General features: G+C 43.3%; 1 protein-coding gene across 1 annotated transcript; it reads left to right on the top strand.

The window, feature by feature from the left end:
- The first annotated feature begins 12,795 nt into the window (after positions 1-12,795).
- On the top strand, positions 12,796-65,326 carry Ipo8 (importin 8). Its single transcript, XM_048366926.1, has 25 exons — positions 12,796-13,017; positions 17,952-18,033; positions 21,971-22,127; positions 22,957-23,115; positions 24,106-24,262; positions 25,299-25,388; positions 28,385-28,479; positions 30,353-30,437; positions 32,942-33,076; positions 37,454-37,553; positions 41,463-41,539; positions 41,854-41,970; positions 43,322-43,411; positions 43,553-43,718; positions 44,778-44,938; positions 46,617-46,742; positions 50,330-50,396; positions 51,368-51,493; positions 52,935-53,032; positions 53,859-53,954; positions 57,020-57,240; positions 58,452-58,657; positions 60,423-60,626; positions 63,200-63,316; positions 64,621-65,326. The coding sequence occupies exons 1-25, from the start codon at positions 12,934-12,936 to the stop codon at positions 64,716-64,718; spliced, it is 3,114 nt and encodes a 1,037-aa protein (XP_048222883.1). The 5' UTR covers positions 12,796-12,933; the 3' UTR covers positions 64,719-65,326.
- Positions 65,327-71,252: the final 5,926 nt, after the last annotated feature.

Genomic DNA, 71,252 nt, shown 5'->3' with positions numbered 1-71,252 from the left:
CTTTTTTTTGCTCAAGGCTAGCGCTCTACCTCTTGAGCCACAGTGCCACTTCTGGCCTTTTCTACATATGTCATGCTGAGGGATGGAACCACAGGGTTTCGTGCATGCCAGACAAGCGCCTTACCACTAGGCCAACCTTCCCACCCCTAGTTCACTTTCATCATTGTCCATTGCAACTGTTGGGCCCCCCTCTACTGTAATTTTTTTTTACCCACTTTCCACTCATTCTCTGCCCTCTTACCATCTTCCCTCAGATGTGCACATGTATATACCATATGTGAGGTAAAGAATATAGGGTCCTCTAAATGCTATTAAGATTAATTAAGAAGTTGCTTGTTTCCTTATCTTCAGAGTTCTTTTCAAGTTCTTTTCATTTTGGGTACATATGAAGTAGTGCTTGTGTCTTACTTTTTGGTGCATTTCTCCCCAAAACTGTCCTTTTTTTTTTTTTTTTTTTTTTGGCCAGTCCTGGGGCTTGGACTCAGGGCCTGAGCACTGTCCCTGGCTTCTTGCTCAAGGCTAGCACTCTGCCACTTGAGCCACAGCACCACTTCTGGCCATTTTCTGTATATGTGGTGCTGGGGAATCGAACCCAGGGCCTCATGTATACGAGGCAAGCACTCTTGCCACTAGGCCATATCCCCAGCCCCAAACTGTCCTTTTTTTGGGTCTCATTGTATATTGGTATATTGGGTCCTGTTTTCTTTGTCAGGTCTCTGCAATTTGATTCTAACACCTGCATATCAGGGAGACCATGCACCATTTGTCTCTGTTCTTGGCTTGTCTCACTTAACATGATTTGTTCTGGTCCTGTCCATTTTCCTGTGAATGCCATTATTTTATCATTTCCAATGGTTGTGTAGAATTCCATAGTATACAGGTGCCACATTTGGGGGATCCATTCATCTGTAGTGGGGCATCTGGGTTGTTTCGATATCTTGGCTGTTGTTAGCAGTGCACTTGCATTGTTTTTTTTTTAATTAGATTTTATTGACAAGGTGATGTTCAGAGGGGGTACATACAGTTACATAATAAGGTAGTGAGTACATTTCCTGTCTTATTTGTTACACCCTCATTTTTCTTTCCCTTCCCTAGTTCAGATAAGCATTGATATACAATATCCAGTGTACCAAAATCATGTGCAGTGACCATAGGGGGTACGCTTAGGAAATTCACCTAGTACGTTACACGTAAGGACAACAATAAAATCCTCCTGTTTCCATCTCTTGGAGTTCATTTTGCTTAGCCTCATCTTATGTAATCATATGTACATAGCTGTTGAGCTATTGTGATCCTCTGATAGGTCTATCCTAGTCTTTTTTGGTTTTTTTTGTTGTTTTTTTTTTGCCAGTCTTGGGGCTTGGACTCAGGGCCTGAGCACTGTCCCTGGCTTCTTTTTGCTCAAGGCTAGCACTCTGCCACTTGAGCCACAGCGCCACTTCTGGCCATTTTCTGTATATGTGGTGCTGGGGTATCGAACCCAGGGCCTCATGTATGTGAGGCAGGCACTCTTGCCACTAGGCCATATCCCCAGGCCTATCCTAGTCTTTTTTATGTTTATTTAGTAATTGTTTGGTTTTAGAGACATACTGTAAAGTCACTGACCAAAATATGTGGAAATAACTATTTGAAAAGAAGTTTGCCATTTTACAGACATGATCTCTACTGTTCTCCACTCCTCCCCCTAACAATCACATATCAGGTAGACTATGTACTTTTGTTCACAGTGTTGTAGGCTTGTCTCACTCAACATTATTTGTTCAAGCTCTGACCATTTCTCTGCGAATGCCATTATTTTATCATTTCTAATCGTTGTGTAGTACTCCAGGAACCACACTTTTTAGATCCATTCATCTGTAGTGGGGCATCTGTGTTGTTTCCATATTTTAGCTATTGTGAATTGTGCAGTGATAAACATGGATGTGCAGGTGTCTTTGTGGTATCCTGGATCCTGTTGTTCAGGATAGATGCCTAGGAGTGGTATGGCTGGGTCATAGGGTATGTCTATACTGAACTTTTTGAGGAACCTCCATACTGTTCTCCAGAGTGGTTGTACTAGTTTACACTCAACAGTGGAGAAAGGTTCCTCTTTCTCCGCATCCCCTCCAGCATTTGTTGTTGCCTGAGTTCAGAGTATAGGCCATTCTAACTGGAGTGAGGTAGTATCTCAGGGTTGTTTTTATTTGCATTTCCTTTACTGCCAGGGATGTTGAACATTTCCTCATATGTTTCTTTGCCATTTTTATCTCTTCTCTTGTGAAGTCTCTCTTTAGCTCCTTTGCCCATTTCCTAATTGGTTTACTGGGCTTGGAGGGGCTTAGTTTTTTGAGTTCTCTGTAGATGACAGATATCAGGCCTTTGTCTGTTGCTGTGCTGGCAAAGATCCTTTCCCATATGGTTGGCTGTCTTTCTAGTTTCGTGGCTATGTCCTTAGATGTGCAGAAACTTTTTAATTTGTAGTAGTCCCATTTGTCGAGTCTTTCCCCTATTTGTTGTGCCCCTGGGACTCTATTCAGGAAGTTCCTTCCTGTGCCTATAAGTTCTAGTGTCTTTCCTACTCTGTCCTTCAGTAGTTTCAAGGATTCAGGTCTGATGTTGAGGTCCTTGATCCATTTTGAGTTGATCTTGATGCATGGTGATTGGCTTGGATCTACTTTGAGTTTTCTGCATATGGCTCCCCAGTTCTCCCAGCACCAGTAGTTGAAGAGGCTATGTTTATTCCATTGTATGTCTTTAGCTCCTTTGTCGAATATCAGTTGACTGTAGAGTGTGGTTTTATTTCTGGGTCTTCAATTCTATTCCATTGGTTTTCAGGTCTGTTTTTATACCAATACCAGGCTGTTTTTGCTACGATGACTCTATATTAGAGGTTGAAGTCTGGTATTGTGATACCTCCTGCGCTGCTTTTTTTTTTTTTTTTTGCCTAGAATTGCTTTGGCTATTCTAGGTCTTTTGCTGTTCCATATGATTTATGGGTTGCTTTCTGTATTTCGGTGAAGAATGTGGCTGGGATTTTGATGGGGATTGCATTGAATTTGTTTAACAATTTGGGCAATATGGCCATTTTCACTATATTGATTCTGCCATGAACATGGGAGGTCTTTCCATCTCCTTGTGTCTTCTTTGATTTCCTTTATTAGATTTTTATAGTTCTCATTAAATAAGTCCGTCATGTCTTTGGTTAGGTTGATCCCTAGGTACTTTATTCTTTTTTTGGCTACTGTAAAAGGAATTATTTCCATAATTTCCTTTTCTGCTTATACATTGCTGGTGTACAGAAAACCTGCTGACTTTTGTGGATTGATTTTGTAACCTGCTATTTGCCAAAATGGTTTATTAGGTGTAGGAGTTTGGGGACTGAGTTTTTTGGGTCCTTCAGATATAAGATCATGTCATCTGTGAATAGGGATAGCTTGATTTCTTCCTTGCCAATGTGGATCCCTTTGATGTCCTCCTCCTGTCTTATTGCTATGGCTAGGTATTCCAGCACTATATTGAAAAGAAGTGGGTAGAGTGGGCATCCTTGTCTTGTTCCTGAGTTTAGGGGAAATGATTTTAGTTTCTCCCCATTTAATACAATGTTAGCAGTTGGTCTGTTTTATATGGCTTTTATTGTTTTGAGGAATGTTCCATCTATTCCTGTGCTCTCCAGAGCTTTTAATAAGTATGGATGTTGTATTTTGTCAAAGGCTTTTTGGGCATCGACTGAGATAACAATGTGATTCTTGATTTTAGTTCTGTTGATGTGGTGAATTACATTGATTGATTTAGGATGTTGAACCATCCTTGTGACTGTGGGATGAAGCCTACTTGGTCATGATGTATAATTTTCTTGATCAGTTTTGGATCCTGTTAGCTAATATTTTATTGAGGAGCTTTGCGTCTGTGTTCATTAGTGATATTGGTCTGTAGTTCTCTTTTTTTGTTGGGTCTTTGCCTGGTTTGGGGATGAGTATAATATTAGCTTCATAGAATGAGTTTGGGATTTCTCCCTCTGTTTCTATTTCGCCGAAGGGTTTGAGGAGTATTGGTTTTAGCGCCTCACTAGAGGTTTTATAGAATTCGTTGGTGAATCCATCTGGGCTTTTCTTTGTTGGGAGGCTCTTGATTACCCCCTGTATTTCCCTGTAAGTTATTGGTTTATTTAGTTGATTTATTTCTTCTTGGTTCAGTTTGGGGAGTTTATACTTCTCTAAGAATTGATCCATTTCTGTAAAATTACTGTTTTTTAGTGAGTCGAGGTTCTGGAAATAGTTCCTTATGATTGTTTGAATAGCGTGTGTACTTGTTGTAATTTTTCTGGTGGAGTCCCTGATTTTACTTTTTTGTTTTTTTGTTTTTTTTGGCCAGTCCTGGTCCTTGGACTCAGGGCCTGAGCACTGTCCCAGGCTTCTTTTTGCTCAAGGCTAGCACTCTGCCATTTGAGCCACAGTGCCACTTCTGGCCATTTTCTGTACATGTGGTGCTGGGGAATCGAACCCAGGGCCTCATGTATACATGGCAAGCTCTCTTGCCACTAGGCCATATCCCCAGCCCCATCCCTGATTTTACGTATATGAGTCTCTTCTTTTTTTTCTAAGTCTTGTGAGGGGTCTGTCGATTTTATTTATTTTCTCAAATAACTAGCTTTTAGTCTTATTTATTTGTTGAATGGTCTTTCTATTTTCAATCAGATTTATCTCTTCTTTAATCTTTGTGATCTCTCTCCTTCTAGTCATTTTGGATTCGATCATTTCTTGTTTCTCCAGTTTTTTTAGTTTCATCGTGAGGTTATTTACCTGGTCTGCTTCCATTCTTTTAATGTGAGTGCTGGGGGCAATGATCTTCCCCCTCAGTACTGCTTTAGCTGTATCCCATAGGTTCCTTTGTGATGTATTTTCATTGTCATTGTGGCTTATGAATTCGTTAATTTCTTCTTTAATTTGGTTAGTGGGCCAAGTGTTAGATAACAGTGAGGGGTTTAGCCTCCAAGAATGTGTATAGCCTCTGCGGTAACCGTTGTTATTGAGGGTTACCTTTATTCCACTGTGGTCAAATAGAATACATGGGATGACGTCAATACTTTTGTATTTGCTGAGGTTCTTTGTGTGGGCTATGACATGGTCTACTTTGGAGTATGATCCATGGGCTGCTGAGAAGAAGGTGTATTGGGTCTCTGTAGGGTGGAAGATTTTGTAAGATCTGTCTGATCCATTTGGGATATGGTGTTACTTAGGTCTTCAGCTCCCTTGCTAATCCTCTGGGTGTTGGATCTATCTCTTGGAGAGAGTGGGGTATTAAAGTCACCCACTATGATTGTGTCTGTGTCTATCTTGTTCTGTAGTTCTGTGAGAATTTGCTTGACATATGTAGGGCCTCTTTTGTTCAGTGAATATACATTCATCACTGTGATGTCTTGGTTCTGGATTTCTCCTTGTATTAAAATGTAGTGTCCTTCTTTGTCTTTTTGAGTTGATTTTAATAAGAAGTCCAGCTTGTCTGAGATCAGGATGGCTACTCCTGCCGTTTTGGTAGGTGCGTTTGCTTGGAAGATCTTGCTCCATCCTTTCATTCGGAGCCTGTTTTTATCCCTTGCTGTAAGATGGGTCTCTTGTAGACAACAGATGGCAACTTTTTGTTTGCGGATCCACTCTGCCAATCTGCTCCTCTTTATCGGAGAGTTTATACCATTTATATTCACAGAGATCAAGGATAAGACTGTTTTTTTTCCCCTTCCATTTTCCTGTTAGGCTGTTTTTCCTGTCTTTTTTTCTTGTCTTTAGTGAGCTGCTCTTTCTGTTGGGCTCTGGCTATTGTAGTTTCTTTCTGTTTCTGTCTGTGTGTCCTGTACGATTTCTTTTGAGTGGGGTTTCCCTCTTAGAATTCGCTGTAGGTCTGGTTTTTTATTCACATACTCCTTTAGATCCTCTCTGCTATGGAAAGATCTGGTTTTTCCCTCAAATATGAACTCTAGCTTCGCTGGATATTTTATTCTGGGTTGGCAATTGTTGGCCTGTAGGACTTGGATGGTGTTCTTCCATTCTCTTCGCCCATGTTAGGTTTGGTTGGAGAGGTCTGCTGTTATTCGGATCCTTTTCCCATTGTAGTAAATTTCTTTCCTCACTTTGGTTGCATTCAAAATTTGCTCTTATTCTTGAGATCCGTAGTCTTGATTATTATGTGCCTGGGCGAGGATTTTCTTGGGTCTGGTCTGCCAGGCATCCTACAAGCTTGGGTTACCTGGGTGAGGTCCCTTGTGAGAATGGGGAAGTTTTCTGCAATCACTTTATTGAAAATATGTTGAAGCCCTCTGCTCTGGTATTTGGCTCCTTCTTCTATTCCAATTATGCACAGATTATATCTCTTGTCTTTGTCCACTAGCTCCTGGATTAGTCTGCCCTGGAGCTTTACCGTTTCTTGGATTGTGGTAATTTTCTGGTCTTTGTCGGCTGCATCATCATCCAAGAGAGAGATTCTGGCTTCAATATGGTCAATTCTTTGTGGATTCAAGTGTGGAGTTTATGGATGTCAGGGAGCTATGATCGTGGAAATTTCTTCCTTTAAAGAGTTGTATTTTAAATCTATTTTTTTGTGCATTTCGCTTCTCAAGGTGTTAAGGTCTTCTTTAACGGAGGTTTGCACTGTATCCATTTTTGCTTTCATTTCTTTCTTGGCTTCCTGGATGTCCTTTGAGACTTCCACTCTAAACTCCTGGAATTGTTTTCTGATTTCGTTCCTGAGGCTTTCCATCATTCCTGCTATCATAGCCTCAGTTGCTTTTTTTATTCTCCATCTCCTCTTCGGTCGTACTGCTTTTTGGAGCTGGTGAGTTGGCTTGCCCTTTCATGTAATTTGTAATATTTCTTTGTGATTTGCGCATCTGGAGATCTGTAGGTGGTTTTCTTGGGTTGGCTTTGTGCTGGTTCAAGCTGGTCCGTCAGTGGGAGACTTGTTTGTGTCCTGGCTCTGGGTTTGAGTTTGTTGTTGAACCTTACTGCCCAGTGGGTGAGCGTAACTGTCTTGGTTGTTGCTGGGGTGGTCACCCTCACTGCACTTGGGGGTGGATAGGTTCTGTATCTTTCTCTGCAGGATAGTGTCCTGACGCTGAGTTGTGCTGACCCTAGCGTGCCCCTGGTGGGGGTTTGTGGGTCTCTGATTCAGCGTGGCATGGAGGCTTTTCTCTTCTTTGGTTCTTTTTTCCACTGTGTACCTTGGTCAGAGGAACTTACCTCTCAGATTGACATTTGCCACTGAGAGGCGGCTCTCCCACCTGTGTGGATTGCTCTGGGGCCGGTGTTGTTGTTGAGGGGTGGCCCACCCACCTGTGTGAAATGGGCCTATCAGAGCGGGCGCTGCCGAAGGGGGGCCCTGCCCACCTGTGCGGAGTGCGCCTACCAGAGCGGGTGCTGCTGCTGGGGGCCCTGCCTACCTGTCGGAAGTGTGCCTATCAGAGCGGGTGCTGCTGCTCTGGGCCCTGTCCACTTGTGCGGAGTGCACCTACCAGAGCAGGCACTGCCGCTGGGGGTCCCTGCCCACCTGTGCGAAGTGTGCCTATCAGAGCAGGTGTTGCAGCTTGCCTGCTTGTGTGCTCCCACAGAGGGTTGGGCAGGAGGTCCTCCTGCTGGAGGGTTAGCACGGTGGCCCACGCTGCCCCTGGGTGTGTGTGTGTGTGTGTGTGTGCGCGCGTGTGCACTGTAGTGCTTCCTCTGGGGACATGCTGCCCCGAGATGTTGGAGGGTGCTTTGCCCTCTCACAAGTTTGCTGTGGGGAGCGGTATGCATGAGCCCCAGCAGGGCCAAGTGTCCGGGCGCAGGTTGGTGCCCACAGACTGCGCCTCAGCTATTGGGGGGGGGGGCGTGTGTTCAGGCCCAGGTGTCCCTGTTGGGCTGGTATTGCCCACCAGCGAGCCTGTGACTGTTGTTCAAAAAGTCCTCGAGGACCAGGCACCTCAGGTGGGGCTTCCAATGCCCACTGGTCCCCGGGCCCCTGTTGGGGAGGGGGCGGGGCCGGTGCAGCCCGGCTCAGGCTCCTCTGCTGCCTTGGCGCTGCTCCGCCCCTGCTAGCTCCTGTGTCCTCCCAGAGTCTGTAGGGACCTTTTGCCACCCAATTTGGCTCCCTTGTTCCCTCGGGGTAGGGAGGGAGCTCTAGCTTCTTTGTAGTTTTTGGGTCTCTGCTATAGCTGATCTCCCATGGTGGGGGTAATGGGGAACTTACTGGTCCTGGATTGTGTGAGCGTCCCGCGCCGCCGTGGGCTTTTCGGAGCTGTGGTGCTGGGGTGCGGCGATCAGTTGTTTGGTGGTGGTGGCCCTGGCTCTCCCCTTCTGCACTGCCTGGTTCCCCTGCTGCTTAAGTCTGATCCCGGCCGTTCAGTCCCGCAGCTCCGGTCCCTCGCTGCCACTGTCTGTCTTGGTCGGTCTGCACTCAGTCTGGGGGTCCGTGGAGTCCTGCTGTCTGGACTCTGTGCTCCTGGCGTGGCTTTTTGGCAGTTGGTTTGCTGGCACTGGGTCCCCTTTCCCAGCCTGGCCCTCTTTGGGCCAGGGTGGGCGGGTGTGGGGGGGTTACCCCGGAGATTTTCCAGATCCGTGCAGGTTATAGGCTCTTCTTTTTTTGTTCTTTTTCATTTCCTGAGTTTCTCTGTTGCTTCTGGTTGTTGGGTTTGCTGGATTCTTGATGGGGTGTTGGGTGCTGGAGTTCCCAGCTCGCTATTCAGTTGGAGTGAGTTGGGGGGCCTCCCTACTGTGACGGCACTATCTTCCCTCTGTCTTACATTGGTTTTTTAACTTCCATTTTCTCTCTACCAAACTAGATTCAAACACAGATCCACAAATGAGCTTGTCAACAGATGCAAGGATGGCTATGTGTTACTCCATTTAGATGACTGAAATGTTGAATCTCTGAAAGTCACAGTAGCAGTGCTTGGAGTACAATTACTTTCTGTAATTTGAACTGTAATCACTTTGGTTATATGCTGTGCTATATTCTAGAATAATGGCATCATGTCTGGTGTTGACTTCCCTATAAACACAGGTGACTCACGGGTCTTCCTCTGCTTGCTTTCATTCTTTCCTTTTGTCCCTTTCTTTCATAGTATCCTTCCTTTTCACTCACATATATTTGAATTTTTCACTGGAAATAGTTTATCTAAACTATTAATACTCCTAGTTCAGGCAGGCCTCCGTGGCTCATATCTGTCATCCTAGCTAAGTAGGAGGCTGACAGTTCAAATTCAGCATGGGCAGGGAAGTCTGTGAGGTTTAGCTCCATTCTACTATCAAAAAGCTGGAAGTGTTTTAATTTTATATATTTATAATATATATTATATATAAAATAATATACATGAAATGAATAACAAAAAAAGCTGGAAGTCGAGCTGATTTCAAGTGGTAGAGCATCAGCCTTCAGTGAAAAAGATAAAGGACAGCACACAGGTCCTGAGTTTAATCCCCAATATTGGCAACTACAACAACTAAACCACCTCAAAACTCCTAGTTCAGCATGCTCAAATGCAAACTTTCCTCCAAAATCTACATTTTCCCTAGTTAGTAGTGTTCATAAGATATTCAAGCTTAAAATTTGAGAATCGTTCTTGGACTTATTTACTTTGTAGATCTACATAAGTAGGCACCCTATTCACTTTACCTGTGATATATATATATATATACATATACATATATATATGTATATATATACACATATGCCATCTATATATAGTCTGTCTATATAAGTCATCCATCTGTCTATCTTACCTCCATTCCTACTGTGGATATTGTATTTCAGGCTCCTACCTCTACATTTATTTATTCAACCAGCACTTGCTGACTGCTCATTTTGTGCCAGGCATCCTGTGAAGCTATTTATTCTATGCGTCATTCAACAAATAAGGTGCCTCATCTTTCCTTTTAAATACTCTTTTAAGTGTCTGTGTGTGTATGTGCGCGCACATGCATGTGTGCACATGCACGTACTGTCCTGGGGCTTGAATTCTGGGCTTGGGCACTGTCTCTAAGCATTTTGCTCAAAGCCAGTGCTATACCACTTGAGCTACAGCACCACCTCTAGCTTTTTAGTAGTTAATTGGAAATTAAATTCTCATGGTCTTTGCTGCTCAGGCTTGCTTTGAACTTTGATCTTCAGATCTCAACCTCTTGAGTAACTAGGATTACATGCACGAGCCACTGGTGCCTGGGCAAATGTTTGCATTTCAAAGTTTTTTTAAAATTGTTTATTTTGACTACAGTTGTTCAAAACTGTGTAATAAAAAGCACACTTAAAGCCAAGTGTTTCCTAGCTCAGGAGGCTGAAATCTGAGGATCACAGGCTTTGTTTTTTTTTTTTGTGTGTGTGTGTGTTTTCTTTTTTGGTACTGGGCATCGAACCCAGGGTGTTGCATTTGATAGGCAAGCGCTTTGCCACTGAGCTACATCCCAGCCCTGAGGATCACAGTTCCAAGCCAGCATGGACAGGAAAGTCATGAGATTTAATCTACAATAACCACCAAATAGCTGTAAGTGGATCTGTCATTCAAGTGGTAGAACATTAGCCTTGAGGAAAACACACACATACGCACACACACAACTTAGGGAACAACACTCGGACCCTAAGTTCAAGCCCCAGGATTGACACACATAAAACATGAAATCAGATCAAGTTTGGTGAGCAGTATTAATGGGCACAACAGTAATCTTTTTTCATTTCTTTATTGTCAAAGTGATGTGCATAGGGGTTACAGTTTCATATCTAAAAGTGTGTATATTTCTTATCCAACTTGTTGCCTCCTTTCCCTTTCCATTATTATTTTTTTTGCCAGTCCTGGGGCTTGAACTCAGGGCCTGAGCACTGCCCCTAGCTTCTTTTTGCTCAAGGCAAACACTCTACCACTTGAGCCACAGCACCACTTCTGGCTTTTTCTGTTTATGTGATGCTGAGGAATTGAACCCAGGGCTTCATGCATGCAAGGCAAGTACTCTACTGCTAAGCCATATCCCCAGCCCAGTACTTTTTTTTAATGACAGTAATGTAGCCTACTTCTTGTAGTCAAGTTATAGATGCTTAGATGTAAGTAAGGGAGAGAAAACGCTAAGTGACTTTATAGAGTACTGAACTCTGTGCATGCTGTGCAGTCACCATTTACCCTCTGCTAGTCTCCTTGGAACCACATATGCATGGGTACCTAGGGTCTACTGTGCAGTCATCATTTGTTTATAATACACTTACTGAGCATGCTCTGTAGGTAGGATATAAATCATATATTACACTGGCTCTCAGAAGAGGACGAGGAAGCAGGTACCAAGAGATGCAGTATACAAACCATGATGATCAAGACAGTGTACTTGGCTCAAGTTCCACCTGAAACATGAGGATGGCAGTGCTGGTAGCTCATGCCTTTAATCAGGAGGCTGTGATCTGAGGACTGCAGTTTGAAGCCAGTCCAGGCAGGAAGTCTGTGAGACACATCTATTTAAACACCAAAAAGGGGACTGGGAAGGTGGCTTAGGGGCAGAGTGCTTGACTAGCATGCATGAAGCTCTGGGTTTGATTCCTCAGTACCACACAAACAGAAAAAGCCAGAAGTAGTATTGTGGCTCAAGAGGCAGTGCTATCCTTGAGCAGAGGAAGCTCAGGGACAGCGCCCAAGTGCTGAGTTCAATCCCTAGGATTGGCAAAACAACAATCTATGGCTCAAGTGGTAGAACACTAGCTTTGACACAAAAAGCTCAGGGACAAGGCCTAGGCTCCAAGTTTAAGGTCCAGGACTGGCACCAAATTAAAAAAAAATAGAAGTAGGAAAGAAAGAACTGAGGGTAGAGTGCTACATTTGAGTTTAGCCAAAGACCCAGAAGCAATTGATAGTAATACTTGTGTTTTAAGAAGTAGATGATTAAGCCAGATGTCGTGGTTCAAGACTCTTATCCTAGCAACCAAAGAGGCTAAGATCAGAAGGATCTTGGTTTGATGCCAAGCTGGTTGTGATGATGTCCTGGCATCCCAGCTCTGTGGGAAGTGTAAAGAGGAGGATGGTAGTCCAGGCTGCCCCAGGCATGAATGTGAGAGTATTAGATAGCTAAGGCATAAAGGGATGGAGATGTGGCTCAAATGGTAGAGGTCTGCTTAGGAAATGCAGACCTTGAGTTCAGATTCCAGTACTGACAAAAGAAAGGAGAGATTGATTAAACAAGAAACTAGCAATATGGTCCCTCCCTCCCTCCCTCCCTCCCTTCCTCCCTTCCCCCCTCCCTCCCCCCCTCCCTCCCTCCCTCCCTCAGGGTCTGGGTACTGTCAGTTGCTTTTTTGCTCAAGACTAATGCTCTACCACTTGAGCCACAGCTCCACTTCTGGTCTTTTTCTTGGTTAAGTGGAGATAAGAGTCTCAAAGACTTTGTTGCTCAGGCTGGCTTTGAACCTAGATTCTCAGATCTCAGCCTCCTGAGTGGTCTCCTAAACTTCATTTGTCCTTCAGAAGACTTAATTTGGAAGTAGCTCTAGCACTTTTCCCTGTAGGGAAGAAGCCGGAGGGTATTTTCCGTACAAGAACATGGCAGCTTCCTGTCGGACTTCGGCAGCACGGATCGCCTTTGGAAGGAGCTCGGATCATTTCCGTACAGCATCATGGCGGCCTCCTGCGGGAGCGGCTCACCGCCTGACGCCTGGGAGCGGGAGAGGGGAGGGTGCCAGAGACCGCCGTAAAGCAGGTGCGGCTTCCTCTTCTTCTCTCGCCTCCCTTTGGCTGTCGTAAAAGGGTGAATGGAGAGCGAATCTTGGGGGGGACAGCGGGAGGCCTGGCGGCGCGGAGCCGGAGTGGCGCAGCAAGTGGCTGCAGGTGGCGGCGGCGGAGGTGCGGGGTGAGGCGAGCCGGGGGTTACCGGGGAGGCGGCGGCGGCCGCGGGGTCCGGAGAAGAGCCACAACTGCTGTCCGGCCTAGTGTGCCCGCGGGCAGCGGAGCCCCTGGCCGGGGCCATGGACCTCAACCGGATCATCCAGGCGCTCAAGGGCACCATCGACCCGAAGCTTCGGATCGCGGCCGAGAACGAGCTCAACCAGGTGAGGGGGAGCCCGGCGGCGGGGCGGGCCGGCTCTCCCCCTCTGCCAGCCCTCCGGGCGGCCCGGGGCCTGAGCCTCCAGCCCGGGCCCGGCCCGGGGCGAGCAGCCGGCGGCACCTGTTGGCCCCAGCCTCCGCCTCTTCGCCTCCCTGCCTCCTCGGGCGGCCCTCGCCGCCTGCTCCCGCCGCCTGCAGACGCCGCTGCCTCCCGGCTGGCGTTTCGGAGGGTCAGGGAGGAGGTGGATTTCCTTCCCTTCCGAGCACCTCCGCTCGGGCCGCACCAGCTTCGGGGGGCATGCCGACCCGAGCTCGCTCCCCAGGCCCGGCCCTCTCTAGGTGCTGGCATGGCGAAGCCTGCCTTTGCCTGCCTGGCTTGGCAGGGACGCCTTTGGTACTGGGCACAGTTCTGCCAGAGCCGGGCAGCGCTGTGGGGAAACCGATCACGGAGGAGCAGGCAGTTTTCCTGTCCTACCAAAGATACATTAAGTCAGATGTGTTTGGTGGGATTTTTTTTTTTTTGTAATGCTGAAATGCAAAAGACTTTGTTTTGTCCTCCATCTTTTCGTTCAAACCAGTCTTGATTTGGTTCCAAGCATTATCCTCAGCATTAAAAACACATTTTTTTTTTTTCTTTGCGGGTACTAGGGTTTGAACTCAGGGCCTCCTGCTCTTACTTGTCTTTTTTGGTCAAGGCTAGCACTCTGCCACTTGAGCCCACAGCTCCACTCCAGGTTTTTGCTGGTTGCTTGGAGACTCAGCGTTTCCAGGATTTGGCTGCCCAGCTTGCTTGGGCAGCCTCAGCCTCTTGAGTAGCGAGGATGACAGAGGGGAAGCACTAGCACCTAGCAGGACTTTTCTGTTGAATTGTGAATCAACACAACATGTGAATCTGTGGAGCTCAAAGTCGATGTGAATCCAGGATTCCCAAGATATAAGATATATGTAGTTTGGCACCAGTGGTTCACACCTGTCACCCTAGCTATTCAGGAAGCTGAGATGTGAGGATTGTGGTTTGAAGCCAGTCTGGGCAGGAAAGTTTGTGAGATTTTGATCTCCAATTAACCACCAAAAACCTGGAAGTGGACTTGTGGCTCAGGTGGTAGTCTTGAGTGGGGAGCTCCTGGGTCCTTGAGTTCAAGCCCCAGTACAGGTACATTCAGGAAGGAAGGTGGGGGGAGGAAAGAGAAAGAAAGCTGAACTTGTGTTCTACCATTTGAGGAGGGAGTTGGCCTATTTATGATCCTCCTCTCCTTAGGCTGAGGCCGCTCATCAGTTTGGTCCTGTTCATAAGGAACCCATCTTTGATGTCATTACTTTCTGGCCTCTTTCTGCCAACCTTGCTTTGTATCTGATTCACCACAAGATGTAAAAGTAGGAGAGGTGGATGAGAAAGCCTGAAGAACTAGGGGATAGCATGGTATTTCAGTCCCATTTGTTCATGCTGTCTGCTTTATCACAGGCCATCTCCCCTGCAGCCTAGACACCTGGTCTGTCCATGCACAAAGTTCTGGTGTCATCCTCTCACCCTCAGGATGACACAGTCAGTCAGTCTATGTAACATTGCTATGCCACTCATTTATGTTATACAGAATGTTCATTGCATTGTACTGTGCATTCACTAAGTTTTTAGTAATTGTAAGCAGAAGACTAAAATGAAATGCCATTTAGCCTTCCACTCTAGACTATAAATATGATATTGGGGTTTTAATTCTGATTCGTTACTACCAAAGTAACTTCCTGCTTTTTTGAATAAATGAGCAGATACCTACTATAAGCAGTTATGGTCCAGCTGGCTACCAGTGACTCATACCTGTAATCCCAGCTACTCAGGAGGTTGGAATCTGATGATCGAGGTTCAAAGCCAGCTTGGGCAGAAAAAGCCCAAAAGACCCTTTCTTTCTTCTTCACCTGTTGTGGGGCTTGAGCTCTGGACCTGGGCATTGTCCCTGTGTTTCTTTTGTTCATAGCAGGCGATCTACCACTTGAGCCACAATGCCACTTCCAGCTTTTTCTGGGTAGTTAATTGGAGATAAGAGTTTCATGGAGTTTGCTGCCCAGGCTGGCTTTGAACTGGGATCCTCAGATCTCAGCATTCTGAGTAGCTAGGATTACAGGTGTGAGCCACCAGGACCCAGCTCTGAAAGACTCTTATCTCCAATTAACCAACAAAAAAAACTGGAAATAGAGGTTTGGGTCAAGTGGTAGGCTGCCAGTCTTGAGCAGAAAAAGGTAAGAGCATGAGCCTCTGCATTCAACTTCTACTTCTAGCATACACACCAAAAACAGTTATAGTTCAGTTCTTTTATATTTTATTTATTTATTTATTGCTTGCTTGCACAATGATGAAGAGCTGTCTTTTTTTTTTTTTTTTTTTTTTTGCCAGTCCTGGGGCTTGGACTCAGGGCCTGAGCACTGTCCCTGGCTTCTTTTTGCTCAAGGCTAGCACTCTGCCACTTGAGCCACAGTGCGACTTCTGTCCTTTTCTATATATGTGGTGGTTTCTATATATGAGGAATCAGACCCAGAGCTTCATGTATATGAGGCAAGCACTCTTGCCACTAGGCCATATTCCCAGCCCAGGAGCTGTCTTTTGTTTTATATTTATTTATTTTGCCAGTTCTGGTGCTTGGACTCAGGGCCTGAGCACTGTCCCTGGCTTCTTTTTGCTCAAGGCTAGCACTCTGCCACTTGAGTCACAATGCCACTTCTGGCAGTTTTCTGTATATGTGGTGCTGGGGAATTGAACCCAGGGCTTCATGTATAGGAGGCAAGCACTCTTGCCACTAGGCCATATTCCCAGAAAGCCAGGAGCTGTCTTTTAATAAGGTAGTCTCCACATTCTCCAGTAAGGAAGTTGAGGTGGTCGCCTTCATTCTCAAGCTTGGAATTTCCTACTTTTCAGTGCTGGGTGTTGAACCTAGTCATTCATGTGTGCTAAACAAGTGCTTTTAGTATGGGACAACTTCAGCTCTTAAAGACATTTTGTTTATAAGAATAATGAATCTACTTGCCAAGTTGTATTATAGACATAAGATTGTGTTCTCCAGCCAACAGCCTGTGGTTTGCGCCTGTAATCCTAGCTACTCAGGACGCTGAGATCTGAGGATTGAGGTTCAGAGCAAGCCTGGGTAGAGAAGTCCATGAAACACCTTATCTCCAATTAGCCAGGAAAAAGCCAGAAGTTGAACTGTGACTCAAGCAGTAGAGTGCTAATCTTGAAGGAAACAGCTAAGGGAGAACACCTAGACTCTGTGTTCAAGCTCCAGTAGTGGCAAGAAAAAACCAAACCAAAACAAAAAAAAACCCAACAGAAAACATGGAGCTTACATGTTAGTGGGGGATGTGGACAAGCAAGTGATATAACTTCAGGTCTGTATTGACTTCAGGACAGTACTGAGGAGGTGGCATGCCTTAGAAACAGGGCTGTCTTTCTCTCACCACAGACCCAGATGTTAGGTTTTTTGAATGGAGGAACTAGCAGGTTCTACAAAAGTCTTTACGTCCAGACCTGATGTAGTGGAGAATAGAAAGGTACATGGAGTTGGGCCACTGAGTCAGAGAATAGGGAAACAGCAAGTCTTTGTTGTGTGTGTGTGTGCATGCGTGTGCCAGTGCCACTGGTGCCCAGCTTAGTTGTTGCTTTATGTGAATTCTTAGAAAATGCTGGATTTAGCAAAGAAACCAAACTGTCTCTTCAGAAAACTTCACAGATACGAGTAAATATCTCCAAGCAACCATTGAGAAATGAACCGCTTTATTTTGTTAGAAACTTGAAGCCTAGAGAATAAGACATTGGATAGGCCAGGTGCCTGTGGCTCACACCTGTAATCCCAGCTACTCTAGAGGCTGAAATTGGAGGACCACTATTTGAAGCTAGCTGGGGAAGGAAAGACCAAGAGATGCTTATCTTCAATTAACCAACAAAATCTTCAGGTGGAGATGTGGCTCAGGTGATAGAGTGCCAGCCATGAGTGAAAAAGCTAAGGGAGACCATGTGGCCCTGAGTTCAAGCCCCAGAACCAGCATTTAAAAGAAAAAAAGAGTCAGTTTATATTTGTGAGGCTAGAATGTTTTGACATATCAGATATGTCAGAAGTAGCCCTGATTGTTTTAGCTGACCAAAATAGCCTCCCTTTAATTAAAGTTAAAAGGAGAACTTTCAGAAGTTCTTGAAAATGATAAACAGTTGCAAAAAGGAGTTCACAATGTGTCAAGTGGCATAAGTGCTGAAATTAAATAGATATTTTCAAGTAAGGAGCATTAATCCATGTGTAAAAGATATTTTGTATTTATATATGATAAGGCTTTAAAAATGTAACTTAGTTTTTATCATTAGTGTAAGATATATTGTGCTAGTAGTGGAGCTTGAACTCGGCTTAGATGCTGTCCTTGAGCTTTTTTTTTTTTTTTTTGCCAGTCCTGGGCTTTGAACTTGGGGCCTGAGCACTGTCCCTGGCTTCCTTTTTGCTTAAGGCTAGCACTCTGCCACTTGAGCCACAGCGCCACTTCTGGCTGTTTTCTATATATGTAGTGCTGGGAAATCGAACCTAGGGCTTCATGTATATGAGGCAAGCACTCTTGCCACTAGGCCATATTTCCAGCCCTGTCCTTGAGCTTTTTTGCTCACTTGAGCCACAGTTCTACTTCTGGCTTTCTAGTGGTTAATTGGAGATGAGAGTCTCATGGACTTTCCTACTCTAGCTGGCTGTGAATCACAGTCCTCAGATCTCAGCCTCTTGAGTAGCTAGGATTACAGGTGTCCAGTCTCCAGGTCATTTTAATACTATCTTGTATGTTCTGCTGTATCATAGCTTCTGTGATCTGTAGCTAAAGTTCTCTTGTTTATAATGCACAAGTAATGTAGCCAGTAGCAGGTGCTAATAGCTGCTCATTTATATTGCTTATTTCCTAAAACACTTTTTTTTTGTGATTTCAGTCCTACAAGATTATCAATTTTGCCCCCAGTTTACTTCGTATTATAGTCTCTGACAATGTGGAGTTCCCAGTACGCCAGGCAGGTGAGTTCTTTTTAATCCTTTTGTATATATACATATATATATAATATTTTACATTGTACCCTTTTATATATCCATTTATGTATTTGTTAATTATATATCTATTAATTATATATCCATTAATTATTTAATTATTTAATATTATGCCAGTAGTGGGGCTTGAACTCAGGGCTTCTCATTTTTGCTTGGCTTATTTGCTTTACCACTTGACCCACAACTTCACTTACAGCTTTTAAATCATGGTCCTCAGACTCAGCCTCCTGAGTAGCTAGAATTACAGGCATGAGTCACCAGCACCTGGCTGGATATGTGTGTGTGTGTGTTTGCGCACACGTGTGTGTGCATGCATGCATGTGTCCTGGGGCTTGAATTCAGCACTAATCCTGAGCTTCCTCCCCCCCCTCCCCAAGGCTAGCGTTCTACCACTTAAGCCACAGCTCCATTTCCTGCTTTTTGATGGGTAATAAGCACAGACTTTTCTGCCCAGGCTGGCTTTGAACCTTGATTTTCAGATCTCAGTTTCCTAAGTAGTTGTGATTACAGACATGAATCACCAGAGCAGGGCTGAATTTTTTTTTGTTTTAATGGAATAAATTTAATGGAATAAATTATTAGAAATGGAAATTAGGCCAGGCACCTGACGGCTTAATACACACACACACACACACACACACACACACACACACACACACACACAGAGAGAGAAAAGAAAAGAAAAGAAGAGCAGCAGAGGTAGGCTAATAGAAGTGGGCAGCATTGGCACAGTTTGGAAGTACGTGCCTGTAGCCCCCACCTTCTGGAAGCAGGAGGACTGCATTTGGAGGCCAGCATGGACAAAAGGTCAGCAAGACTGTATCTCAAAAGTCAAGTCAGGCATGGCAGTGCATGCTCCAGTCCTAGTTAAATGGGAGGCAGAAGTTAGGAGAATCAGTCCAATTAAAGTTGGCTTGAAACTCTTATCTGAAAAACAAACTAAGCAAAAAAAAAAAAAGGAATGGCTCCTGTGGTGGAGCACTTGTCCAGCAGGAGGCCCTGAGTTCAATCCCAGTATCACACAGAAACAATAAAAATAACAGGAAAATAATAACAAAAGCCATTTAGAATATTGAATCTTACAGCTCAGTGACTTGCTTACTGTGGATTAGTGTGTCCTCTTCTCCAGCTCTTTACCAGCTCTGTTCATTTGCTTTAGGGGGCCTCACATGTGCCAGGCTAGCATTCTGCCACTGTACCGCCTCCCTTATCTCACAACTCTGAATCTTAAATACTTAATGTCTTGAAGGTGTGACGTCAAGTATAAATAACATTTAAAGGCAGGGTTTTTTCACAGTCTTTGCAGATTTCAGATTTGTAAGCTACAAAGTACGATTCTGGGTGACTTATCGTGTCCCAACTTATTAGGACAATTTTCTATCCCAAGGCAGCTATTTATACCATATTTATATATTGTGTAAAATTCAAATAATCCCCAAGGGACCTTTGTAAGGTTTGTGCTCTAGTTAATGTACTATTAAAATAGAGGGAGGCTCTAAGAACTTTGTGATGATACCCAGAGAGATAATTTATCATCTTGGCATGACATAAAAAATAAAAAATCATGTCAGCTGGGCTCTCATGGCTCACTCCTGTAATCCTGGAATACTAGCTACTGAGGAGGCAGAGCTCTAAGGAGCACAGTTCAAGGCCAACTTGGGCAGGAAAGTACTTTCAACTCTTATCTCCAATTAACCACCAAAAAGTTAGAAGTGAAGATGTGGCTTTAGTGATCAGTGCCAACATTGAGCAGAAAAAGCTAAGGGACAGCACCCCTGCTTCAAGCCCTACTACTTGCACACATACAAAATGAATGACATGATCTTTGCCTTAAACAACAACAACAAACATTAAATGAAATTAATTAACATTAAATGAAAAGCTTTTATTGTGCTTTTAAATCTCTTCCTCCCCTTGGAATAGTGGGGTTTGAACTCAGGATTTTGCATTTGTTAAGCAAATATTCTATTACCTGAGCCACATCTCTAGCCCTTTTTGCTTTAGATTAGTTTTATTTCATTTACTTATATTTATTTTTTGCCGGGCCTGGGACTTGAACTCAATGCCTGGGTGCTGTCCCTGGGCTTCTTTGTGCTTAAGGCTAGCACTCTAGCACTTGAGCCACAGTGCCACTTCTGTCCTTTTCTGAGTAGTTGATTATAGATCAGAGTATACAGACTTTTTTGCCTGGTCAGGCTTTGAACTGTGATCCTCAGATCTAGGCTTCCTGTGTAGTTAGGATTACTAGGCATGACCCATTGGCACCTGGCTATTTTTGTATCTTTAATTTTGGTAGTACTGGAGTTTAAACTCAGGACTCTACACTTGTTGGGCAGACGATGTACTACTTGAGCTATACCACCAGCCTGGTAGCTATGTTTTATAGGAAAATAAGTTTGTTTCCCTGAGTTGGATGAAATGCTTTTAGTGTTTTATTTCTTACAGCTCTGGCAAGTAGTTGTCTTGACTTTTTTTTTTCTTGTTGGCGTTCTAAAATTTTCTTTCTGCTCTCAGGAAAGCTTGTTAGTAGTACATGTCTGATTTTTTTTTTTTTTCCTGTGAATTTTCAAGTACTGGGGCTTGAGCTTAGCCTTATGCTCTTGCTCTGCTTTTTTACTCATGACTGGTGCTCTACTACTTGAGCCGTGCCTCTAGTTAGGCTCTTTTACTGCTCAATTGGAGATAGAGTCTTGAAGACTTTGTTGAGTAGGCAGGCTTTTAGCTGAGATTCTCTGATCTCAGCCTCCTGGGTATCTAGGATTACAGGTATGAGCCACTAGCACTTGGTAAAAACAAATGTGTTTTTGTTTTTGTTTTTTGCCAGTCCTGGGGCTTGAGACTCAGGGCCTGAACACTGTCTCAGCTTCTTTTTGCTCAAGGCTAGCACTCTACCACTTGAGCCACACCACCACTTCTGGCTTTTTCTATATAGGTGGTGCTGAGGAATTGAACCCAGGGCTTCATGTATGCGAGGCAAGCACTCTACCACTAGGCCATATTCCCAGCCCCAAAGTAATGTTTTGATATTGCCAAACCAAACAAAACATAAGATTGATGTTTTTCTCTGTTGATTTCTTTTCAGGATATTGATAAGCATAATAATATTATTGACATTATCATGTAGTATGCAGAGAACAAAGCTCACTTTATTTTCTTCCAAATAGGGACTTACTATGTAGCCCAAGGCTGACCTTGAAGTCTTGATCCTCCTGCCTCTGCCTCCCAGGTAGAGTGCTGGGATTACAGGTGTATGCCACGACTTCTGGCTCAGAAGCCCTATTTCAATATAGGATGCAGTAGTTATAACAAGGAATCTCAGCCCTGCCCACCCTCACCTCACTTTTTTCTTTTAGATTTTTCAGGTACATACCAGTATACCTGGCTTATTAAGATGGGTCTCACTAGATTTTTTTCATGGGGCTTGCCTCAAATTGATCTTCTTTGTCTATACCTTCTGAGTATCAGGTATTACAAGTGTGAACTACCATGTTTGGTGCTCTTCTGGCTTTATTTTGATTTTATTAAAAAGTGTGTGTGTGTGTGTGTGTGTGTGTGTGTGTGTGTGTGTGTGTGTGTGTACTGGGGCTTGAATGCTGTTTCAGCTTTTTTTTTTGCCCAAAGCTGACACTCCACCACTTGGCTTTTTGTTAGTTAATTGGAGATGAGAGTCTCAAGGAGTTTCCTGTCCAGGCTGGTTTTGAACCATGATCCTCACATCTCAGCCTCCTGAGTAGTTAAGCTTACAGGCGTGAGCCACTAGCACCTAGCCAAAGGGAAGCCATTAGATTTTTACCCACTCCTCTTCTGTAAGATTTTCTGTATCTGCTAGATGGCATGTTCATTCACATGGAGGGCCTTAGCCTTTCCTCTGTCGAGCTGGACTAAAGGTACATTCCCTCTCATGTAGCTGCCATCTACCTGAAGAACATGGTGACACAGTATTGGCCAGACCGAGAGCCCCCACCGGGAGAAGTTGTGTTCCCATTCAACATCCATGAAAACGACCGGCAACAAATTCGAGATAACATCGTGGAAGGCATCATTCGCTCTCCAGATCTAGTGAGGTGTGACGACTGGTGGTTCATGGGAAGGGGAGGGACTAGGCTGGTGATGGGCCTGTGGGATTTACTCTTCAGTCTCAGGGGTTTTGCTTTTTGGTATTTATTTATTTATTTGGTGGCAATACTGGAGCTTGAGGTAAGGACCTCACATTCTCCCTTGATTTTTTTTTTTTTTTGCTTAAGGTTGGCACCCTGCCATTTGAGCAATACCTCTACTTTCAGCTTTTTGTTAGATAATTGGACATCTAACATTTCAGATGAAACTACTGTATTGCTGAGCATTAGTGCCCAGCACTAATGTGTGTGTGTGTGTGAGTATAAGTATTTGGGGCTTGAACTCAGGGCCTGAGCACTGTCCCTGAGCTTTTTTGCTCAAGACTTTGAGCTACAATTCCACTTTCAGTTTTTTGATGGTTAATTTGAGATAAGAGTCTCATGGAGGGGCTGGGGATATGGCCTAGTGGCAAGAGCACTTGCCTCATATACATGAGGCCCTCGGTTCGATTCCCCAGCACCACATATACAGAAAATGGCGAGAAGTGGCGCTGTGGCTCAAGTGGCAGAGTGCTAGCCTTGAGCAAAAAGAAGCCAGGGACAGTGCTCAGGCCCTGAGTCCAAGGCCCAGGACTGGCAAAAAAAAAAAAAGAGTCTCATGGACTTTCCTGCTCAGGCTGGCTTCAAATTGTGACCCTCAGATTGCAGCCTCTTGAGTAGCTAGGCTTACAGCGGTGAGCCACAGATTCTCAGCTGATAGAATACTTTCATGGGAAATGCTAGAGCTCTTTGATATATGATATTCATAACTACTGCTTTTTCCTTGCCCCCCTTCCAGAGTGCAGTTAACTATGTGTCTTCGCGTTATTATCAAGCACGATTTTCCTGGTTACTGGCCGGCCGTGGTGGACAAGATAGACTGCTACCTGCAGTCACAGAGCAGTGGGAGCTGGCTGGGCAGCTTGCTGTGTTTGTATCAGCTGGTAAAGACTTACGAGTAAGTTGGCTCCCACTGACTGAGAAGAACGGTCCTGAGGGGAGCTGGAAGGCAGCTCCAGGGGATCTGCTGGGCATACTCTGCAGGATCATGTGATTGAAAGCCGTCAGTGTATTCAAAGAAATGTCATTCTCCTGACCTACATTGCTATTGTGTGTACGTGTGTGCATGTGTGTACGTGTGCGTGCGCTGGGGCCATGCACTGTCTCTTAGTTTTTATTACTCAAGGCCAGCCCTCTGTCATTTGAGCCATACCTCCACTTCTGGCTTTTGCTTGTAATTTGGAGATGAGTCTCTAGAATTTCTTTACTCTGGCTGCCTTCAAGTTGTGATCCTCAGATCTCAGCTTCCTGAGAAGCCTGGATTACAGGCATGAGCCACTAGTGCCTAAGTTATTATTATTATTTGCCAGTCTTGGGGCCTGGCTTGGACCCAGGGCCTGAGCACTGTCCCTTGGCTTGTCACTTGTCACTTAGTTGAGTTACTTTAACTTTTTAGTTTAGGTACTGAGATTTGAACTGAGGGCCTGGGGTGGGGTGGGGGCCTGTTTGCTCACTGCTGATGCTCTACCCATTGAGCTACAGCTGGTTAATTGAAGATAAGAGTTTCTCAGGGCTGAGAATGTGGCTTAGTGGTAGAGTGCTTGCCTAGCATGCATGAAGCCCTGGGTTCGATTCCTCAGTACCACATAAACAGAAAAAGCTGGAAGTGGCACTGTGGTTCATATGGTAGAGTGCTATCCTCGAACAAAAGAAGCTCAGGGACAGTGCCCAGGTTCAAGCCAATCCCCCCACCCCCCACAAAAAAAAAGTCAGATTGTCTTCCCGGGCTGGCTTTGAACCTTGCTCCTTAGATCTTAGCCTCCTAAATAGCTCACAGTGGTGTGAGCCACTGGCACCTGGCGTAAAAAATATATATTTCATTAATTGTTTATAGCCTAGTGGGGGAAAAGGAGAAAAATTATTTAATCCTTTATTATTGCTCATGCAGATATAAGAAAGCAGAAGAAAGAGAACCACTCATAGCAGCAATGCAGATATTTCTGCCACGAATTCAGCAACAAATTATGCAGCTCCTTCCCGATCCCTCCCATTATTCTGTGTTACTACAGAAGCAGATTCTGAAAATCTTTTATGCACTGGTTCAGGTAGGTTTCCACTGTAGAAGACTAACATGCCAGAAGTGCCTAGTAAGTGAGTTATTGAAAATTGTGATATATTCTCACATGGATTTCTTTTAAAAATTCCTCAGGAGAAACAGGCTCATAGAATTCACCCAACCTCCCACAACCACCAGTGTCTCTGTGCTCTTGATCCATGTCTGAAGTCCTGAGTAATCGAGAACCAATCGTTATTTCCCCTAAACTTGTACTTAGCAGTTGAAAGCATCCCTGCTGGTAGGTTGGCCATGATTCTAGAAGAGGAAGGGGAAGAAGAGTCAGTCCTCTTTTATTGGGAAATCATTGACCCAACCTAAAGCTAAGATTTAGTGACTTATTTTCCTTGATTTTAACTATTCCCTCCCCACTTTCCTTCCTCCTCCTCTCTCCCTCCTTCCTCTTTTCCTTCCTCCTCTTTCCCTTCTTTCCTTTCCCTGCCCCCTTCTCTCCCTCCTTCCTTTCTTCCCTTCCCTCCCTTTCTTCCCTTCCCTTTCTTCCCTCCCTTTCTCGATTTCTCTTTTCCTCTCTTATCTTTCTTTTTTTCTCTTCCTTTTCGTTTTCTTTCTTTGACAATGTTGGAGCTTCTGCATAGTTTTACTGCTCAGGGTTGATGCTCTACCATTTGTGCCACATCTATACTTCCAGCTCTTTGTTAGTTAATTGGAAATAAAAGTGTCTTGGATTTGTCTCTCCCAGCTAGTTTGAACTGTGATCTTCAGATATCAGCCCCTGAATAACTAAGATTACAGCCATAAGCTATTGGCACTTAGCTATATTTCATTTTTTAAAAATTGGAAAAAGTAGTCAGAGAGATAACTCATGACATGTATATTTCTAAATTTTAAGAACTTGGGTATATATGCTATGGATCTGTTTTAAGTTAAATTTTAGGCTGAATCATATGAAACTGCTATTTTCATGCTTAAATTCTAGCTCGTTTATATGTTTGACTCCTCCACTGTAGATAAAGTGACTAATCCTGATGGACAGGAAGAAATGTTTATATTGCTCTTCTGTTTTCTAGTATGCATTGCCCCTGCAGCTGATGAGTAAGCAAACCATGACAACGTGGATGGAGATCTTCCGAACCATTCTTGACAGGACTGTTCCTCCTGTAAGATGGGGCGCTGTTTCTCATTAAAACTGGGGAAATGGGCTTGGAGTACTTGTGGAAAACGAATTCATTATTTCAGCCTATTTAAAAAAAGTAAAGATGACTATATAATGTTAATAAAGTAACTCAGCTAAGTGACAGTGACTCACACCCATAATCCTTCCTACGTAGGAGGCTGAGATTTGAGGATTGAGGTTTGAAGCCAGTGGAAAGTCCATGAGACTGTTAGGTATGAGGAGCCATCAGAAAGCTGAAAGTGGGGTAATAAGAGAGTTGAGCTTGAGTGAAAAAGCCAAGTGAGAGTCCAAGGCTCTGAGTTCAGTTCTCAGTACTGTCCCATAAAATAACAAAACAACAACCAAACTAAAATGAAATAACTCACAATACTTTTGTCTAGAAAGCCTAGATTCATAAAAATAATTTTAACTAAGAATGCTAAAAATAGTAAAATCTTTTGAAAAGCTTGGTGTTTATTTCTCTAGGCTTTTTTCTTTATGTAAACCAGTCTGTCTGTCTGTCTGTCTGTCTGTCTATCTCTTTTTTTTGCCAGCCCTGGGGCTTGAACTCAGGGTTTGGGCACTGTCCCTGAGCCTCTCTGTGCTCAAGGCTAGTACTCTGCCAATTGAGCCACAGCACCACTTCTGGCTTTTTCTGTTTATGTGGTACTGAGGAATCGAACTCAGGACTTCTTGGCATGCTAGGTAAGCACTCTACCACTAAGCCACATTCCTAGCCCTATAGATATATTTTTAAATTTGTTTTTACTTTTTTTGGTATGTGTGTGTATCAGTACTGGGGCCTGGATACCGTCACCCAGGCTTTTACTCAAGGCTGGCACTCTACCACTTGAGCCACAGCTCCACTTCCACCTTTTGGGTATTTAATTGAAGATAAGAGTCTCTTGGGCTCTGGGTGCTGGTGGCTCATACCTGTAGTCCTAGCTACTCAGGAGGCTGAGATCTGAGGATCATAGTTAAAAGCTAGCCTGGGCAGAAGTGTTTCCATGAGATTCTAATATCCAGTTAACCACTTAAAAACCAGAAGTGGAGCTGTGGCTCGAAGGCCCTGAGTTCAAACCCAAACTGACAAAACAAAAAGAACCTTGTGCTTTAAAAATTTAAGGTAGTGGACTGGGAATGTGGCTTAGTGGTAGAGTGCTTGCCTAGCACGCATGAAGCTCTGGGTTTGATTCCTCAGCACCACATACACACAAAAAGCCAGAAGTGGCACTGTAGCTCAAGTGGTACAGTGCTAGCCTTGAGCAGAAGAAACTCAGGGATAGTGGCCAGGCCCTGAGTTCAAGCCCAGGACTGGCCAAAAAAAAAATAAATAAAGGTAGTCTTGAAATGTATATTATTTTTGCATTGCTAATACATGAGTACATATATTTAGTTATGATGTACATGTGTGTATGTCTCTCTATATAGTTATATAATTTTAATTTTAGTTTTGGATTTTGAGGATTGAATTCAGGATTGGTGCATACCGGGCATGGCTTAGCAAAGTTGAACAAGATACAGTTGTGTCACCATCACCCAGATCAAAATGTTGAACCATGTCATTATCTCAGTGTCTTATCAATGTGGTAGCATTTTTTTTCCGTGCTTATTTGTTCTTTTTTTTTTTAATTAAAAATAATTTTTATTTTAACTTCATGTTTGGAAGAATGATGATTACAAATGTCACAAAACTAAAAGCACCTTCAACCCAAAGTAAAATAAGTTACAAAAGATAATGGAATTAATTACTCATGCAATATTCAAAACCATGAAAAACCCAGAAACATAACCATGTAATATCTGTGATTTGACTTTCTATAGAAAAGCACTCCAATCATTTAACTGACTGTTAACAACAATACTAACTATAGACTGTACGATGTTCCTTTAAAGTGAGGGATATATGCATATTTATAATATTTATAAATTTACAAATCTGTACATTATAATTTCACAGTTGAAAGAACTATTTTTTGCCAGAAGCCTAGCAAACACTTTTCACTTTAAAATGAAATCAATCCCTTTTCAAAAGTCTTGCTAAAATGTAAATATTGAAAATAACATCTACGAGATTTTATACAAGCATCACATACACTTCATATTCCACAGTTTACACTTGTACATATTGTTTTTGATACCTTGGCATATCCCATCTTGAATATCATTTAGAGGAAGAAATGTTACTTAGGAAGAGCTACTGAATGGTCTTGCATTTCTTTTTCTTTTCTTTTTTTTTTTTTTTTGGATTTATTTTGCTTAGGTTGTCCTGGGCCTGTGATCATCTTTTTTTTTTTTTATTAATTGAACATAAATTTTTATTCTTTAGTTTTATTTACTTAAAGAAAAACCTATTTGCTCCTTCTTTACACACTAAATGAATATGACTGAAGATGACTAATAGCAATGGTTAGTGGTTAGTGAAAATTTACTGTGCTTATTTAATTCCCTCCTAGCAATTATTTATTTATTTATTTTTAATTTTTGTGCATGTGTGTGCCAGTAATGGGGTTGAACTGGGCCTGGACACTGCCCCTCAGCTTTTTTTTTTGTTTTGTTTTTTCTGTTTTTTTTTTTTTTTTTTTTGCCAGTCCTGAGGCTTGAACTCAGAGCCTAAGGACTCGCCCTGGCTTCTTTTTGCTCAAGGCTAGCACTCTATCACTTGAGCCTCAGCACCACTTCCGACTTTTTCTATATTTGTGTGGTACTGGGGAATCAAACACAGGGCTTCATGTATACGAGGCAAGCACTCTACCACTAGGCCATATCCCCAGCCCCCCGCTAGCTTTTTTGTTCAAGGCTGTAGCTCTACCACTTAAGCCACATCTCTACTTCTGCCTTTTTGTTGATTCATTGCAGGTAAGAATCCCATGGACTTTCCTGCCCAGTCTGGCTTGGAACCTGAATTCTCAGATCTCAGCTTCCTGTGTAGCTAGTATTACAGGCATGTGTAAGTCCTTTTATTCGGCAAATATTTAATCTGAGTTTTTGCTCCCTTAGGAGACTTTACAAATTGATGAGGATGACAGGCCGGAGCTGGTGTGGTGGAAGTGTAAGAAGTGGGCCCTGCATATTGTAGCTCGTCTCTTTGAACGGTAATTTTCCATTCATTACATTGACTCTACAGTCAGAGTGCTGGATACATAGCTGGCTAGTTCTCTTGCTGTTCTGTAGTATGTGATCATTCCTCTGTAAAACCACAGAGGAGATTAAAGAGCCACCCTATGCAAGACTCACTCCTGTATCCTAGCTACTCAGGAGGCTGAGATATGAGGACTGTGGCTCAAAGCCAGCCTGAGCGAGAAAGACCAGGAACTCTTATCTCCCATGAACCACCAAAACGCCAGCAGTGGCCAGGCCCCAGTTGCTCATGCCTGCAATCCTAGCTATTCAGGAGGCTGAGATCTGAAGATTGAAGTTTGAAGCCAGCTCTGGAAGGAAAAATCTCTAACCACCAGAAAACCAAAAGTGGCACCATGGCTCAAATGGTAGAGCACTACTAGCCTTGAGCTGAAGAACTCAAGGACAGTGCCCAGGCCTAGAGTTCAAACCCTCTGAGACCAACAAAACACAAACAACCAAAACAAAAGGAATTAGGCAGCTTTTGCTTTCTCTGATTCTTTTCTATTCTGTGTAAAACATGGACAAATTAACATTCTTTTAGAAATATCCAGGAATTATGCATGAAACTGCATAGTTTTAATTTGAAAAGTGTTTTTTGCATGTATTTATATATTTATTTTTTAATATCTTTTAAAATAGTTATCTTTTATTTATTAAATATACTGTATTTTTTTTTTTTTGCCAGTCCTGGGCCTTGAACTCAGGGCCTGAGCACTGTCCTTGGCTTCTTTTTGCTCAAGGCTATCACTCTGCCACTTGAGCCACAGCGCCACTTCTGGCCATTTTCTATATATGTGGTGCTGAGGAATCGAACCCAGGACTTCATGTATATGAGGCAAGCACTCTTGCTACTAGGCCATAATTCCCAGTCCCTGTATTTATTTTTGTGTGACAGTGCTGGGGCTAATACTCTACTACCTGAGCCATGGACTACTTCTGGCCTTTTGCTTGTTAATTGGACTCTTCTGCCAAGGATGTCTTTGAACCGTGATCCTCAAATCTTAGCCTTCTAAATAGCTAGGATTGTATGCATGAGCTATCAGTGCCTGGCCAGTTTAAATGTTAAAAGTATTAATTAAAAGAAACATGTGGGCTGGGAAGGTACCTTAGTGGTAGAGTGCTTGCAACTAGCATGCATGAAGCCCTGGGTTCATTCCTCAGTACCACATAAACAAAAAGCTGGAAGTCGGGGCTGGGGATATGGCCTAGTGGCAAGAGTGCTTGCCTCGTATACATGAGGCCCTGGGTTCAATTCCCCAGCACCACATATACAGAAAACGGCCAGAAGTGGCGCTGTGGCTCAAGTGGCAGAATGCTAGCCTTGAGCAAAAGGAAGCCAGGGACAGTGCTCAGGCCCTGAGTTCAAGGCCCAGGACTGGCCAAGAAAAAAAAAAAGCTGGAAGTGGAGCTGTGGCTCAAGTGGTAGAGTGCTAGCCTTGAGCAAAAGAAGCTCAGGGACTGCCCATGCTCTGAGTTCAAGCCCCAGGATCAGCCAAAACAAAACAAACAACAAAGAAACAGGTTAGCAAGAAATGTACTCATTACCTTCATATATAACTATAATTCCTCCTTGACAATAAAATTAAATTACAAAAAAAAAAAGAACATATTAGGTAGAATGTTTTTACCCCATTATTGATTTCAGAGGAGCTGTTGGTTTGGAAGGTGAGGGTGCCCAGGGTCTACCCACCTCTGCGCGCACTTCATTCTGTGTCTTGTGAGAAAAGGAATGTGCTAGTTTTCCGGTCCAGTAGAAAACGCCCTTCAGTGACCATGGTTCGATGGCTGAGCATGCTTTGCTTTTTCACTTCATAGCACTGACATGATTCTTCTTTGAATTTTAAGGTACGGAAGCCCAGGGAATGTCACCAAAGAATACTTTGAGTTTTCTGAATTCTTTTTGAAAACCTATGCTGTAGGAATTCAGCAGGTAATGAACTTGTACTTTTAAAACAGAGGGTTATAATTGACAACTGTTTCTGGTCAAGGTGCTGATAGCTTACTCATGTAATCCTTACCACTCAGAGGCTGAGATCTAAGGATCGCAGCTTGAAGCCAGCCAGGGCAGGAAAGTGTGTGAGACTCTCCAATTACCCAACAAAAAGTGGAACTGTGGCTCCAGTATATAGCACTAATTCTGAGTGAAAAAGCAGTGCCTGGGTCCTGAGTTCAAGTGTGAGTACCGGCATAAGAAAACACCAAGTAGATGGCAGACAGATGAACTCATGACATATTTAAGTTAAGATGCAGTTGTAGCTTTGGGAGAAGTTTTAAAATCTGGTCTCCTCTGGCAGCCACCACCAGAATTACCCTTCCTGATGCGTCCTAGGCTTTGGATTTTCAGTTTTTATATTTGTTGAAATTGCCCTAGCATTGAGATTAGATTAGATTGCATGCTGCTTCTGTGGGTTCAGTTTGCTTTCTTACAGGTACCTTTTTTTGGTGCCAGTACTGGGGCCTTAAAGTACTCATGGTCCTGGGTGCTGCTCTTAGCTTTTTCACTCAAGGCTCGTGCTCTACCATTTGAGCCATACCTCCACTTTCAGCTTTTTGCTGGATCATTGGTAATAAGGGTGTCACAGACTTTCCTGTCCAGGCTGGCTTCAAAACCTCCTGATCTCAGCCTCCATTACAAGCATGATCCATGGGTTTCTGGCTCCCCTCCCCTTCCCTCCTCTCCCCTCCTCTCCCCTCCCTGCCTCCCTCCCTGCCTCCCTCCTTCCTTCCCTCCCTCCCTCTCTCCCCTCCCTCCTTCTCTCCCCTCCCCCCTCCCTCCCTCCCTCCCTCTCTCCCTCCCTCCCTCCCTCCCTTCCTTCCTTCCTTCCTTCCTTCCTTCCTTCTTTCAATAAAGAACCATTTTCTCAGGCACCACACTGTTCATAAGCCACATTGTATTAGCAATAATCAGGCCTGCATCGTTATTTAGCCTGCATAAGATTTCTGATAAAGTATAGAAAATAAACCTGGATTTTAGGTGACTTGAGTAAATTTTGTGTTTTGAAAGATTTTGCAGCTCACTTAAGAACTTGATATAGTAATTACTGGAGACTAGGGGCTGGAAGATGTAGTCCAGAGGCCTTTGGAACAGTCAAAGCTGATTTGCAATGGTCTTTGTGAACTATTGCTTTAATCAGGCTTGCAAAAAAACCCAAAAAAAAACCACCTCCTCATTAATCTTCCACCTGACAATGTGGAATGTGGGCTGGGAATGTGGCCTAGTAGAGTGCTAGCCTTGACCAAAAAGAAGCCAGGGACAGTGCTTAGGCCCCGGGTTCAAGTTCCAGAAGTTCAAGTTCCAGGACGGGCAAAACAAACAACAAAGACCACCCTGTCATGTTTTTCTTTTAGGAATTGTTTTTTTTTTGTTTTTGTTTTTAAATTTTATTTATTTATTTATTTATTTATTTATTTATTTATTTATTTATTTATTTATTTTGCCAATCTTAGGGCTTAGACTCAGCCTGAGCACTGTCCCTGGCTTCTTTTTTGCTCAAGGCTAGCACTCTACCACTTGAGCCACAGTGCCACTTCTGGCCTTTTTGTATGTATGTGGTGCTGAGGAATCGAACCCAGGGCTTCATGTATACGAGGCAAGCACTCTTGCCACTAGGCCATATTCTCAGCCCCCAGGAACTCTGTTTTCATTGTTTTGTGGATGTAGAAATATCTCTATTTCTGGAATTTGTTTTGGCATGAGATTTAGAGAGCCAGTTTTTTGTTTTGTTTTTAAGGGACAATCAGTTGTATCTATACTATTGAAATCATGTGTAGATTTTGAAAGATTTCTTTATTAAGCAATAAAATCTGTGCTGTCCCTTGCTATATGGAAATTTTAAAATGTTTTTCAGTCAGTTATTATATTTTTTTGTACCAGTACTGGGACTTGATCTCAGGGCCTTGAATGTGCAGTTGTCTTTTTTGCTCAAGATAGATGCTCTGCTACTTTAGCCAGACCTCCAATTCCAGCATTTTGGTGATTAATTAGAGATAATAATCTCAGCCTTTCCTGGCCAGATTTGCTTTGAACTGGGATCCTCAGCTCTCAGCCTCCTGAGTAGCTAGGATTATAGGTACAAGTTAGCAGTTCCTGGTTAAGATTATTTATTTGCTTGTTTGTTTATTCTAGTCCCCTGGCTTGAATTCAGGCCCTGGGCACTATCCCATAGCTCCACTTCCAGCTAGTAATAGAATAAAACTTAGGTTTCTTCTGTATAGTCCCATTGGTTTGAAGTCAGACAAAGGGCTAGAAGTGACAGACACATAGTGTATTTCAGTACAAACTGCTGCCCAGTTGAGCTTTCTTGCAAAATAGTGATTTCCCTGGAACTTGTTGATTTTTATTTCTGTGTATTTAGGATAGTATTTCATTGCTAAAAAGTTCCTCTCTTCTTTTTAACACATTGTTCTATATTTTATCTTCCTGTTTTTCTGTAGGTACTACTAAAAATTTTAGACCAGTATAGACAGAAAGAATATGTAGCTCCTCGTGTTCTTCAGCAGGCCTTCAACTATCTGAGCCAGGGGGTGCTTCACTCCGGGACCTGGAAGCAGATGAAGCCACACGTACAGGTTCATTTCAGAGAACAGTTCCCAAAATTGTGCCCAGTGAATCAGGCTTCTGGATGGATTCCTATATTTAGAACTCCTTATTTTCATTAGGGGTGTGTGTGTGTGTGTGTGTGTGTGTGTGTGTGTGTGTGTGTGTGTGTTGGTTTAGAGGCTTGAACTCAGGGCCTGGGCACTGTCCTTGAAGTTTTTCGCTCAAGGCTGGTGTTCTACCATTGGAAGCCACAGTTCCACTTCTGGCTTTGTTTTCTCTCAGTTGTGGGACTTGAATTCTGGGCCTGGGCGCTGTCCCTGAGCTCTTCAGCTCAAGGCTAACGCTCTACCACTTGAGCCAAAGTGCCACTTGTGGTTTTCTGGTGTTAATTGGAGATAAGAGTCTCATGGGCTTTTCTGCCTGGACTGGATTTGAACCATGGTCCTCAGATCTCAGCCTCCTGAGTATGTAGGATTACAAGCACGAGCCACTAGCACCCAGCCACTTCTGGCTTTGTGGTGATTAGTTTTTATGGGTTTTCTTGCCCAGGCTGGCTTTGAGCCTGGATCCTCAGATCTCAACCTCCTGACTAGCTAGGATGACAGGTATGAGCCACTAGTGCCAGGCTCATTAAAACTTTTTCATAAATGCAATCATATATTTAAAGGGTTTGGAAATTTAGTGAGCCCTTTCCAGTTTGGTAAGTGGGAACTCTTGATTTTGTTTGAAATCTTTTTCCTCAGTTTCTTTCTATGGAGAGAGGTAATATTTTTCTATTTCTTGTTTTGTTTTGTGCTGGTACTGGGGTTTGTATTCAGGGCCTCACACTCTGACTTGGTTTTTTTTACTTAAGGCTAGTATTCTGCCATTTGAGTCACAGCTCCACTTCCACCTTTTCTCTGGTTCAGATATAAGAATCTCTTGGATTTTTCTGTCCAAGCTGGCTTTGAACTATGATCCTCAGATCTCTGCCTCCTGTGTAGCTAAGAATACAGTGTCAGCTACCAGTACCCATCACATAGCCTTATTATCTAAAGGTTGCTAGGATCAAATAAAGTATTTTGTGTGAAAATGTTTTGAAAATTTCCAGCAAGGCTCTACTAAACGTGTCAATTTGCAGAAAATGAAATCTGATATGTGACCAGGTATCAGCAGAAGTTACTTCTTTTTATTTTAGATGAAGTGCTTTAGCAGAAGTTGAAATTTTCTTTTTATACCAGTTTTTTAATGAAAAGTAGAATTGAGCATTGCTATTTAATTAAAAAACAAATAAAATTTAAGATAGTGATTCATTAAAAGTAAATTCTTACATATATATACACAATTGGGTAATTAAAAGTATTATTGGGCTGGGGATATAGCCTAGTGGCAAGAGTGCTTGCCTCCTATACATGAGGCCCTGGGTTCAATTCCCCAGCACCACATATACAGAAAATAGCCAGAAGTGGCGCTGTGGCTCAAGTGGCAGAGTGCTAGCCTTGAGCAAAAAGAAGCCAGGGATAGTGCTCAGGCCCTGAGTCCAAGCCCCAGGACTGGCAAAAAAAAACAACCCTAAACGTATTATTAACTTTTCTGTCCATGATGGCTTTGATCCGGGATCCTCAGAGCTTAGGCTAGAATTATAGGTGTCTGTCATTGGCACCCATCACTTACAGTACCTTTTTTTTTTTTTTTTTTTTTGGCCAGTCCTGGGCCTTGGACTCAGGGCCTGAGCACTGTCCCTGGCTTCTTCCCGCTCAAGGCTAGCACTCTGCCACTTGAGCCACAGCGCCGCTTCTGGCCGTTTTCTGTATATGTGGTGCTGGGGAATCGAACCTAGGGCCTCGTGTATCCGAGGCAGGCACTCTTGCCACTAGGCTATATCCCCAGCCCTACAGTACCTTTTAAATATGTTTTTGTAGGCATCTTAGTAACAGTTTTCCTATTCATTTTGATAAAACTGTGATAATTTCTTTGTAATTAATAAAATACTGATTTTTGTATTTGATATTCCTAGAAAAGAAGGATGAGTTGTGATTATATTTCTTTTCAGTATTTTGACCTCACTTTGATATGTCAGGAATACAGGAATAAGAAAACTCTGACCCTTAGAATGGTTTTTTTTTCTTACTGGAAGTAATTGGTTTGGAAGAAGTTGTGTGAAATCGTCCTATTTTTATAAAAGTAAATGGTCTATAAACCATTAGCAGCAGTGGGCAGGAAGGCAGGATTTCCCCTGAAATACACATTTGTGCAGTAGAGTATTTGTGTGTGTGTGTGTGTGTGTGTGTGTGTGTGTGTGTGTGTGTGTATGTGTATGTGTATGTGTGTGTGCTCAAGCCAGCTCTGGGGCTTGAACTCAAGGCCTGGGAGCTGTTCCTAAGCTTGCTTTTTTTCTCCGCCCCCCCACCCCCTTGCCCTTTGACTCAAGGCTAGCAATCTGCCACTTGAGTCACAGCTCCTAGTTTCATGGAAATGAGAACTCATGGATTTTACTGCCTGGGGTGGCTTTGAATTGGAATCCTCAGATCTCAAGTCTCCTAGATAGCTAGGATTACAGGCCAGAGCCATCATTGCTCTGTTAAGTATTGTTCTTTATTGGTTGTGGGGCTTGAACTCAGGGATTAGGTACTGTTCCTGAGTTCTTCAGCTCAAGGCTAATGCTCTAACACTTAAGCCTTAGCTCCACTTCTGGTTTTCTGGTGCTTAATTGGAGATAAGAGTCTCACAGACTTGCCCAGGGTAGCTTTGAACTGTGATCCTCAAATCTCAGCTTCCTTTTTTTTTTTGCCAGTCCTGGGCCTTGAACTCAGGGCCTGAGCACTGTCCTTGGCTTCTTTTTGCTCAAGGATAGCACTCTGCCACTTGAGCCACAGTGCCACCTCTGGCCATTTTCTATATATGTGGTGCTGGGGAATCAAACCCAGGGCTTCATGTATATGAGTCAAGCACTCTTGCCACTAGGCCATATTCCCAGCCCCCAAATCTCAGCTTCCTGAGTAGGATTACAGGCATGAGCCACCAGGCATGAGCCATCGGTGCCTGGCTATTTTAGTTTTTTTGAAAATGGAATATTAACAGAAATAGTTCATATTGTTAATACACTGGTATTTAAGCCAAACGTGGAAATATTAAAGAGTTTTCTAGGGGCTGGGAATATGGCCTAGTAGCAAGAGTGCTTGTCTTATAAACATGAAGGTCTGGGTTTGATTCCTCAGCACCACATATATAGAAAAGGCCAGAGGTGGCACTGTGGCTCAAGTGGTAGAGTGCTAGCCTTGAGCATAAAGAAGCCAGGGACTGTGCTCAGGCCCTGAGTCCAAGCCTCAGGACTGGCCAATAAAAGTTTTCTAAATGAGAAACAGTAAATATAACCCTGATTCAACACATTTCTCAACACATTTTTCAACACATTTCAACATTAAGCCTGCTTAGTGTTGATTTTTTTAAAGTAAAACCTTATTATCTCTGTCCTTCAAAGAGTAGCATTTGCACTTCTTTTTCTGTGCTTTGAATTGCTTGTTTACCTTTTTTGGAGAGGGGTCCAGTCTTGAGGCTTAGACTCAGGGCCAGAGCACTGTCCCTGGCTTCTTTTTGCTCAAGGCTAGCACTCTGCCACTTGAGCCACAGTGCCACTTCCAGCTTTTTCTATATATGTGGTGCTGAGGAATCGAACCCAGGGCTTCACGTATGCAAGGCAAGCACTCTACCATTAGGCCATATTCCCAGCTCGCTTGAAATCAATCTATTATTATTAAATTATTTTTTTTTTTGGCCAGTCCTGGGGCTTGAACTCAGGGCCTGAGCACTGTCCCTGGCTTCTTTTTGCTCTGCCAACTTGAGCCACAGCACCACTTCTGGCCTTTTCTGTATATGTGGTGCTGAGGAATCGAACCTAGGGCTTCATGTATACGAGGCAAGCACTCTTGTCTCTAGAGCATATTCCCAGCCCGCTTGTTGTTTAAAATCAATCTTATGTTTAATTCTTTAATGCCTTGGCTTTTGCAGAAGTTCTTGTTATCGTGTTTTACTGCAGTGTATGCGGACTTAACCAAAGGACTTAACCGAAGTAGATAATTGAAGCTCAGTGCTGGTGGCTCATTCCTGTAACACTAGCTACCTACCTACTCAGGAGGCTGAAATCTGAGGATTTAATTCAAAGCCAGCCCAGGGAAACAAATCTGAGAGATGCTTATCTCCAGTTAACCAGCAAAAAACCCAGAAGTGATGGTCTGGCTCATGGTAGAGTACCTGTCTTGAGAAGGAAAAACTAAGGGAGAATGCAAGTCCCTGAGTTAAATTCCCAGTACTGGCACCAAAAAGAAAAAAAAATTGTTTGGAAAGCTAACATCAGAAAGGCTGTGCATTACTTGTGATCTCCGAGTCTGGATAGCCTGCACTCATGCACTGTTTTGTGTGTTTCTCAGAATATCTGTGAAGATGTGATTTTTTCTGTTATGTGCTACAAGGACGAGGATGAGGAGCTATGGCAAGAGGACCCCTATGAGTACATCAGGATGAAATTTGGTAAGTGAAACTTTTTCCTGTATCATTCCTAAATATTTCAATCATTTTGTGTGTGTGTGTGTGTGTGTGTGTGTGTGTGTGTGTGTGCGCACGCGTGCCAAACCTGGGGCTTGAACTCAGGGCTTAGGCACGCTCCCTGAGCTCTTTTTTGCCTAAGGCTAGAGCTCTAGCACTTGAGTTACAGCTCTACTTCTGGCTTTTTACTGACTAATTGGAGATAAGCCTGTGCTGGCTGGCTTTGAACCAAGATCCTCAGGTCTCCTAAGTAGCTAGGATTACAGGTATCAGCTATTGGTACCCAGTTTTCCTAAATATTATAATCAAACTACAAATTCCCCCCAAATCTAGGTACTGGTGGCTCACACCTGTAATTCTTGGTACTTAGAAGACTGAAATCTACAGATGGCCATTTGAAGCCAGCCTAGGCAGGAAAGTCTGTGAGACTCTTATCTTTAATTAACCACCAAAAAGCCAGAAAAGCTAAGGGATAGTGCTTGGGTCCTGAGTTCAAACTGTAGTATTGAGGGGGGGGGGCATTGTATGCCAAACTTGTATGCCAAGAAAAGTTCTCAAGCATGTGGAAGCATTGTGGGGACTTGTTGCTTCGGCTGTTGCCTAGGCACTGGTTTGTGGGCCCACCGCTTCCTGAGCCATTTAGGACATCTACTTTTTGACCCGTGTACTCCCAGGTTTGACAGATCTTTTGATTTCTGCAAGCACCCCAATCTCATGCCTCCCTTTCCTGTGGATTAAACATTCCACAAGGGAGTGGAATCCTCCAGTGGCTGTCATATGTGTGGCTGCTTCGGGAGGAGGAGAGGTCCTTTTTGTTTTGATTTTGGTAGAAGCCCTTGAAAGCTATGGAGGCATTCCTATTTATGTTTTTTTTTCCCTTCCAGTCCTGGGGCTTGAACTCAGGGCTCTAGGCAATGTTCCTTAGGGTTTTTTTTTTTGTTTTTTGTTTTAATGTGTGTGGGTGTGTGTGCGCGCGCATGTGTGTGCACATGCACCAGTTTGGGGACTTGAACTCAGGGCCTGAGTGCTATCCCTGAGCTATCTTGCTTAAGACTAGAGTTCTACCACTTGAGCCACAGCTCCACTTTTTACTTTTTTTGGTGGTTAATTGGAGATAAGTGTCTCGCTAACTTTCCTGTCTGGGCTGACTTTGAACCAAGATCCTTAGATGTGCAGCCTTCAGAGTAGCTAAGATTGCAGACATGAGCCACTGGCTCCTGACTCCCTTAGCTTTTTCACTCAAGACTGTGGCTCTACCACTTGAACCACAGCTCCACTTTCAGCTTTTTGGTGGTTGAGAGAAGAGTCTCGTGGACTTTTCAGCCCTATCTGGCTTTGAATGTTTAGATCTCAGCCTCTTGGAGTAGCTAGGGTTACAGATGTGAGCCACTGGCACCTAGGTGAGAATTTATCTCATTTGCTTCGTTTTGCATTCTTTCTCACTTCCACAGTTTGTAGTAGTGCTTAGCCACAGCCTTCCCTAAAGCTTATTGAAGGTGTCATGATGAAGCCATGCTTGCCCTCTGTGAAGCCGATGTCTCTGGCTATTCATGTTAAACTGGTATGGGCACTAGGATATTGGACTGTGTCCTTGTTATAGTGCTTTGTTATGGATTCAGTAAGTGAGGAGGCATTGGCTTTCTTAAACACAAAGTATAGTCAAAGGAAATGAAGCAGAAAACATTTTTTACCTATTTCGTGTCTTTACAGTTTTCTTTGGGAAATAATTACTCAAGTGCAGAATTTATAATTTTCCCCTCTTTTTTTGGGAGGGGGGTGTGCCAGTACTCAGGCTTGAACTCAAGACCTTGCATTCTCACTTGGTTTTTTCACTTAAGGCTCAACCATTTGAGCCTCAGCTCTACTTGAGGCTTTTTCCTGATTAACAGGAGATAAGAGTTTCAGACTGCTCTGCCTGGGCTGGCTCTGAACTGGGATCCTATCATCTCAGTGTCCTGAGTAGATAGAGTTACAAGCATGAGAGAGCAACACCCAGATTTATTGTTATTTATGTATTTATTATTTATTATGCTTATATGAAAGGGCAGCCTGTAGAATTTGGTAACCATGGTATGCCCGAGAGTACATGTCCTTATTTTCTCTCTGCTGTAACCCAGTATCAGGTAAGCTTTTTTATTTTTCGTTCTAGAACAGCATTAATCAGGTGGAAAATCTATTTAGTAAGCTATAGAAATGAGTAGGAAAAAATCAGCACTTATTGTCATAGGCAGGAACTTTCTGAGTAGAGTTTCTGGGGCTCAGTAAATTGAAGAAAGAATCAACAAATGAGAGAGTTCATCAAGCTAAAAAGTTTCTGCACAGAGAATGACCTAATTACTCAGCTAAAAAGACAGTCTACAGAATGGGAGACGATCTTTGCCAGCTATACATCTGACAAGGGCCTAATACCTAGAATATACAAGAAGCTCAAAACATTAAACCTCCCGGCTAGAAATATGGCCTAATGGCAAGAGCGCTTGCCTCGTACACATGAAGCTCTCGGTTTGATTCCCCAGCACCACATATATGGGAAATGGCCAGAAGGGGCGCTGTGGCTCAGGTGGCAGAGTGCTAGCCTTGAGCGGGAAGAAGCCAGGGACAGTGCTCAGGCCCTGAGTCCAAGGCCCAGGACTGGCCAAAAAAAAAACCAAACAAACAAACACTAAACCTCCAAAGACTTAATAACCCACTTAATCAATGGGTAAAGGAGCTAGAGACTTCTCAGAAGACGTAAAAATGGATAATAAATGCATGAGGAAATGCTCGATATCCCTTGCCCTAAAGGTAATGTAAATCAAAACATTGAGATTATATCTAACTCCCAAGTGGAATGCCCATCTTCAAGAATACAAACAACAACAGATGTTAGTGCAGATGTGGAGGGAAAGGAGCCCTATTCCAAATTGGTGGAAACGTAAACTGGTACAACCACCACTGTGGAAGATAGTTTGGAGATTCCTCAAAAAACTAAATATAGAACTATCCTATGATCCAGCCATATCACTCTTGGGCATCTACCCAAAAGATTGCAAGTCAGGATACTGTAAAGGCATTTGCACACATGTTCATTGCTGCACTACTCATGATATCCTAGTTATAGAAATGACCTAGATGCCCTTCAGATTTTAAAAAAAGTGATATGTATATATGTGAGTGTATACATATGTGTATGTATAATGTGTAACATACTATATGCTATATATACCCATATGTAAAACATATACATAGAGTGGAATTTTACTCATCTCTCAGAAAGAATATTATGTCATTTGTGGAGAAATGGATGGACCTGAAAAAATTATGTCAAATGAAGTAAGTCAGACTCAGAAAAACAAATGGTGCATGTTTTCTCTTAATGTGGAAGTTAGATCTACATTATAAACATATGTGAAAACATATACAGGATCATATGTACATATAAACAAATACATTTTCTAAAGTATAGTATACACCAGGGAGGATTCCAATGGTGTGATGACTCTGAACAACTAACATGTTTAACAAAGTGAATACTAGAAGCGGTGAAGCCCTCTGTATATCACATTAATAATAACAAAAATTTTAAATGAATATCAGGAAGCTGAACCATGTTTTGCTGGGGCGGAGGTTAAGGGGAAAGAGTATGGATAGATGAATGGAGAATGGAAGGGTGGGAGAATGCAGTTGTAATACTCAGTGTGCACATGTGAACGTGGAAGCAGGTGACTTGAGGGGAGGGGTGGGGCTGGGAGAGATGGGGAGAATGGTGGGAGGAGTGACATGGATCAAGATGTGTTGAATTCAAAGACTGATTTGGTGAATTGGAAACCCTTTGTACAGTTACTTAAAGGCAATAAAATGTATTTAATAAGTAACAGTTGTTTCATTAACGTGGTTTAATTTTTGAAATTCTAGATATTTTTGAAGATTATGCCTCTCCCACGACAGCAGCTCAGACTCTCTTATACACTGCTGCAAGGAAAAGGAAAGAGGTACATTGTTGCTTCTCTTATATCCCAGACTGAAAACTAACCTGTGTTGATAAATATATTCTTAGTTTCTGAAAATTATGTTGCTATTGATTATAGCCTAGCCAATTAAGGATGTTAGTTGTTCTATTAAATGGAAAAGAGTGAAGTATCTTTGCTTATTTTCCTGTAATAATACCTTTGTTATTGAGCTTATAGTTGTTTGACTAAAAACACCATTAAATGTCTTCAGTTTTGAAAATTTGTGCATCGTATTTATATTGTAATAAACCAATGCAAGTTCATGAGCACTAAAATGGATTTCTCTGTTTCTTTAGGTGTTGCCAAAAATGATGACATTCTGTTATCAAATCCTAACAGACCCGAACTTTGACCCTAGGAAGAAAGATGGAGCCCTGCATGTGATTGGTTCCCTAGCTGAGATTTTATTAAAGGTTAAGATTATAAAAATTGGATTTATTTAATAAGATGCAAATTTTGGAAATTTATTCATAATTTAAAACTGGTGATTACTTCTAGATGACCTACTTATTTCACAAAAAGAAAAATTTTAATTTTTCATCATGAAACTATTGTTCTATAAAAAATGATCCAAACGACTTTTTGTTCTAGTACTAGGGCTTGAACTCAAGACTTGCTACCAGTTGGCTTTGTCACTCAAGGTTGGCACTTGAGACACAGCTCCACTACCTGTCCTCTTGCTGGTTCACTGAGATAAGGGTCTCAGATTTGTTGCCCTGGCTGGCATCAAAGTGTGATTCTCAGATCTCAGCCTCAGCCTACTGAATAGCTAGAATGGTAGACATGAGCTACTGGTGCCCAGTGTAGCATTACTTCTTTTTTTTTTTTTTTATTGCGAGTCTTGGGGCTTGAACTCAGGGCCTGAGCAATGTCCCTGGCTTCTTTTTGCTCAAGGCTAGCACTCTACCACTGAGCCACATTCCCAGCCCCATAGCATTACTTCTTATTTCAACAAAAATCAGCCATTATCCAATTAATCTAAGGTAACATTTGTCTTATTTTAAAACACACAATATGTCAAAACAATTTTACAAATGGTAAATGGAAACATGTATGTGTATATATATATGTATACACACATATATACTTATATCAACACACACACGTATACATATGTTTTTTGGTTGTGGGGCTTGGCCTCAGGGTTTGGGTGCTGTCCCTGAGCTCTTTTGCTCAAGACTAGTACTCTACCACTTTGAGCTACAGCTTCTGGTATTTGAGTGGTTAATTGGAGATAAGAGTCTTGCAGACTTTCCTGCCTGGGCTGGATCTGAGCCACAATCCTTAGATCTCAGTCTCTTGAGTAGCTAGGTAGGTAGCTTGTAGGTGTGAGCTACTGGCACCTGGCAGAAGTGTGTGTGTGTGTGTGTGTGTGTGTGTGTGTGTGTGTGTGTATTTTTTAATATTTTTGCCAGTCCTGGAGCTTGAACTCAGGGCCTGAGCACTGTCCCTGGCTTCTTTTTGCTCAAGGCTAGCACTCTGCCACTTGAGCCACAGCGCCACTTCTGTCCTTTTCTATATATGTGGTGCTGAAGAATCAAACCCAGGACTTCATGTGTATGAAGTAAGCACTCTTGCCACTAGGCCATATTCCCAGCCCCCAGAAGTATATTTTTTTAAAAAAGGAAAATAAAAGATGGGAAGCAACTTATTTATAAAAGAAATTGTGTCATTACAAAAAAAGGGAAATGTATTAAATGCAAGTCATAGTAATCGTACATTATTAGGAAGTAATGCATTGAAATTTAATTTGTTTCCTAACAGAAAAGTTTATTCAAGGACCAAATTGAGTTGTTTCTTCAGAATCACGTATTTCCATTGTTGTTATCTACCCTGGGATATCTTCGAGCTCGAGTAAGTTTTCCATTTTCTGTTACATATCTTAAAATCCATGTGTTTGATAACTCTAGAAATAAAAGCGGAGTGTTAGCAAGGAGCTCCTGCCTGTGTGACATTAGTGCTGACACAACTTTCTTGTTTCTTCTCGGCACACAGTCCTGCTGGGTGCTGCATGCATTTAGTTCTTTGAAATTTCATAATGAGCAGAACCTAAGAAGTGCAGTCGAGTTAGCGAAGAAGAGCCTGATAGAAGACAAAGAGATGCCTGTCAAAGTGGAAGCTGCCCTGGCTCTGCAGGCATTAATTTCTAACCAGATCCAGGGTAAGCCAGAATGCCTTTTACAGCAGTTATTATTTATGTATTCATACATGTATGCATTTATGTGTTTATTTTTGTGCTGCTCCTGGGGCATGGACACTGGGCTCTTCCTTATAGCTCTTCTGCAAAAGGTTGTACTTGAGCCATATCTCCACTTCTGGTTTTTCTTGCTTAATTGGAGATGAGTTCCACTGACTTTCCAGCCCAGACTGGCTTTGAACCTTGATCCTCAGATGTTAGCCAGTATAGGCATGAGCCACAAGGGGCCTGGCTGCATGATTTTTTTTTACTACTCATTACTGATAATGTTTATGTTCTCCAGGTCATGCTGATGACAGAACATATGTACAATTATGAATTCTCATTTGAGTCCAGAGTCTGGTGGTAATGGAGCTGGATAGGTTTTTTTTTGTTGTTGTTGTTTGTTTGCCTGTCCTGGGGCTTGAACTCAGGGTCCTGAGCCTCTCTGTACACAAGTCTAGTGTTCTACCACTTGAGCCACAGTACCACTTCCAGCTTTTTTCTGTTTATGTGGTACTGAGGAATTGAACCCAGGGTTTCATGCATGCTAGGCAAGCACTCTACTGCTAAGCTACATTCCCAGCCCCTGCCCCCCCCCCCCCTTTTTTTCCAGTTGCTAATCCTGGGGCTTGAATTTAGGACCTTGTTGCTGTTTCTTAATCTTTTTGCTCAAGACTGCCACTCTGCTACTTGAACCACAGCTCTGCTTCTGGCTTTTTCCTGCTATGGACTTTCCTGCCTAAGCTGGTTTCAAACTGAGATCCTCAGCTCTCAGCCTCATGAGTAGCTAGGATTACAGGTGTGAGCCACCGACAGCCGGATTAGATAGTCCTTTCTTGTGCAGAATTGCTTATCCTTATGTTACCTGTGAGGAAATCGATGTAGTATAAGCCTGATTTGGTTCAGCTTTGTGACTTATCTGTTGCAGAGCAAGTACTTACCTCAAAGCTTAGATGGGTAGTGACCTGTCATTGGACCTGTGACCAACTTAGTTTCTTTACCTTCTGTGCATGGCTAATTTTGTTTGTTTTACTGCTTTAGCTAAGGAATATATGAAGCCCCACGTGAGGCCCATTATGCAAGAACTGTTGCATATTGTCCGAGAGACGGAGAATGATGATGTCACTAATGTGATTCAAAAGCTGATCTGTGAATACGATCAGGAAGTGGCCTCGATTGCTGTGGACATGACCCAGCACCTGGTAAGGTGGGGCAGAGGTCATGCCAACCTGGCACCGAAGCCTGGAGTAATCTGAAAATTAAACTCCATTTTGGGAGTTTAGTGATTGCAGCTGGAAAAAGTAATATGAAAATATTTGCTCTATTGATTGTGGTATTTTTACATCGAGTAACATTTAGGATAATTTTTTTTCATCTATTTTGAAGTTTCATACTGACATACCTTGATGTTACTTCTAAATTCCCACTTTCTGGTGGAATCTGGAATTTCCTTTAAGGGATTTTTTTGTTTGTTTTTTGGTATTACCATTTGGATAAATTTATTTTATTTACTTTTTGTCTCAACCCCCCCGTTCCCCCCCCCCCCCCCCCCCGTGTTTGCTGTTGCAAGGCTTGAACTCAAGGTCTGGGTGCTGTCACTAAGCTTTTTTGCTCTAGGTTAGCACACTCTCCTTGAGCCACAGCTCCACTTCCGGCTTAAAAAAATATATTTATTTATTGTCAAAGTGATTTACAGAGGGGTTACAGTTTCATAGGTAAGGCAGTGAATACATTTCTTGTTCAACTTGTTACCTCCTTCCTTGTTTCCCCCCCTTCCCTCCTCCCCCTTTTCCTCTCCCCGCCATGAATTGTTCAATTGGTTTATACCAAATGGTTTTGTAAGTATTGCTTTTGGAGTCGTTTGTCTTTTTATCCTTTGTCTCTTGATTTTGATATTCCCTTTCCCTTCCCTAGTTCTAATACATGTATATACAGTATATAGGGTACTCAAGAGCTCAAGGGCTTTTCTCCCCACTACCTTCCAAATGATACTCAGAGCTCAGCCTCCTGAGTAGCTAGGATTACAGGTGTGAACCACCAGGGGGTCCTGTGCATGTCTGTCCTTTTTGTTTTGTGTGATCCTTGATTTAAACTTGTCTCAGTTTTGTTTTTCTTCTTTGTCTCATTGTTTTATTTTATTTTTTCCCAGTGCTGATGTTAGGGCTTGAACTGGGGCCTGTCTCTGTCCCTCAACTTTTCCATTCAAGGCTGGCCTACTTGAATCATAGCTCTACTTTCGTTTCTTGGTTGAGAATCAGAGATAAGAATGTCTTGGATTTTTCTAGCCTGGCTGGTCTCAAGCCCCAATCCTCAGATCTCAGCCTCCTGAATAGCTAGTTACAATGAGCCACTAGTACCCGGTTCAGTTTTCTTTTTAGTGTTACTTGATTTTTTCTGAATGTTGATTTTAGTCTAATCATAATCAAAAGTTAAATATTATTAATGACTGTAGTAACTAATATATGTCCCACTTGGGTGAGTAGACTAGAGAAACTGGTTAATTTAAAAATATGATAGGTTTTGGGGCTGGGAATGTGGCTTAGTGGTAGAGTGCTTGCCTAGCATGCATGAAGCCCTGGGTTCGATTCTTCAGTACCACATACACAGAAAAAGCCAGAAGTGCTGAGACTCAAGTGATAGAGTGCTAGCCTTTAGCAAAAGAAGCTCAGGTACAGTGCCCAGGCCCTGAGTTCAAGCTCTAGGACTGGCAAAAAAAAAAAAAAAGATAGGTTTTGTTGTAAAGAACAAGAGGATTCAGTCAGCCAAATGCAGAATTAAAGAGACTAAACACTGCCAACATTAAATAGGCGACGCTCACTGCCTTTTTCCTGTGGGGATGTGATGGTACTAACTGTTGAATATTGTAATGTGATTTCATAGGCTGAAATATTTGGCAAAGTTCTTCAAAGTGACGAATATGAAGAAGTTGAGGACAAAACAGTAATGGCTATGGGAATTTTACATACCATTGACACGATTTTAACAGTTGTGGAAGATCATCAGGAGGTGAGATTTTTATAGTATATTACCTGAAATTTAGATAACTAGTGGTTATGAATTTTAAAGTTTTAGCTTTGAAAATTGCTTCTTGGCTTTAAAAGTGTTAGGTTTACTTGGGAAGCTGAGATCTGAAGGATCATGGTTTGAAGCCAGACCAGGCAGGAGAGACTGAGACTTATCTCCAGTCAACCAGCAAAAAGCTGGAAATGGAGCTATGGCTCAAGTGGTAGAGTGTTAGCATAAAAGGTTAGGGACAGTAACTAAGCCTCCTGAAAAGCTAATGTTACAGGCATGAGCTACCAGTGCTTAGCAGTTTTTTAAATTGGGAAATATTCATATATATATATATATTTATTATAGAAAATTTAGAGTACCAAATAGTTTAAACTGAATATTGGTATGTGCTCAAAAGCTGAAACTGAATATTTAGATGAAAAATATAACCCATGATAACTTGTAAGTTTTTCCTCATTTAAAGGTATTTTAATAAAGCCAGGCACTGCTGGTTTAGGAATATAATCCTAGCTACTCAGGAGGCTGAGATCTGAGGATCCAGGTTCAAAATCAGCCTGGACAGACAAATCAAGATTCTTATCTCCATTTAACTAACCAAAACCCAGAAGTGGAGATGTGGCTCAAGTGGTAGATTTCCAGCCTTGAGCAAAAAACTAAGCAAAAGCATAAAGCCTTGGGTTCAAGTTTCGCTATTGAGATATACAAAGTATTTAATAAAAACATGTTGAATAGTTTTAAAAGTATGACAAGATATTTAGTGAACTATCACCTTCTCATTCAGCTCTCCAGATATCTAACTCCTTTTTAGGTTATTTTTTATTCTTCCAGCATTTTCTGTTGCCATATAAACAAAAAATTCAAATTAGTGTATATATTTGTCTTTTTTATCTCCCTCCCTTCTTCCCTCCCTCCCTGCCTCTATCCCTCCATCCTCCCTCCCTCTCTCCCTCTCCCCTTTCTTTCATGCCAGTCTTGAGACTTGAACTCAGGGCCTGGGTGCTGTCCATGAGCTTTTTTGCTCAAGGCTACCACTCTACCACTTGAGTTACACCTCCACTTCTGGCTTTTTTTAGTGATTAATCAGGCTAGTTTTGAACTGTGATCCTCAGATATCAGCCTCCTGAGTATCTGTGATTAGAGGCATGAACCATCATTATTTTTTTTAATGTACTAGGGTTTGAACTCAGGACATTGCACTTGCTAGGTTGGTACTCTGCTACTTAGCCCACACCTGTTTTTCACTGGTGTTTTTATTGTTGTTGGTTTTTTTTGTTTTTTTTTTTTTTTGCCAGTCCTGGGGCTTGAACTCAGGGCCTGAGCACTGTCCTTGGCTTCTTTTTGCTCAAGGCTAGTACTCTGCCACTTGAGCCACAGCGCCACTTCTGGCTTTTTCTATATATGTGGTACTGAGGAATCGAACCCAGGGCTTCATGTATATAAGGCGAGTACTCTACCACTAGGCCATATTCTAAGCCCTGATTGGTGTTTTTAGAATAGTGTCTTGCTTCCCTCCTCCTTGCACACCTGAGTTCATCTCTACTCAGCTTCCTGTCATTACTCTATCAGAGGCCTGTGTAGCTTCTCTCCATGGAGGTAACACCCCGGACGTTTGCCCACAGTGGCCTAGGTTAGAGTCCTTCCAATCTCAGCTGCCCACGTAGCTTGAGGTACCAGCCTGTGCCACTCATTGCCCAGCTAGAGATCAAGAAGGGATCTTGAATTTTTTTCTGCTTGGGCTGCTCTGAAATCAGCCTTCCAAGTAATTAGGATTACATGTGTGAGCCACCAGCACACACATCTATTGTTCATTTATGAAAAAGCTAGCATAGTTAGTTTTTAGCTTATTTAAAAAAATTACCTTGGTGGAGCTGGGAATGTGGCTTAGCGGTAGAATGCTTGCCTTGCATGCATGAAGCCCTGGGTTCAATTCCTCAGCGCCACATAAACAGAAAAGGCTGGAAATGGTGCTGTGGTGTGGCTCAAGTGGTAGAGCAAAAAGAAGCCAGGTACAGTGCTCACACCCAAAGTCCAAGCCTCAGGACTGGCAAAAATTAAACAAAAAGGAAAGAAAAAAAATCTTGGTGATCCTGTCAAGCCTGTCAAAAAAATTCTGTATAAATTTATGTAATGTATTTTTAGTTAATGGGTACTATTTACATTTCCCTTGTTTAAATGGAATTTTGGTTATTAATAATCACAATCATTGTTTGAACGAATCGTCTCTTACATGTCATTTTATACCAGTAAGAGTATATCAGATGGTAAATTCCTTAAAGTGTGATTTCTGGGTTGAAAGGTAAATATATGAGCAGAATTTGAAGACTTCCACTAACTTGTTCTTCATGGCATGTACCAACTACACTCCAAAAATCCAATTGTTTGTGGCTTTCTTCCAGCCCATAGCTTTAACCATTGTGAAGCTGAAGTGCTGATGTTGCACAGAATTTGTAGTCTTATCATGTGTGACATTGAACATAGTTGTTTTTTTTTTTTAATTGTGCTGATCCTTGGGCTTGAACTTAGGACCTGGGTGTTGTCCCTCAGCCCTTTTGTTCAAGGCTATCACTCTAGCACTTGATCCACAGCTCTACTTCTGGATTTTTGGTGTTTAATTGGAGCTAAGAGTCTCACAGACTTTCCTTCATGGGCTGACCTTGAACTACTATTTTCAGATCTCAGCCTCCTGGGTAGCTAGGGTTACAGGCAAAAACCATTAATGCCTGGCCAAACATTTATTTATTTGTTGGTTGTGGGGTTTGGGTGCTGTCTCTGAGCCTCTTTGTGATCAAGTGCTCTGCTACTTGAGCCACAGCCACCTCGGTTTTTGTGCGGTTAATTGGAGATAAGCATCTCACAGGGACTTTTCTGCTGTGCTGGCTTCAAACTGTGATACTCATATCTCAGCCTCCTGAGTACCTAGGCTTGCAGGTGTGAGCTAGCAGTGCCTGACTCTGAACATGTTTTATAAGCATAGAGCTTGTTTATATTGTGAATATCTTTTTTATACAAGAAGTCTTGTATATGGATAGGTAGGTAGGCATTTATTGGTTGATTGATTAATTGATTGCTAGTACTGGGACTTGAACTCAGGGCCTCATGTTCTCTCCCTTAGCATGTTAACTCAAGGCTGGTACTCTACACCTTGAGCCATAGCTCCTCTTCCAGGTTTTGCTGGTTAATTGGAGATGAGAGGGTCTTAAAGACTTTTCTGCCCCCCCCCAAAAAAAAAAGAAATAAAGACTTTTCTGCCCCAGCTGACTTCAAACCTGAATCCTCAGATCCCCGCCTCTTTAATAGCTAGGATGACAGGTGTGAGCCACTAGTAGTTGTTTATTCGAGATAAAAAGTCTCACAGACTTTTCTGCACAGGCTTATCTCCAATTAATCACAGAAAAAGCCAGAATTGGTGCTGTGGCTTATGTGATAGAGCGCTAGCTATGAGCAAAAAGGAGCTCAGGGATAGTGCCCGGGCCTAGTGTTCAAACCCTGCTAAAACAAAAATAAAAACCAAAAATCAAACAACAAAGCAAAGGGTCATCATGATGAATTTTTAAATAAATATTTTAAATTTCTTTTAGATTACTCAGCAGTTAGAGAATATCTGTCTACGGATTATTGATCTCGTTTTACAAAAACATGTAATTGGTAAGTTCAACATGTGAATAAAAAGGTAAATTGAGATTTTGTTTTTAATTTGAAGAAATCCAAGTGCATTATTAGCCTTTAAAATTTAATAAGATGGGTAATTTTGAGGAGAAACTTGCTTTCTCTTAAATTTTGGAATATACTGTCTAATGTTAGATAGCTGTAGTTTTATTCAGAGATAAACTTATAAAATGTCCAATTAAGAATTTGGGGCCTTGGAATCTTTTAAGGGCAGAGACATATATTTGTGTGTGTGTGTGTGTGTGTGTGTGTGTGTGTGTGTGTGTGTGTGTGTCAGTACTGGGGCTTGAATTCAGGGCCTTGTGCTCTCCCTTCTCTTTTCAGCTCAAGGCTGGCACTCTACCACTCTACTCGACAGATCCACTTCTGATTTATTGCTGGTTAATTTCAGACAAGAGTCTTAATGAACTTTCCTGCCTGTGCTGTCTTTGAACTATGATCCTTAGATCTCAGCCTCCTGAATAGCTAGGATTAAAGGTGTGAGCCACCAGCAACCAAAAGCCAGATGTCAGAATAAAGTGTGGTTTTGGTGGGCAGTTGGAAAAGGTGGATCTGTACTTAAAACATGGAGAAAAAGCTGAGCACTGGTGGCTCACACTTGAAATTCTAGTGACTCAGGAGTCTGAAATCTGAGGATCCCAGTTCAAAGCCAGCCTGGGCAGGAAAGTCCAGAGGCTCTTATCTCCAATGAACCACCAGAAAAACTAGAAGTGGCACTGTGGATTAAAGTGGTAGAGTGCTAACCTTGAGTGCAAAAGCTCAGCGATAGCACTCAGGTCCTGAGTTCAAGTCCCATGACCAAAAAAAAACCCCAAACCCAAAACACCACCAAGCAAGGGCTGCCTGCAGTCAATCTGCTCAGGACCACAGTCCTACTCTTTTCTGTGAGCCTTGTTTTCTGCCTTTTTGCTTTTTCCTACTGTGCTAACCAGAGATTTTCTTCCTTCTAGAATTCTATGAAGAAATTCTTTCCCTGGCATATAGTTTAACCTGCCACACCATCTCCCCTCCTATGTGGCAGCTTCTAGGTATTTTATATGAAGTTTTTCAACAGGATTGCTTTGAATACTTCACAGGTATGGCTTGGGCCCTAAAACATTTTGGTCTTCTGTGTTTAGCTGTGAATTCCCTTGATACTTGAAATACAAAGACACATGATTCTGATACTAATCAGAAAATATTCTTACTTTCCTATCATGTAAAGGGCCTGGAGAAGGGGCTGGGAATGTGGCTTAGTGATAGAGTGCTTGCCTAGCATGAATGAAGCCCTGGGTTCAAGTTCTCAGTACTACATAAAAAGAAAAAGTGGAAAGTGGTGCTATATGTAGCACAAGTGGTAGAGTGCTAGCTTTGAGCAAAAGAAGCTCAGGAACAGTGCCCAGGTTCTGAGTTCAAGCCCCAAGACTGGCCAAAAAAAGAAAGAAAAGAAAAAGAGAAAGGGCCTGGAGATCCAGGCAGAAGAGGCAGATAGACTTCTTGCATCTTAAGTTAGTTTACCAGAAGAGCATATTAATTTCATAAATGCTCTGTGTGTGTGCGTCCATGCGTGCGTGTGCGTGTGCGCATGTACGTGTGCTGGTTCTGGGGCTTGAACTCAGGGCTGGGCACTGTCCTTGAGCTTCTTTTGCTTAAGGCTAGTGCCCCACTTGAGCCACAGCTCTATTTCCCATAAATAATTCTTTTTTTTTTTTTTTTTTTTTTTTTGGCCAGTCCTGGGCCTTGAACTCAGGGCCTGAGCACTGTCCCTGGCTTCTTTTTGCTCAAGGCTAGCACTCTGCCACTTGAGCCACAGCGCCACTTCTGGCCGTTTTCTGTATATGTGGTGCTGGGGAATCGAACCCAGGGCCTCATGTATACAAGGCAAGCACTCTTGCCATTAGGCCATATCCCCAGCCCCCCATAAATAATTCTTGGATACCAGCTATGTTCTAAACATTAAGCTTAGCAAGGATTTCAGGAGCCTGTTTTATTTGTTCCTTTGTTTTTGTGCCAGTACTGAGACTTGAATTCAGTCCATCTTCAAGCTCTTACTTGGCTCTTTCCACTCAAGGCTGGGGCTCTTACTATTTCAGCCACACTTCTAATTCTAGCTTTCTGCTGATTCATTGTAGATAAGAGTCTCATAGATTTTCCTTCCCTCACTCACTAGCTTCCAACCTGGATCCTTAAATCTCAGCCTCCTGAGTAGCTAGGATTACAGATGTTTTCTCCCGGCACCCAGCAGTAGAACTTCTGAAGCTGACATCCTAGTAGGGGCCCAGGGATGGTGGGGGTTATCTCAGGAAACAAGCCAGGAGCTTGTAGTGTAAGCATGAAAGCAACAATTTTGAAGTCTGGTCACAATGGTGAGTATTTCCATCTTTCTGACTCATGTGGCCTTCATTCATGAACAGGGCTGGTCTGTTACTTTTATTTCTAGGTTTGTGGTTGCTACAGAAATGTGGATTCAGTGGGAATCAGTTATTTCTCCTGCTCTTGTTAAGTCTCACTGGGTTTTCAATTTTTTTTTTTTTGCAGATATGATGCCTCTCCTTCATAATTATGTGACAATAGATACAAACACTTTACTGTCAAATCCAAAACATTTAGAAGTCCTTTTCACGATGTGTAGGAAGGTAAGCATGTCCTAGCCATTTGCCACAGTGCGCTTCCTAAGATATTCATGTGTTTCTTAAGTGTTTCATCTGTTCATTGATCAGCCTGTATTTGTCAGTTTGCATTTCCAAAAGGAACTTTAGATTGTTGTAATTTAAAAGTCACATGATTTGCATTGTGCTTTAAAATGTTTAGCACTTTAAGCCAGGCACTGTGGCTCACTCCTATAATCTAGCTACTCAAGAGGCTGAGAAATGAGGATTGTGGTTTGAAGTCAGCCCAGGCAGGAAAGTTGGTGAGACTTTTTATCTCCAGTTGACCAGCCCAAGGCAGGAAGTGGAAGCTGTGGCTTAAGTAGTAGAGTGCCAGCCTTTAGTGAAAAAGCTAAGAGACAAGCCAGGCACTAGTTGAGATCTGAGGATCACAGTTCAAACCTGTTCTGGGCAATAAAGGCCATGAGACTCTAATCTCCAACTAAGCTCCAAAAAAGTCAGAAGTGGAGCTGTGGCTCCAGTGGTAGAGTGCTCACCTCGATCAAAATAGTTCAGGGATAGCATCCCAGGGATAGGCCCAAAGTTGAAGCCTCAGGACCAGCAAAAAAAGTTAAAGGAAGCACCCAGGCCCTAAGGTCAAGTCCTAGGATTGATACACCATAATAAACAAATAAACATACAAATAAATAAGGAAATGCAAGTAGGTACTAAAACGGAGGGTGGAGCTGTGTTCTCTCCCTTCTTCAGAGTGAGCAGGTGCTCGGTTCTAAATTTATAAGGATGTTTGTTTCAAAAGCCCTTGCTGAATTTCATTCAGTGATTCTCCGTGCTGAGCCAACTGTCTTTATTGTAGGTACTCTGTGGAGATGCCGGAGAAGATGCTGAATGTCATGCAGCCAAGCTTCTGGAAGTCATCATTCTTCAGTGCAAGGGAAGGGGAATTGATCAGGTAATGCATGTCAGGGAGGTACCTCCCCAACATTGCTGTCTGCCATCCACAGGCCTGATTGACAGTTTGGTTATGTTTCCATGGAAAATGGAAGCGATAACCCATCATTTTTTTTTTTTTTCCTGGTTGGTACAAATTCTATGGAGATGACAAAAAGCCATACATATATAGTCTGGACATTACAACCTGCATTTTAGCTGAGAACTAAATGCACAGAGAAATATTAAATAAGGAGCTATTTCATAGGACAGTGAAAGAAACAAATGTGGAAATTGTGCTCAGTGATTTGCAATTTTTTTTTAAAATGCCAGTGCTGGGCTTGGGCCTAAATGCATTCCCTTAGCTTTTCCTACTCAAGGCTGGCTGACACTACTACTTGAGCCACAACTCCACTTCTGGCTTTTTGCTGTTTAATTGGAGATAGGAGTCTCACAAATTTTTCTGCTCTGGCTGGCTTCAAACTATGATCCTTAGATCTCAGTTTCTTGAGTAACTAAAATTACATTAAAAGCCAGTACTTGGCTTTTTATTTTTGTTTATTGTGTTGGTCCTGGGGCCTGAACTCAGGGCCTGGCAGTTGTTCTAAGCTTGTTGCTCAAGGCTAGCACTCAACTATTTGAGATACGGTTCTCCTTCTGGCTTTTTTGGTGGTTAATTAGAGATAAAAGTCTCTTGGGCTTTCCTGCGCAGGCTGGCTTTGAACCATGATCCTCAGATCTCAGCCTGTTTGAGTAGCTAGGATTGTAGGCATGAACCCCTGGTACCTAGCATGCTATGCTGTTTTAAATGCCAGTACTGGAGCTTGGACTCAGGCCCTTATGCTCTTGCTCACTCTTTTCCTTATGGCCGATATTCTATCACCTGAGTCGTGTCTCTAGTCAGCATTTTTGCTAGTTACTTGTAGATGGGACCTCTTAAAACTTTTTTTTTTTTTGTCTCGATAACTTCCACATGAGGTCCTCTAGGTTTCAGCCTCCTGAGTAGCTAGGATCACAGGTGTGAGCCACCAATGCTTAGGTGAATTGTCCTTTTTTAGTTCAGTAATATTTGCTCCATATATTTTTCTTTATTTTAGTGTATTTTTATAACAGTTACATTGAGATATAATTCATGTAGTATATCCTACATTCATTTAAAGTATACATTTTAATGATTTTCATCATATTCACAGAATTGTGTGATTATTTCCTCATTCAGATTTAATTATCCCTAAACCCTATTTAGTCAGGTTTTTGTTAAATGTCATGAAAGATTTCTTTTGTTTCAGTTTGATTTGTTTATTTTTGTTCCAGTATTGGAGCTTGAAATAACCTTGCATACTTGCTTGGCCTTTTTTGTTTAAGGCTGGCATTCTCTCCCATGAGTTACACCTCTCTCTTTTTTTACTGGTTAATTGGAGCTATGAATCTCATATAAACTTTCCTGTCCATGCTGGCTTCAATCCTCAGGTCTCAGGCTCTCCTGAGTAGCTAGGATTTGAGCCTGAGCCCTTGGTGCCCGCTTGAACCACAGCTCTACTTCTGTTTTTTTTGGTAGTTCATTGGAGATGAGTCCCATGGGCTTTCCTGCCTGGACTGACTGAACCAGGTTCTTCAGATCTCAGTCTCCTGAGTAGCTAGGATTATTGGCGTGAGTCTCTGGTGCCCGGCTGCTTTCTCTGTTGTTCTCAGCTCTCCTGGCACACTGAAGTGGCATCTTGTTGTCCTTTTCATTGGCATTTCTCTGATAAGTAAGAATGTTGAATATCTTTTCATGGGTTCCTTGTTGTATCTTTTTTTTATCTTGAGAAATGACTGATCAGATTCTTGGCTTAGTTTTGTTTGTTTTGTTTTGTTTTGTTTGGCCAGTCCTGGGGCTTGGACTCAGGGCCTGAGCACTGTCCCTGGCTTCTTTTTTGCTCAAGGCTAGCACTCTGCCACTTGAGCCACAGCCCCACTTCTGGCCATTTTCTGTATATGTGGTGCTGGGGAATCAAACCCAGGGCCTCATGTATATGAGGCAGGCACTCTTGCCACTAGGCCATATCCCCAGCCCTTGGCTTAGTTTTATTTCATTGTTTGTCTCTTTATAGTTGAGTTTGTGAAGTTCAGTATATTGTAGATTCAAGCCCCTTACCATATATATGTATATATATATGTATATATACATGTGTATGTGTACATATATGTGTATATGTTATTTGCAGAAATTTTCTCACGATTTGTAGGTTATCTTTTTTTTTTTTCATAGAGTCTCATTATGTAGCCCAGGCTGACATGAGACTTGTAATCTTCTTGCCACTGCCTCCTGAATGCTGGGATTACAGGCATGTGCCACAGTACAAATAAAATTTATATGGCTATAAAAACTTTTTAGATATTTTCAAAGGCTCTGTATCCCCTGTATTCTTATGTTCTAAAGAAATTGTTTCAAATGGAGCTCTGGCTCAACTGGTAGAGCACCAGCCTTGAGTGGAAAAGTCAGGAGCACAAGGCCTGAGTTTGAGCCCTAGTACCATAAGGAAAAACTGGTATTAAACAAGAGACAAGCAAGTACTTAGGTTTAAACTTGATTGGCAGTGGAGATGTTTACCCTCTGCTTGGACTGTAGAACATTCTGAGTGGTTGTTGGTGGGTTGGGAACAAGAAGACATAGAATAAAGCCAGGCTCTAGGGGCTTAGAGCCTGCCCTGCAGTCCAGAGGTTGGTAAATGGGCTTGTAGCCTGGTTTTATATGATCTAGACACTAATTGTCAGGAAGAAAAGTTTAGTTTGGAAAAAAACCCAACAACCCAACAACAACCCTGCCAGTCCTGGGGCTTGGACTCAAGGCCTGAGCACTGTCCCTGGCTTCTTGTTGCTCAAGGCTAGCACTCTACCACTTGAGCCACTGAGCCACTTCCAGCCTTTTCTGTTTATGTGGTGCTGAGGAATTGAACCCAGGGCTTCATGTATGCTAGGCAAGTACTCTGCCACTAAGCCACATTCCTAGCCCAAGACTCCTCTCTTGACACCACATTTTGCTCTCATTCACCTTTCTGGAAGTTTCTGTGGATATTTGCCATTGATTTTCTCTTTGTCTTCTAGTGCATTCCACTCTTTGTGCAACTTGTTTTGGAGAGATTAACCCGAGGGGTGAAAACAAGTGAGCTCCGCACAATGTGCCTGCAAGTGGCGATTGCTGCCCTGTACTACAACCCCAGCCTGCTGCTGCACACCTTAGAGCACACCCAGCTGCCTCCCTGCCCAGGGCCCATCACTGTGCAGTTCATAAATCAGTGGATGAGCGACACGGATTACTTCCTCGGGTATGTGCCTTGTGTGTATGTGTGTGCGTGTGCACATGTGCGCGTGTGTCCGCGAGTGTGTGCACAACAGTTCCAGGGCTTAATCTTAGAGCCTTGGCACTATCCCTTTTTCACTCAAGGCTGGTGCTCTTCTATTTGAGTCATACCTTCACTTCCTTCACCTCCTGTTTTTGGTGGTTCATTGGAGATAAAAGTCTCTCGGATTTATCTGCCGGGGCTGGCTCTAAACAGTGAGTGATCTTCATATCTCAGCCTCCTGATTAGCTGGGATTATAGGTATGAGCCATCAGTGTCCAACAACACTGAGTTTCTCAAGCAGCTTTTGGGTAGCTGAGATGTGTGTAGAGTACACATGCTAGGAATCCACGATTCATGGTGGAAAAGTCTAGACACTCTTCCATTTTTTCTATTGTATAGGAATTTTATCTTGTCAAGCACAGTTACATTCACTTCAGTAAAACTCATGACACTGGGCTGGGAATATGGCCTAGTGGCAAGAGTGCTTGACTTGTATACATGAAGCTCTGGGTTCAATTCCCCAGCACTGCGTATATAGAAAAGGACAGAAGTGGCAGAGTGCTAGCCTTGAACAAAAAGAAGCCATGGACAGTGCTCAGACCCTGAGTCCAAGGCCCAGGACTGGCAAAAAATAAAATAAAATAAAATAAAACAACTCATCACACCAACACTCAGGTACAGTACTTGCATCAATCATGAGTTGGTATTGAAGCAAGGGTCAACATATTAATTGCTCATACCTATAGGTGTGTGTGTGTGTGTGTGTGTGAGTGTGAGTCCTTGAGTTTGAACTCTAGGCTTGGGTGCTGTCTCTGAGCTTCATTTTTCCCAAGCACTCTACCACTTGAGCCACACATCTACTTCTGACTTTTTTGGGGGGCAGTTTATTGGAAATAAGAGTCTCACAGACTTTCCTGCCTAGGCAGGCTTTGAACTGTGATTCTCAGATCTCAGCCTCCTGAGTAGCTAGGATTATAGGCGTGAGCCACTGGCATCCTGCTTCCCTTAGGTCTTTGATGATAGTTATTGGTTTACAAATTTTGATGTATGTAGAATTTTTTGTAACCCAAAACGAGATATTTCTGCATTATTCCCACAGTAATCATAGTGTGTACTTTGGCATTTGATTTTGTCGTTCCTCTGGGCTTGGTTGCATTTCTCATGTGTTTTTTTTCCCTTTGAAAAATTCCTAGACACCATGACCGGAAGATGTGTATAATAGGACTGAGTGTCCTCTTGGAGTTACAAAACCGGCCCCCTGCTGTGGACGCTGTAGGGGGGCAGATCATTCCCTCCATCCTTTTCCTCTTCCTTGGCCTCAAGCAAGTCTGTGCTTCTAGACAACTGGTAAACCGTGATGATCACCCCAAAGTAGAGAAAGATGACCTGGAAGAAAATGGTAATGTCTTCTACTTGTGATGAATGCTGTAACTGAACTCATGTCATGTTATTATCTTCTTTCCTCCTTTCATTCCATTTTATTATTTTCTTTTTAGTTCTTTGAGACACGGTCTTACTATGTAGTGTTTAGACATTCAGTAGAGCCCAGGCTGGTCTGAAACTTGAGATCCTCTTGCCTCTTTCTTCTGAGTATTGTGACTACAGACATGTACCCATTTTGATTTGACCAAATGTTGTCTTAGAACTTACTGTGTTGGGAGTCACTCAACAGACTTGGCCTGTTCCTATGAAACAAGGGTGTTGGGCTTGCTTTCTTTGTTGTTATGATCATGTGGGATAAATGTAGATAGGTGATTTTTTTTTCTTTTGTGTTGGTCCTGGGGCTTGAACTTAAGGCCTAAGTGCTGTCCCTGAGCTTTTGTTCTTAAGGCTAACACTCTACCACTTGAGCCACAGCTCTACTTCTGGCCTTTTGGTAGTTAATTGGAGATAAGAGTCTCATGGACTTTCCTGCCCTAGCAGGCTTCAAACCATGAAGTGCCACAGACACTTGACCCCTCAATGATTTTTAAATGAAGTCTAGTGGATCTTGTTATATTTTGGGAAATAAATTTATAACAGAATCCAATGGTTGTCACTATGAAGGTAGCAACATTTTATTTTCGTATCTGTGATTGCAGACTTAATGCAGTAGCTGCTGGATTAAGAGCAGAACTTATTGAGTTCAAGTGCTAAGGTCCACATGAAGAGGCTTTTTCTGCTAACAGAAATAGTAAAATAAGCTGGGCACTGGTGGCTCCTGCTTGTAACCCTAGCTTTGCAGGAGGCTGAGATCTGAGGATTTTGGTTTGAAACCAGCCCATGTAGGAAAGTCTATGAGACTCTTATCTCCATTTAAACACCAAAAAGCTAGAAGTGGAGCTGTGGCTCAAGTGGCAGAGTACTAGCCTTGATCAAAAAAGAGAGCATGAGGCTGTGAGTTCAAGCCTCAGTACCAGCACCAACACTAAATAAATATTTTAAATATTTAAATAGTAAATAGTAAATATTTTAAAATAGTAAAAATATAATAGTAAAAATATAAAAATGTAAATAAAAATAACTGGTTGGTACATGTGGCTTAAAAAGATTTTTTTGTTTTGTTTGTGCCAGCACTTGGGCTGCTGAGGCATGTGAATTTTGAGTTCTAGACTAGGCTATACACTGAGATCTCATCATAAAATTAATATTTAAACTACAAATTTATCTAGTATTTATAATTTTATAGCTTTCAAAGAATCTTTTTTTGTGTGTGTCTCTGTGCCAGTCCTGGGGCTTGAAGTCAAGACCTGGGCACTGTCACTGAGCTTCTTTGCTCGAGGCTAGCAGTCTTCCACTTGAACTCTACTTTGGCTTTTTTTGATAGTACTTGGAGATAGAGTCTTAGAGATTTTCCTGCCCAGGCTGTCTTCAAACCATGATACTCAGATCTCAGCCTCCTGAATAGCTAGGATTACAGACATGAGCCACAGGTACCTGGCCTAGACAGCATTATTGATTAGTAATTTTTCAGTAGTATTCAGCTAGACAACTGATTTTGGGAAATTGTTTCCATGGTGAAGTGACCTGTCACTTTAGCAAACCACAATAAAGTCTATACTCAATAATTTTGAATAAAATTGTTCCATTTCCAGAGTACTTCATAATGCTTGTTTTTGCTTTCATATTATGTATTTTGAACAGTGCGCTGATTCCTTTTAAATCTCTAATGGATTGATTTCCAGAGGAGATTTCAAGTGACGAGGAGGAGACGAGTGTGTCTGCGCAAGCGATGCAGTCAGTGAATGGACGAGGGGAGGGCGAGGAGGACGAGGACGAGGACTGGGAGGAGGAAGTGCTGGAGGAGACGGCCCTGGAAGGGTTCAGCACTCCACTCGACCTAGACAATAGTGTGGATGAATATCAGTTTTTCACCCAAGCTCTGCTAAGTATGTCTTAATGCTCTGAATGTTCAGTGTGTGTATGTGCATGTGCATGAGTGTGTCAGGGCTTAAACTCCGGGCCTACATGCCATCCCCGAGCGTTTGTGCTCAAGGCTAGCATGCTACCACTCCAGCCACAGCCCCACTTCTGGTTTTCTGGTGGTTAATTGGAGAGAAGAGTCTCATGTACTCTCTTGTACAGGCTGGTTTCAAACTTTGATCCCAGATCTCAGCCTCCTGAGTAGCTGGCATTCCTAAGCTTGCTTCATTTCTTCCAGTTAGGAGTTGTTTTGGAATCTGGCCCCAAGTTCATTTAGACTCTTCTTTTTTTGTTTTTTGTGCTGATACTAGGGCTAGAACTCAGGGCTTCATGCTCCCTTGGCGTTGTTGCTGAAGTCTGGTACTCTGCCATTTACTGCAGCAACAGCTCTACTTCCAGGTTTTTGGTGGTTAATTGGAGCTAAGATTTCTCACAGGCTTTCCTGCCCACCTGGCGTGGATGCATGATCCTCAGATCTTAGCTTCCTACATAGCTAGGATTACAGGTGTGAGCCACTATACCCAGCTAGGAGGTTTCTAACTTAGGAGTAATAATAGGGCCCTGGAGCAGAGGATGGAATGTGATAGGGAGAAGCGTGTGGGTAGAGGACATTAAGAAAGGGGCAGAGCTCTTGGTGTGAGGAGGGCATGGCCTCTGGGGTTTGCATGGTTCTTTAGGAGACAAGCACAATCAGTAATGAGATGAGGAGGGAGATGTAGCAGGGTAGAAAGCTTTCAGTGTAGCTGTGTTTCACTCAAGTGGTGAAGGCGAGGATTCTGCCTAAGGGATAATTTAAAAAATGTTAAATGTTGGGGCTGGGGATATAGCCTAGTGGCAAGAGTGCCTGCCTCGGATACACGAGGCCCTAGGTTCGATTCCCCAGCACCACATATACAGAAAACGGCCAGAAGTGGCGCTGTGGCTCAAGTGGCAGAGTGCTAGCCTTGAGCGGGAAGAAGCCAGGGACAGTGCTCAGGCCCTGAGTCCAAGGCCCAGGACTGGCCAAAAAAAAAAAAAAAAAGTTAAATGTTTAATTTTGTTACTATAAAGGTGATGTACAGAGTGGTTACAGTTACATAAGTCAAGCAAAGAGTACATTTCTTTTTGGACAATATCATCCCTTCCCTCCCATCCCCACCTACAAGTTGTAGAGTTCATTTTCAACACAGTGTCCAGTGAGCCACACTGCTACACTTGTTTACCATTTGTCCCTCCATTTCTGACCCCCTTGCCCTCCAAAAGACAGATAAACAAGCAAACAAGATAAAAAGAAAATAAAAATAGCGACAAAGGCAAAGAACTTGTTGTTTCCATTTCCTGGTGTTCATATCAATAAATGTTATTGGATATGATCAGAGCACACAGGCTAGTGCCTGGTGTTCCTCCCCTAAGAGTATCCTCCTTTAGTCTCACTGTGTGAATATCTGGAGTTCATATTCGTATATAATTTATCATACTAAGGAGTGCCAGGCTTTGCTCTACCCCTCCCCATCCACGTGGGGAGGGGTCCTGGGCTTATCTATCTCTTCCGTGTGGGATCCATACTCACTCTCTCACGTCCCCCCAGCTGGTAGGGTTTAGATGCGGAAGCGGGGTCCCGGGTCAGCCTCGGTTCCGCGTGTGGTTGCGAGATCCCATGCCTGCCAGCCCAAGGAAAGACACGAGCACGCGGTGGTCTCGGAGAGCCTCTAGAGCTTCTAATTTATTCAAATGAGGAGGCACAGATATATCCCGAAGGGCGGGCACAAGAGAGGGACAACAGGTTGGCCACAGGGGGCTGTCCATCAAATGATGTCAGGGGACTTCCCTTGTGGGCGGAGGCCCAGCCCCCCAAGGATTGGGTTTCTGGGGTTCCTCTGCCATTGCACACGTGCTCGCCCCAGGGGCTGGGGCTTCTCTTCCTATTAAAGGCAGAAGAAGAAGGGACGGGCCAAAGCCAGCTGTGGCCTCTTAAAGGCACAGCTGACCCCAACAAAGGAGCAGTTTTTACTCCCTGGTTCCCAAGCAGCATGGGTGCTGTGGCTAGGATGTGAATCCCCAGATTAGAGTTTAGCAAGTGTCGACAGTTTCCTAAAGTCTGTGTTTTAGGCTACACCAATAGTTAGGAAAACTCCTGGAAGACAGAACTAGGCAAAGCAGAGATCTGCACTGTCCTACCCTTCCCTTGAAACCCCCAGAGTCGAGCACTTGCAAATCCTCCTCAGAGCCAGGCACTAGTGGCTCATGCCTGCAATCCTAGCCACCCACAGGGCTGAAGTCTGAGGATCAAGTTCCACATTGAGCCTGGGCAGGAAAGTCTGTTTGCTCTTATCTCCAGTTACCCACCAACAGACAGACATGAAGTGAAAGACAGACATGAGTGAAAAAGCTAAGCAAGAGCACAGGGACCTGAGATCAAGCCCCAGTACTTGCACATACATATATATGCACAAAATCGTCCTTTATCACCCTGTCTCTTACTGTCTTGAAATAGCTACATGCCACTGGTTTACCTCTGAGGTAATGACCGTCTCCTCCTCCTCCTCCCACAATGGTGTAGCTGTGCAGAGTCGGGACATGGCCTGGTACCAGCTGCTGATGGCGCCTCTCAGCGAGGACCAGAAGAGAACGCTGCAGGAGGTATTCACCTTGGCGGAGCATCGGCGGACAGTGGCAGGTGAGCCAGGCACCCCCACTCTGTGTGCACGTCAGGGTGTCAGGGCGCCAGTTCAGCCTTGTTCAGTCAGCTGGGTGGCACCAAAATACAGTTTTAAAACTTGTGGGGAGGGGCTGGGAATGTGGCCCAGCGGTAGAGTGCTTGCCTAGTATGCATGAAGCTCTGGGTTTCATTTCTTTTTTCTTTTGCCTTTTTTTTTTTTTTGCCAGTCCTGGGGCTTGGACTCAGGGCCTGTGCACTGTCCCTGGCTTCTTTTTGCTCAAGGCTGGGAACTCTGACAACCTGAACCACAGCACCACTTCTGGCCTTTTCTATATATGTGGTACTGAGGAATCAAACCTAAAACTTCATGTATACAAAGCAAGCACTCTTTCCACTAGGCCATATTCCCAGCCCTACACAGTAAAAGCCAGAAGTGGTGCTGTGGCCCAAGTGGTAGAGTGCTAACCTTGAGCAAAAGAAGCTCAGAGACAATGCGCAGGCCCTGAGTTCAAGCCCCAGGACTGGCAAAAAAAAAAAAGAGTTGAGAACTCCGGTTCTTCCACAGAGACTGTCAGATTCCATACCAGTTTTGGTCCCAGGCATCTGGGGACTCTTTCAGCAGTAGAGTCCAAGACGTTCTCAGAAGTAGCTTCAAACAGTTTTTCCATGATAATAATCGTGATTATACTTGGATGTTGGTCTGGTGGCTCACACCTATAGTCCTAGTTACTCAGGAGGCTGAGATCTCGAGGATCAAAGTCTGTCTAGGCAGAAAAATTTGAGAGACCCCCATCTCCAGGTAGCCAACACAAAGCTGGGCTGGAGGCCTGGATTAAGTGGTAGAGTTCCAGCTGTGAGCAAGCAAGCTGAGCTAAAAGAGGGCCTGAGAAGCCCCAGTACCAGAAAAAAAAGAAAAAGAAAAAAAATGCTGATTTTCAGCTTGGCAGAGAACATTTGAGTCCCAGTTCTAAATACATAAAGAATCTGGTTTGCTGGGCACTGGTGGCTCACGCCTGTAATCCTGCCTACTCAGGAGGCTGAGAACTGAGGATTGAGTTTCAAAGCCAGTGTAGGCAGGAAATTCCAAGACTTTTATCTGCAATTAACTACAAAAAAAAAAAAAAAAGCCAGAAATGGAGGTGCAGGTCAAAGTGGTAGAGCACTAGACTTGAACATAAAAACTCAAAGGCACTGTGCCCAGGCCCCGAGTTCAAGTTCTAGGACTGGCACCAAAAAAAAAGAATCTGGCTGTGTTACAGCTATTTTTGACTCTGTCACTTTAAGTACTGTTTCTTTCCTCCTTTCTCTTTTGGTATTGCTAGAGGCAAAGAAGAAGATTGAGCTCCAAGGAGGCTTCACGTTTGAAAATAAAGGTGTTCTCTCGGCCTTTAACTTCGGGACAGTGTCCAGCAGTGACTGAGGCAGGGACCAGAGCTGTCCCAATGCCACCACTGCATCTGATCTCACACTGGACAAATGGGCTTGTAGGGGTGGAGGAAAGGGAGCCAGGGAGCTGCTTGGCAGAGCACCCCAATGCTGTTCCAGTGCTGGCATGTCTACTCCCTTCCCCTCTGGCCCTTCTCACCTTGAAGTATGTATTTCACAACAGCTACTGTCCTGTATGAAAGTAGACAAAACAGAAATCAGTACATGGAAAAGGACAAAGCATCCAAAAGCTGGAAAGCCCCAAGGCGACCTCTAGAGAACTGAATAGGCCTGTGTGTCTCAGGTTATTTTGCCGTGCAGAATCAGCAGACCCACATGGGAACAGTGCCTTCTGTTGTACATTAATTATCTGAAAAAATTTTCTGGAGTGTGTTGCAGCTTTTTTTTAAGCATAAAATGTATTTCTAGATATACTCTAAACCTTGGTTATATGTTGACGTAGAGTGCATTTTCCTCTGTGAATTTACTGTTAAGCAGTTACACTGAGAATCATTCTGAGTTTTTAAAAAAAGCTACCTTGATCACTCTTGTGCAGGGAGCTCATTTCAGGGTTGCAAAATATGCACTGGCTCTGCTTCTTCATGTTCTGTGACTTTCTTAAGAAGTATGTTGCTGGGTACAGTGGCTCACGCCTGTAATCCTAGCTACTCAGGAGGCTGAGATCTTAAGGTTTGAAGTTCAAAGCCAACCCTGACAGGAAAGTCCGTGAGACTTATCTCCAGTTAGCCAGCAAAATGCCAGAAGTGGAACTGTGGCTCAAGTGGTAGAGGTAGAAAAAGCTAAGGAATAGTGCCTAGGCCCTGAGTTCAAGCCTCAGTAATGGCACACATTCCATCTAATTTTTCTGACTTGAACAGGGGTGAGTAATTGAGGATCAACAACCATGTGTACCACTTATATTCAGAACCTGACAACTTCAATATTCAGTAGTCTCTTGGCTCACAGACTACTCTGAAAAGGTGGGCAGTTGGGACTCTGTGCATGAGTAGTAACAAACAGCAAGTCTAGGACGTGAATCTTGGTTTACACAAGAAGTAGTAATAGTCCTAACCCACATTGAACGTCTAGGAGACAGGTGCTATGTAAGCACACTGTGTCTCCAGGTGACTTCATCCTCAGTAAGTCATCATTCCAGCTGTTGGCTGAAGTCTAAAGCATTTTAGGATTTTTGTTTTTTAGGACAGGGAGGCTCTCAGTATAGGCTGGCTTCAAATTTACACTATACCTGCCTCAGCTTCCTAAGAACAGAGATTACAGGCATGAGCTATGAAGCTCAGCTGGTACTTTTTTTTTTTTCCTTCTGGTGCCAGTTCTGGGGCTTGAACTCAGGGCCTGGGTGCTGTCCCTGAACTTTCATGCTGGAGGCTAGTGCTTCACCGCTTGAGCCACAGCTCTACTCAGTTGATACATTTTTCTTTAGCAAGATAGCCAAGCAAAGCTAACTTCTGCATTCTTTCACATCCGGATGTTCTTGGACATAATGTTAAAGGTCAGGCTGGTATTCTAATTCAAGGCTTGGGTGATCTATACTCTTAGATGGGCAATGGTGTCAGATGACCTGTAGAAAAGAGTGTGGATAGAAGGCTTTCATTCAGTAAAATGAAGGCTTTTATACCTTCAGGATCTGACGTTCCTGTGATCCATTGTTTCCATTTTTTTGAAATGTCTATCTACCACTTAACTTTTCCATCAGTGACAGGCAGTATTTTTTTCAGGAGCTTCGTATATTACTATCCCTTATTTACACATATTAACTCCTTTTTAAAAAATTTTAGGTTGTTGAAGTTGTTTTTACACTGATAGCTTGAAAAGCCATGACTTTCAGAGTGGAATGACTTAGTTTTGATTCCTTACTTCTTCTCTAGGCATGGAACCGGAACACCCCCTTCCCCCCCACCCCTTTCACAAAAGACAGAGTGGGGATTTAGTGGGTTTTAGAACTTGTCTTTCCCCTTCTGTCCTCCAAGGCTTCATTGTAGCATAACTCACAAGCCTTCACACTGGATCGTACAGGGCATGGTTGGAGATGGCTATACTGTCATTGGCAGCATTAGAAAGCTGTGGTTCTGAAAGGCAGGCCAGTGGTGTGGTGGTGTGGTAGGCACTGCTAATCCGAATGTGATCTGGTTACCTTGGCAATGTGGGAACTTCCATGAATGTACTATAAAATAAAACTCAGATTGACACCCAGGCTTCTGCCCTCTGCTGCATGCAGTGTTTGCTGTGATGTGGAGTTTGGGGCACCGGTGGCACATGCCTGTAATCCCAGCTACTCAGGACTGGCACAAAACAAAAACAACCCTGTATTCAATATTAATAATGGGAGGTGACAGAAGATGCAACGTATCTTGCCACTAGGCCATATTCCCAGCCCCAGAAGATGCAACGTATAAACTCCCTGTGTAGTAGACATGCCTCCCCCATCAAGCTGTCTTGCATCCCAAAGCTCATTCTCCTGCTCAATCATCAGTATAGGTTTGGGTCAGCAAAACCATGGCAAGACCTAAGGTATGCCCAAGTTACCAACAGCAACCACCTCTGTCAGGGACAGGTCATGTCACTGAGTCACAAATGTAGAATCAGAAGGGAAAACAAGTGCATCTAGCCATCAAAGAAAATGCCCCCAACCACGGCTTCCCAGTAGAGAAAGACTAAAACTACAAACGGTTCAGCATACAACAAACCCATCTCTGTCCCTTGAATTTCTCCCTAATTTATTCAATAGGAGGGGATTTTAAAAAAGACAAAGCACTTCACAGCAGCATTCAGCTTTCCTATGAAATACTCAGCATTTTAAATATTATATATACTATTTTTTTTCTTGTAAGTAGACACTGGTTTCACAGTTTGTGGGACTGGGGAGGGCAAAGAAAAACCATTCAAAAAACTATTCTAGAAAATGCCTTTGGGCAGAATAGAAAAGGGTTGGGCTGGGAATATGGCCTAGTAGTAGAGGGCTTGCCCCATATACATGGAGCCCTGGGTTCTATTCCTCAGCAACACATATATAGAAAAAAAGCCAGAAGTGGCACTGTGTCTCAAGTGGTAGAGTGCTGACCCTGAGCAAAAAGAAGCCAGGGATGGTGCTCAGGCCCTGAGTTCATAGACCCAGAACTGGCAAAAAAAAAAAAAAAAAAAAGAGGGTCAGTTGCTTGTGGTCTCTGTAAACATTTTTGCCAGTCCTGGGGCTTGAACTCAGGGCCCAGGCACTGTCCCTGAGCTTCTTTTGCTCAAGGCTCACTTGAGCCACAGCGCCTCATGCCTTTTTCTGTTTATGTGGTACTGAGGAATCAAACCCAGGGCTTTATGCATGCTAGGCAAGCACTCTACCACTAAGCCACATTCTCAGCCCACTACCTGCTTTTTTGTCACTGCAGCAAGGCTTGAATAGATGGGTGTAGATAAGAACTTCCCCAAAGTGGCCTTTATAGATGATCTCAAAACGTATTTTCATCTAAAAGGAAAAAAGAATACTAATAAAGAAAAATATAAAAACAGTAAGGAAATAAAGAATAACTTACTATTTAGGATCTCAACTAGCTAGAAAACTGGGATTTGTATTTCCACAATTAACCAAAAATATGAACATGTTCTCTTGTGTGTGTGTGTACCATGCCCACGCATTCACTGGTCCTGGGGCTTAGATTCAGGCTAGTGCTCTACCACTTGAACTATCACTCCACTTGGAGCTTTTGTGGTGCTTCTCTGGAGATAAGAATCTCACAGAATTTCATACCTCATACCTTTGAACTGTGAACCTTAGATCTTAGCTTTCGGAGTAGCTAGAAATACAGGCATGAGCCACCAGTGCCCCACTTAAGTTCTTATTTAATGATCTATTTCTTGTGTGCCCATAGTTTTTTACTCTGGCCTTTACTTCATAGGAGTGTTTTGTGAATTCCACATAGTAGTCTCTTGTTAGATGGAGCTCATCTCATTTCACATTCCTAGGGCACCACTGAATGAATATGTTCACATTCCTATCTCAACTTTCTGGCTCCCTCTCGCAGGTATGGAAGATGATGGGGTTAGCATGGGGTTAGCACAATGGAGTTTTTAGAACTCAGGCCCAAATCCCAGGAGTCCCTAGTTAGAACTAGCCATTTGCCCCTTATGCTAAATAGACATGGTGAGGCTTAGAGCAAGGACGTTGATTAGCTGGCAGCCATGGGAAGACTAATTTCAGTACATCTTCAGCCAAGTCCTCAGGCCTGAGGTGTGCCTAGGGGTGCTGAGAATCTGCCACATAGGAAGATCCCAGGCTGGAATGAGACTGGCCTGTCACTTTAGCCAGGGACTAATTTAGGTAGCAATGGAGGCATTGAGTGGTGTCCTGTGAAGCTGTGCAGCCCCTTGCCAGATTGGCTGCCGCTGTGGCCCCTACATCAGCCAGGGTTGGGTCAGGGGAGGTCAGAGCAGCTGGCATGTGACTCCATTGTGATATCACCCATCCCTGCTGGCTTGGAGATGGGGACCAGGAGGCTGGCCACGCCCCCTTTCGTGCACATCATTCCAGCCGGCCAATGGCATGGGAGCACTCTGGCCACTCCCACACACTAGTCGCCTAGTGCCACCTTGGATTCCATTCTTCTGGCTCACACCTGGGCCGGAGGTAGACCAGGCAGAAGTGCTCCCAGTGCTTGTTGGAACCACGATCGTTGAGTTATTGGTGGACATCCCTAGTGTGGCCCCACACCCACACTTTCCCCTTCCCAGCCCCTCACTGACTGAACCCAAATCCCTGATCAGTGGCGAGAGCCAACACAGCTAGGAGAACACCTGCAGAGGAGCTGCCCAGGAGGGGCCCTGCTGCGGGAGCCACAGAGATGAACCCCAAGACCACCCCAGGGAAATGTGAATCTCCAGAGGAGCCACCCCAAGACCGCCGTGACTCTGAGCCGCCACCTGCTCTGCAGAATGGCCTCGGGCCCCCCAAGTAGGCCGATGTCTGCGCTGCCCTAGCCCGCATGCTTCAGGCCGCCTCCCACATCCGCGCACAGCTTCTGGATCTTTCCAGCCTGGTGCACACGGCCCAGCACAGAGCCGGCCAGCTGGGGAGCACCCTGCACGCTCCTGCTCCTTAGGGAGGACATGGAAATCCAAATGCTGCAGGAGGTGGCAGAGAAACCTCTTCACAACGGATATCGCAAAGAATGGAAGACCTGCGCTGCTGTCTAGATTAATTTCCTATAGGGTCGTCGCACAGTATTTATTGGGGATATTCATTGTCACTGTATGATTGTATATTTGAAAATCTGCAGTGTTTGCAATACATTGGATTCTGTATGGCAACAGCGAACATGTGACAAAAGCCTAACAAAACTGTAACTAAACAGAAAATATCATTAAATCTGAAAATTTGACAAAGAGGAAGTGTGAAGGACAAATGGAGATGTACTGCAAGGATAAAATACACACCAAGAACAGCACTTTAGTGAAATCTGAAAATAAAAATATAATACAGACAATACCTGTAGATGAGAACTATAACAATTTTCCAATGGAACATGTTGAAATTATATATATGTCACATCTTTTGTTCAATAAAATACATTCAAGTTCATTTCTCCTGGCTCTTTTTAGCTTAGTAGAAGCAGCCATTGGAACACTGGAAATTCCGCATAAGCCTCGGGTGGTGACTCGCTGTCTGCACACAGCCGGTGCACGCTGCCAGCTCTCACAACACTGCTGACAGGAAAGCAAGGAGAGGGCCAGCTCTCCACGAGGGCATTCTCAGCACCAGGCCTCGCTCTGGACAACATGTGTGGAGGTGAAGAAAAAGGAGATGTACCCCTATGCAGAAAGAATCCTGCTGCTACAGAGACAGGAGCAAAGGAGAAAGGGTGTCGCTGTGGTTTTCGGGAGCTCCAGAGCCGCAGGAGCCATGGGCTCACAGGGGAAGCTTAAAGAGTTTAAGATTGGGTCAGCCAAGGGCTTTTTTGCTGTCCTGCGTTTGTAGTCAATGAGTGAGGTGAAAGCAAGTTAGGAGGCTGTGTGTGTGTGTGTGTGTGTGTGTGTGTGTGTGTGTGTGTGTGTGTCCTGGGACTTGCACTCAGGGCCTGGGCACTGTCCTTAAGTGTGTTTGCTCAAGGCTGGCACTCTGCCACTTTAGGCACAGCTCCATGTCCGACTTTTTGCTGGTTAATTGGAGATAAGAGTCTCGGACATTTCCCACTGGGTTGGTTTTGAACCACAATCCTCAGCCTCCTGAGTAGCTATGATTACAGATGTGAACCATGGGTGCCTGAGTGTGTGCATGTGTGTGTGTGTGTGTCAATCCTGGGATCCTGGGGTTTGAACTCAGGGCCTAGGCACTGTCCATGAGCCTCTTTGTGTCAAGGCTAGTGCTCTACCATTTGAGCCACATCCTCTTCCCTGTGTTTGAATATCAGTGACCCCAATGTGATTCTGACATAGGCCAAACACTGGTTTTCCCTGTCATCAATTACCTGTGAGCTGTGGCCGTGAAGGAAATGTAGGCCAGCAGAGGTATCAGAGAGGATCTTGG

The sequence above is a fragment of the Perognathus longimembris genome, chromosome 1 (genome assembly GCF_023159225.1).
Source record: "Perognathus longimembris pacificus isolate PPM17 chromosome 1, ASM2315922v1, whole genome shotgun sequence".
NCBI classification, from domain to species: Eukaryota; Metazoa; Chordata; class Mammalia; order Rodentia; family Heteromyidae; genus Perognathus; species Perognathus longimembris.
The sequence above is the reverse complement of the archived record's forward strand: the minus strand, read 5'-3'. Positions and strand labels throughout refer to the sequence as shown.

What these genes read in the sequence shown, in the direction of transcription:
- Ipo8 (XM_048366926.1), top strand. Translation starts at nt 12,934, where the DNA reads ATGGACCTCAACCGGATCATCCAGGCGCTCAAGGGCACCATCGACCCG. An exon ending in TTGCTTTGAATACTTCACAG is followed by an intron (nt 51,494 to 52,934) that starts GTATGGCTTGGG and finishes TTTTTTTTGCAG; the next exon opens with ATATGATGCCTCTCCTTCAT. An exon ending in GCATCGGCGGACAGTGGCAG is followed by an intron (nt 63,317 to 64,620) that starts GTGAGCCAGGCA and finishes TGGTATTGCTAG; the next exon opens with AGGCAAAGAAGAAGATTGAG.